The sequence below is a fragment of the Cervus canadensis genome, chromosome 8, assembly GCF_019320065.1.
Source record: "Cervus canadensis isolate Bull #8, Minnesota chromosome 8, ASM1932006v1, whole genome shotgun sequence".
NCBI lineage: Eukaryota > Metazoa > Chordata > Mammalia > Artiodactyla > Cervidae > Cervus > Cervus canadensis.
In genome coordinates, this window is record NC_057393.1 from 34,391,061 (window position 1) to 34,461,163 (window position 70,103).

Here is a 70,103-nt window from a genome sequence, read left to right on the forward strand (position 1 = left end):
TTAATAAGACTAGGATTCAAACTGAGATCTTCTGATGCCCACTGTGATGCTCTCTCATATATACCACAGCTGCCTCAAGAATAATTTCAGAAAAACAAAACCAAACCCCTAAAATGTTACTCTGCATATGCACCCAACTGACTGTTCACAAAGTAACAGGCTTCACAATAAATAGATGTCCCTGGACTCCAAGGAAAAAAAGATCACAGATTCTCAAGGGAATAAACCAAAACTAGGGATTCTCCTCTCTCCATCACCAAACAAGTAAAACTTTCTCAGGTTACTGAGGGAAGAGCCAATCTCAAGAATTTCGGTGGAAGGCTTGAGAAATTATGGCTCAAACCTCCCAGTTGCCATGAGACACAACCCTTCTGTTGCCTTTTGAAGTCTGTCTTTATCAGATATAATGGAATGAAGTATACACAGTGTTAATCAAAATTTGAGAAAAGACCTGACTGAAATAAAACATATTTCTGAGGGGTTTCTTAGAACTGCAGCATGAGAGACACAGATTCAAGAAGCAGTTGAATGATGCTTCCACCAGACTACAAAATGAGGGAGGCTTATAAGGGTAAAACAAAATTCCATTAAGTTGTTTGTTAAGAAGTATAATTGGACCTGGCAAGTAAGGGTTCCCATTAAGTATGGATCAACTGGGGTCCAAAATGGTTGCAGAGTTGAAAAGGGAGACCTTGAGACTGAGTGCAACTGGCAGGTGTTGCTCTGAATAGGGTTGATCCTCTCCCTGGGTCTGGTACAGGTCAAAGAAACGTCAGGTTCTAAGTGGTGCAGAGACAGATTCTCAATGGGCTCCTGACTCCCATTTTTGTATGCCTGAAATGTGATTGCTGTTGCTGTTCAGTCGCTCAGTCGTGTCCGACTCTTTGTGACCCCATGGACTGCAGCACACCAGGGCTCCCTGTCCCTCACCATCTCCCAGAGTCTGCCCAAGTCCACGTCCATTGCTAGTATATAGGAAAGCGACTGATTATTATAGGAAAGCGACCAAATACTGAAACCACGCTAAAATTGCTTCTTAGATGTTTTTTGATTCTTCAAGATTTTCTACTTACATAATCACATTATTGCCAAACAAAGATAGTTTTATTTCTTCCTTCCAAATCTGTATACTTATTATTTCTTTTTCTTTTCTTATTGCATGAAAAGATGAAAAGTCCTAGAGACCAGCCATATAACAGTATCATTATAGTTAACAATCCTCAGCACTGTAGTATTCACTTAATAATTTGTTAAGATGGCAGATCTCAGGTGTTTTTAAATTTTTGAAAGGTATTGGGAAGAAATGGTAGGACATAGATAAAAGAAATATGTAGCTTGTAGATTCTATGCCAGGCTCCTTTAGATGTCCCAGGGCATCTACACAAATAAAACAATAATAAATAAAACAACATTTATTTTAGCTAGACTGGCAGAGGTAATTTGGAAAAGCCATGGGTATTTCTTTAGCTATATGTGAGTCAGAGGTAAAATCTGATTTGGTGTCTTTTGTTTCACTTAATACAGAATAAAGAATTTTCAAATAGTGGAATTTGTAATATAAGCTTAAAATTAGACTCCTTGTGACGAACACTTTACAGGTTATTACGTCTGGCTGTGGGAAGTAAATAATTACCATATATTTGTTACCAAAATTCAGTAAAGATGGGGCAAAGTTTGCAACTGAAAAGAGAATCAGTTTGGATTTATAGAAGACAGGAGAGCAGGTGTTGATAATGTTGAAATCTAGTTAAATAAAACGTTTTATAACTTGGTATTTTTGGAGAATTATGACATAGCAAATATTTATTCAAAAAACATAAATCAATACAATGAGTATTGAAAACAAGAAATAATGAGAGGGTAACTTTCCTCATAGCTCAGTTGGTAAAGAATCTGCCTGCAATGCAGGAGACCCTGGTTTGATTCCTGGGCTGGGAAGATCCTCTGGAGAAGGGATAGGCTACCCACTCCAGTATTCTTGGGCTTCCCTTGTGGCTCAGCTGGTAAAGAATCCACCAGCAATGTGGGAGACCTGGGTTCAATCCCTGGGTTGGGAAGATCCCCTGGATAAGGGAAAGGCTACCCACTTCAGTATTGTGGCCTAGAGAATTTCATGGACTGCATAGTCCATGGGGTCGCAAAGAGTTGGACACGACTGAGCGACTTTCACAACAGGTAGGAAGACCAGAGGACCCCAAGTGGCAGGAAGAAGTAAACTGCAAATGGCAAACATTTTTTTCCTTCTCTACACAACATTCAGGAAACTAAGATCACGGAATCCACTCCCATCATTTCATGGCAAATAGATGGGGAAACAGTGGAAACAGTGACAGATTTTATTTTGGGGGGCTCCAAAATTACTGCAGATGGTGATTGCAGCCATGAAATTAAAAGACGTTTGCTCCTTGGAAGGAAAGTTATGACCAACCTAGACAGCATATTAAAAAGCAGAGACATTATTTAGCCAACTAAGGTCTGTCTGGTCAGGACTATGGTTTTTCCAGCAGTCATGTATGGATGTGAGAGTTGAACTATAAAGAAATCTGAGTGCTGAAGAATTTATGCTTTTGAACTGTGGTGTTGGAGAAGACTCTTGAGAGTCCCTTGGACTGCAAGGAGATCCAACCAATCCATCATAAAGGAAATCAGTCCATAATATTCACTGAAAGGACTGATGTTGAAGCTGAAACTCCAATACTTTGGCCGCCTGATGCAAAGATCTGAGTCATTTGAAAAGATCCTGATGCTAGGAAAGATTGAAGGCAGGAGGAGAAGGGGACAACAGAGGATGAGATGGTTGGATGGCATCACCAACTCAATGGACATGAGTTTGAGTGAACTCCAGGAGTTGGTGATGGACAAGGAAGCCTGATGTGCTGCAGTCCATGGGGTCACAAAGAGTCAGACATGACTGAGCGACTGAACTGACTGACACAAAATTAAAAGAGGCTTCTTTTAATTCTGTGTTGACACACCTGGTTCTGCCTTGAGCTAACCAATGTGTTTTTCTTATGGAAATGATTTTCTTAAGCTATGTTAGAGAAACTCTGTATTTGTTTTGGATTCTGCCTTTCTTGAAAGTGGTTCTGCACAAGACCAACTTTTTTCTTTTCTCAAACCTTGGGCTGATAATGGCTCAACAAGCCAGTATTCCTGTCAATTGTTTTATGGCCAGGGGATGACACACTTCATGCCATACTATCTCAAAAATGCATACTGTGGAAGAGGGGCCTGGTGAAACTCCCTCAGCCTTGAGGTATCTCTCTTATCTGATTAATAGCTTTCTAACAGGCATAAAGTCAGTTCAGTCACTCAGTCATGTCTGACTCTTTGTAACCCCAGGGACTGCAGCATGCCAGGCCTCCCTGTCCATCACCAACTCCTGGAGTTTACTCAAACTCATGTGCATTGAGTCAGTGATGCCATCCAACCATCTTATCCTCTGTCATCCCCTTTCCCTCCCGCATTAAACACCTTGCTAAAACTTGCAAGGGGGCACTCTTTCTGTCCCCTTCTGATGTCTATGTCAGAAGCTTTCCCTATCTCTATTATACTTTCCCTATCTCTAAAACTCTGCTATGCAAAAGCTCCAAGTACTCAAGCCTTGTCTGACCCCGGGTTAAAATTCTCCTCTGGAGGTCAAGAATCCTGGCCTAACACATGGTTTGCAGTAGCAACCTTTCAATAAGAAATGCTGATATTTTCTAGCAAGTGTGGCCAGAACAATTCTATTGGCCAGAAGTGTAGCTTTGGGCCCTGCACATACTCTCAGCCATTTCTGTGAGGCTGAATATATAAATATAGTTCAATTAAGTGAATGCACATGACACTTGCTTCATGCTCCATAAGGGTATGAGGAGGTCATTCCCACCCTGTCAAGTTAACAAGTATTCCCTGTTGAAAGAATCTGAAATAAACAACCCATATTTATGCAGTGAAAAATATTGTTCTCTGAGTTTTTCAGGAAATGATTTAAAACTATTCTTTGTGATTTCTTTTTTTTTTTTTTTTGACAAATTTTTTTATTTAATTAATTTATTTATTTATTTTTTCAGTGGGTTTTGTCATACATTGACATGAATCAGCAATAGATTTACACGTATTCCCCATCCCGATCCCCCCTCCCACCTCCCTCTCCACCCGATTCCTCTGGGTCTTCCCAGTGCACCAGGCCCGAGCACTTTGTCTCATGCATCCCACCTGGACTGGTGACCTGTTTCACCATAGATAATATACATGCTGTTCTTTTGCAACATCCCACCCTCACCTTCTCCCACAGAGTTCAAAAGTCTGTTCTGTACTTCTGTGTCTCTTTTTCTGTTTTGCATATAGGGTTATCGTTACCATCTTTGTAAATTCCATATATATGTGTTAGTATGCTGTAATGTTCTTTATCTTTCTGGCTTACTTCACTCTGTATAAGGGGCTCCAGTTTCATCCATCTCATTAGGACTGATTCAAATGAATTCTTTTTCACGGCTGAGTAATATTCCATGGTGTATATGTACCACAGCTTCCTTATCCATTCATCTGCTGATGGGCATCTAGGTTGCTTCCATGTCCTGGCTATTATAAACAGTGCTGCGATGAACATTGGGGTGCACGTGTCTCCTTCAGATCTGGTTTCCTCAGTGTGTATGCCCAGAAGTGGGATTGCTGGGTCATATGGCAGTTCTAATTCCAGTTTTTTAAGAAATCTCCACACTGTTCTCCATTGCGGCTGTACTAGTTTGCATTCCCACCAACAGTGTAAGAGGGTTCCCTTTTCTCCACACCCTCTCCAGCATTTATTGCTTGTAGACTTTTGGATAGCAGCCATCCTGACTGGCGTGTAATGGTACCTCATTGTGGTTTTGATTTGCATTTCTCTGATAATGAGTGATGTTGAGCATCTTTTCATGTGTTTGTTAGCCATCTGTATGTCTTCTTTGGAGAAATGTCTGTTTAGTTCTTTGGCCCATTTTTTGATTGGGTCATTTATTTTTCTGGAATTGAGCTTCAGGAGTTGCTTGTATATTTTTGATATTAATCCTTTGTCTGTTGTCCATTTGCTATTATTTTCTCCCAATCTGAGGGCTGTCTTTTCACCTTACTTATAGTTTCCTTTGTAGTGCAAAAGCTTTTAAGTTTCATTAGGTCCCATTTGTTTATTTTTGCTTTTATTTCCAATATTCTGGGAGGTGGTGGGTCATAGAGATCTTGCTGTGGTTTATGTCGGAGAGTGTTTTTGCCTATGTTCTCCTCTAGGAGTTTTATAGTTTCTGGTCTTACATTTAGATCTTTAATCCATTTTGAGTTTATTTTTGTGTATGGTGTTAGAAAGTGTTCTAGTTTCATTCTTTTACAAGTGGTTGACCAGTTTTCCAGCACCACTTGTTAAAGAGGTTGTCTTTTTTCCATTGTATATCCTTGCCTCCTTTGTCAAAGATAAGGTGTCCATAAGTTCATGGATTTATCTCTGGGCTTTCTATTCTGTTCCATTGATCTATATTTCTGTCTTTGTGCCAGTACCATACTGTCTTGATGACTGTGGCTTTGTAGTAGAGTCTGAAGTCAGGCAGGTTGATTCCTCCAGTTCCATTCTTCTTCTCAAGATTACTTTGGCTATTCGAGGTTTTTTGTATTTCCATACAAATTGTGAAATTCTTTGGTCTAGTTCTGTGAAAAATACCGTTGGTAGCTTGATAGGGATTGCATTGAATCTATAGATTGCTTTGGGTAGAATAGCCATTTTGACAATATTGATTCTTCCAATCCATGAACACGGTATGTTTCTCCATCTGTTTGTGTCCTCTTTGATTTCTTTCATCAGTGTTTTATAGTTTTCTATGTATAGGTCTTTTGTTTCTTTAGGTAGATATACTCCTAAGTATTTTATTCTTTTTGTTGCAATGGTGAATGGTATTGTTTCCTTAATTTCTCTTTCTGTTTTTTCATTGTTAGTATATAGGAATGCAAGGGATTTCTGTGTGTTAATTTTATATCCTGCAACTTTACTATATTCATTGATTAGCTCTAGTAATTTTCTGGTAGAGTCTTTAGGGTTTTCTATGTAGAGGATCATGTCATCTGCAAACAGCGAGAATTTCACTTCTTCTTTTCCTATCTGGATTCCTTTTACTTCTTTTTCTGCTCTGATTGCTGTGGCCAAAACTTCCAACACTATGTTGAATAGTAGTGGTGAGAGTGGGCATCCTTGTCTTGTTCCTGATTTCAGGGGAAATGCTTTCAATTTTTCACCATTGAGGGTGATACTTGCTGTGGGTTTGTCATATATAGCTTTCATTATGTTGAGGTATGTTTCTTCTATTCCTGCTTTCTGGAGAGTTTTAATCATGAATGGGTGTTGAATTTTGTCAAAGGCTTTCTCTGCATCTATTGAGATAATCATATGGTTTTTATCTTTCAATTTGTTAATGTGGTGTATTACATTGATTGATTTGCGGATATTAAAGAATCCTTGCATTCCTGGGATAAAGCCCACTTGGTCGTGGTGTATGATTTTTTTCATATGTTGTTGGATTCTGTTTGCTAGAATTTTGATAAGGATTTTTGCACGTATGTTCATCAGTGATATTGGCCTGTAGTTTTCTTTTTTTTTGTGGCATCTTTGTCTGGTTTTGGAATTAGGGTGATGGTGGCCTCATAGAATGAGTTTGGAAGTTTACCTTCTTCTGCAATTTTCTGGAAGAGTTTGAGTAAGATAGGTGTTAGCTCTTCTCTAAATTTTTGGTAGAATTCAGCTGTGAAGCCATCTGGTCCTGGGCTTTTGTTTGCTGGAAGATTTCTGATTACAGTTTTGATTTCCTTGCTTGTGATGGGTCTGTTAAGATCTTCTATTTCTTCCTGGTTCAGTTTTGGAAGGTTATACTTTTCTAAGAATTTGTCCATTTCATCCAAGTTGTCCATTTTATTGGCATAGAGCTGCTGGTAGTAGTCTCTTATGATCCTTTGTATTTCAGTGTTGTCTGTTGTGATCTCTCCATTTTCATTTCTAATTTTGTTAATTTGGTTCTTCTCTCTTTGCTCCTTAATGAATCTTGCTAATGGTTTGTCAATTTTGTTTATTTTTTCAAAAAACCAGCTTTTAGCTTTGTTGATTTTTGTTATGGTCTCTTTAGTTTCTTTTGCATTTATTTCTGCCCTAATTTTTAAGATTTCTTTCCTTCTGCTAACCCTGGGGTTCTTCATTACTTCCTTCCCTAATTGCTTTAGGTGTAGAGTTAGGTTATTTATTTGGCTTTTTTCTTCTTTCTTGATGTAAGCCTGTAATGCTATGAACCTTCCCCTTAGCACTGCTTTTACAGTGTCCCATAGGTTTTGGGTTGTTGTGTTTTCATTTTCATTCATTTCTATACATATTTTGATTTCTTTTTTTATTTCTTCTATGATTTGTTGGTTATTCAGAAGCGTGTTATTTAGCCTCCATATGTTTGAATTTTTAACAATTTTTTTCCTGTAATTGAGATCTAATCTTACTGCACTGTGGTCAGAAAAGATGACTGGAATGATTTCAATTTTTTTGAATTTTCCAAGACCAGATTTATGGCCCAGGATGTGATCTATTCTGGAGAAGGTTCCGTGTGCACTTGAGAAAAAGGTGAAGTTGATTGTTTTGGGGTGAAATGTCCTATAGATATCAATTAGGTCTAGCTGGTCCATTGTGTCATTTAAGGTTTGTGTTTCCTTGTTAGTTTTCTGTTTAGTTGATCTATCCATAGTTGTGAGTGGGGTATTAAAGTCTCCCACTATTATTGTGTTACTATTAATTTCCTCTTTCATACTCGTTAGCGTTTGCCGTACATATTGCGGTGCTCCTATGTTGGGTGCATATATATTTATAATTGTTATGTCTTCTTCTTTGATTGATCCTTTGATCATTATGTAGTGTCCTTCTTTGTCTCTTTTCACATCCTTTATTTGAAAGTCTATTTTATCTGATATGAGTATTGCGACTCCTGCTTTCTTTTGGTCTCCGTTTGCATGAAATATTTTTTTCCAGCCCTTCACTTTTAGTCTGTATGTGTCTCTTGCTTTGAGGTGGGTCTCTTGTAGACAGCATATCTAGAGGTCTTGTTTTTGTATCCATTCAGCCAATCTTTGTCTTTTGGTTGGGGCATTCAACCCATTTACATTTAGGGTAATTATTGATAGGTGTGGTCCCGTTGCCATTTACTTTGTTGTTTTGGGGTCACGTTTATACAACCTTTCTGCATTTCCTATCTAGAGAAGATCCTTTAGCATTTGTTGAAGAGCTGGTTTGGTGGTGCTGAATTCTCTCAGCTTTTGCTTGTCTGTAAAGCTTTTGCATTCTCCTTCATATCTGAATGAGATCCTTGCTGGATACAGTAATCTAGGTTGTAGGTTATTCTCTTTCATTACTTTCAGTATGTCCTGCCATTCCCTTCTGGCCTGGAGGGTTTCTATGGATAGATAAGCTGTTATCCTTATGGGAATCCCTTTGTGTGTTATTTGTTGTTTCTCCCTTGCTGCTTTTAATATTTGTTCTTTGTGTTTGATCTTTTTTAATTTGATTAATATATGTCTTGGGGTGTTTCGCCTTGGGTTTATCCTGTTTGGGACTCTCTGGGTTTCTTGGACTTGGGTGGCTATTTCCTTCCCCATTTTAGGGAAGTTTTCAGCTATTATCTCCTTGAGTATTTTCTCATGGCCTTTCTTTTTGTCTTCTTCTTCTGGGATTCCTATGATTCGAATGTTGGGGCGTTTCACATTGTCCCAGAGGTCCCTGAGGTTGTCCTCATTTCTTTTGATTCTTTTTTCTTTTTTCCTCTCTGATTCATTTATTTCCACCATTTTATCTTCTACCTCACTTATCCTATCTTCTGTCTCCGTTAGTCTACTCTTGGTTCCCTCCAGAGTGTTTTTGATCTCATTCTTTGCATTATTCATTTTTAATTGACTCTTTTTTATTTCTTCTAGGTCTTTATTGAACATTTCTTGCATCTTTTCAATCTTTGTCTCCAGGCTATTTATCTGTAACTCCACTTTGTTTTCAAGATTTTGGATCATTTTTATTATCATTATTCTAAATTCTTTTTCAGGTAGATTCCCTATCTCCTCCTCTTTTGTTTGACTTGGTGGGCATTTTTCATGTTCCTTTACCTGTTGGGTATTTCTCTGCCTTTTCATCTTGTTTAGATTGCTGTGTCTGGACTGGGCTTTCTGTATTCTGGTGTTCTGTGGTTCCTTTTTATTGTGGAGGTTTTACCCAGTGGGTGGGGTTAGACGATTGGCTTGTCAAGGTTTCCCGGTTAGGAAAGTTTGCATCGGTGTTCTGGTGTGTGGAACTTAATTTCTTCTCTCTGGAGAGCAATGGAGTGCTCAGTAATGAGTTTTGAGATGGGTCTATGTGTTTGGTCTGACTTTGGGCAGCCTGTATGTTGGCGTTTAGGGCTATGTTCCTGCATTGCTGGAGAATTTGCTTGGTATGTCTTGCTCTAAAACTTATTGGCTCTTGGGTGGTGGTTGGTTTCAGTGTAGGTATGGAGGCTTTTGGAACGGTCACTTATTACTTCAAGTTCCACGTAGTCAGGAGTTTTCTGGTGTTCTCCGGTTTTGGGCTTAAGTCTCCTGCCTCTGGATTTTAGTTTTATTCTTCCTGTAGTCTCAGGGCTTCTCCAACTATACAGCACTGATAATAAAACTTCTAGGTTAATGGCGAAAAGATTCTCCCCCGTTAGGGACACCCAGAGAGGTTTACAGAGTTACATGAAGAAGAGGAGAGGGAGGAGGGAGATAGTGATGAGCAGGAGGAGAAAAAGGGGGACTCAAGAGGAGAGAGACAGATCTATGCAGTTGTCTGTTCCCAGAGTGTTCTCTGTAGCCCAGACACCCACCAAGATTCACAGAATTGGACTGGGAAGAGAAGGGGAAAGGAAGAAATAGAGGTGTTCTGAGGTAGAAAACAGAGAGTCAAGATTGGGAGAGAATAATCAACACACTCCTGAATAAAAATGGGAACTGAATATTGGATTCTTAAATGTTCACAATTTATATCATATATTGAAAAACAAAAATTAAAAGTCTAGAGTAGAGATTAGACTCTTAAAAATACTATAATAAAAACAAAAACCAAAACACACACACAAAAAATTTTTAAAATATATATGAAGTTCAGTTTAAAAAATAGGGCTTCTCTTCTTTTTTTTTTTTTTGGTAAGGTTATAGTGTATTGAAAATGAAAATTAAGGAGTAGTAGAGGAGTACTAGAGGACTTTAAAAGAAATAAGAGAAAAAGAAAAATAGAAAATAGAAGAGCGTGCTCGCTTCGGCAGCACATATACTAAAATTGGAACGATACAGAGAAGATTAGCATGGCCCCTGCGCAAGGATGACACGCAAATTCGTGAAGCGTTCCATATTTTTTACAAAAATAAAAAGAAAAAAAAAAAAAAAAGAAAATAGAAGAGCAAAAGGAGAAAAAAAGGAAAAAAAAAAAAAGAATGTTCCCTAATTTAAAAAATTGTAAAAATCTATGAAAATGAAAGTTAAGGAGTAATGGGGGAGTAATAGGGAATTTTAAAGGAAAATAAAAGAGAAAAAAGAAAAAATTAAAAAAAATTTTTTTTTCTTATTTAAAAAAAAAAAAGGTAAAAATATATCTAGGAATTTCTCTGGAGCTGTTGCGGTCAGTGTGGGTTCGGCTCAGTTTCAGATATCTCCTCATTCCAGCTTACACTTCTCGATATCTACAGGCCTCTTCCGGTGTAACCGGTGTTTTCTACAGGGATTTTAATCTGTTGCACCGCTCTCTTCTGAAGCGGTTCCCTTTGTTTATTTGGCTTCTGTTTGCCGGTTTCTTCAGAGCCTCATTTCCGCCCTGACACAGGCGGGCGGAGGTGGACCCTTATTCAGGTAGCTAGTTCTGTCGCCCTGCTGGGAGGGGCTGGCGCTGCGGGGAGGGGCTGGCGCTGCTTTCTCCATCTGCGCTGATCAGGATCCCGGCTGCTCTATATGGAGCGCGCCGCGCGCTGCGCGCAGCTCCAGCCCTCAGGTGTTCCACAAAAGCACGGAACAAAAGGCTGCGTCCGCTCTAGTGCCTTCCCCGTCAGAGCGGTCCAGGCAGCCAGGAGCTTGACAGGCGCACTCTCCCCAGGTGCGGCGCGCCCACTACCTTCCACGGTCCCAATCTCGGTTTCCGCCGGCACCAGTCGGGTGCGTGCGCCTTCTGCCCTCTGCGTCCCCAGCCCCAGTCCCCGACCGCGCCAGTCGGGTCCCTGCGCCCTGTGTCTCGCCGTGACCTGCTCCCGCCTCTGGCGGGTCTGGGCTGGTCCACAGTCTGCGAGCTCTTCTCTGGACTTTCTCGGTCCCTTAGTTCTGTGAACGGCCGGCAGCGTGTTCGGCTGGTTAATTTTCTCTCTCTTCCCTGCTCTCCCACAGTTCAAGTTGGCAACTCACAAAAGCTCTCTCCGATTGTCCTCAGGGCACTCAGGCCCGGACCCTACCCCAAGCAATGTCGCCCGCTCCTCTCTGTGCTGCCCCCACTTGCTGGTGGCGGATGCGGGTGTCTGGGGTACTTTTCTGCTGAGAGTTGCTTTTAGGCACGTAATCTGTGGGTTTTATTTATTGTTTCCCTCCCAGTCAGGTTGCCCTCCTAGATTCAAACACTTCCCCCAGGCCCGCCAGTACGAGGGTTTCCTGGTGTCTGGAAACGTCCTCTAAAGACTCCCTTCCCGGGACGGATCTCCGTCCTTAGCTCTGTTGTCTCACTTTTTAATCTTTTATATTTTGTTCTATCTCCTTTCGAAGACAATGGGCTGCTTTTTGGGCACCTGATGACCTCAGCTAGTGATCAGAAGTTGTTTTGTGAAGTTTGCTCTGCATTCAGATATTCTTTTGATGAATTTGTAGGAGAGAAAGTGGTCTCCCCATTCTACTCCTCTGCCATCTTGGCTCCTCCCCTTCTTTGTGATTTCTGATGTGAAAACAAAGTTCAGGAGAAAGTATAATTAAATGACCTTTAAACCCACACTGTGTGCACAACCGTGGGTGTACATATGACAGTCAGCATGGCTACACAAAAGCTCCCTTGGCTTCCTCTTCTTCATACCCCTCCCTTCCAAAGGAGGGCTGCAATAATGATCCATATGAAAGATGTGGCCACTCCTGAAATATTTCCAAGGGTGTCACTGGAGAAGAGAACAGTGTGTTAAGGTGAGAGTTGCAGAGCATAGAATCCCCCACCATTGGTTTTTCTCAACTCCTCCACAAGGCATCAGGCTTCCTCTTGAACACAGTTCTCAATGCTCCTCTTACCTATCCTGAAATTCTGCAGGATCATGAGGGAGAAGTACTGGGTCTCTTTCCAATTGTTCCCATTGCTGAAAATGATTCCTACACCAGGAGAAGAAACAGAAACTAGTAGGGAAAGAGGAGTGAGCTGACAGCTGGCAGCCTTTCTGGTGGATCCAGCTCTGACGGAATGCTTCTCAAATCCCTCTTTTCCATCCTCCCAACCCCTCTTGCCTGGGGCTTCCCTGATAGCTCAGTTGGTAAAGAATCCACCTGCAATGCAGGAGACCAGGGTTCAATCCCTGGGTTGGGAAGATCTGCTGGAGAAGTGATTGGTTACTCACTCCAGTATTCTTGGGCTTCCTTTGTGCTCAGTTGGTAAAGAATCCACCTGCAATGAGGGGGATGGCAGTTCAGTTCCAGGGTTGGGAAGATCCGCTGGAGAAGTGATAGACTACCCACTCCAGAATTTTTGGGCTTCCTTTGTGGCTTAGCTGGTAAAAAATCCACCTGCAATGCAGAAGACCTGGGTTTGATCCCTGGGTTGGGAAGATCCCCTGGAGAAGGGAAAGGCTTCTTTCCCTTTTCATTGGAGTGAAAGTACCCACTCCAGTACTCTGGCCTGAAGAATTCCATGAACTCTATAGTCCATGGGGTCACAAAGAGTTGGACACAACTGAGCGACTTTCAGTTTCACCCATATTGCCAATGCAGAACACAGTTTCATCCTTATTGCCAAAGCAGAATATGTGCACATGCACACGTACCATGTCCTTTTCTAGTTTCTCATTCACTGTGAAACTGTGTCTTCCAGAAAACTCCTCTCCCAAATCAATCAGAGTTTCCTTCAGGGCTTCATATCCATGCAAGACCACCATGGGCTTCATGCCAAAATACACAGTGAACACAGGGCCACAGACTTTTGAGAGCTGGGAATGGAGATGCATGTAATAGCAAGAGAAGTCTATAGGTGATATTATACTGTGCCTGATGCAAAATGTATTATCATCCCACAATTATGCTTTTATTCTGCCACATACAGCATAAAATGTTCCTGAATTTAATACATAAATATGATGGCGATTGCTACAGCTTCCACTAATGCGTGAACTACAATGCCAGGCAAAGGCCCAAGTAACTGGTACACAGATTACAATTAATCCTCATATCAGCACCTTCAGCAGGTTTATTTGCTCCACTTATAAATAAGGAAACTGAGGTCAAGAAATCGCAATTAATTTCCAATCCTGATGGCTACTATACAAAGGATTCATATTTGGAACTCTTCTTGTTCAACTTTTGATTCTTGAGTAATATATCAATTATCAAAGCCTACCTTTAAACCAATAACCAGCTGACTGCTTCAGAGTTACATATAGAATTCTTCCCATGAGAATTCTGATTCCCTAGTCCACAGGGCTGCAAAGAGTTGGACATGCCTAAACTGACCTAGCATGCATGAATGCATGATGAATACTATGATTATATTTTGAAGTATGGTTGATTTATAATACTGTGCTGTAAAACTACAATAACTAGTCTCAAGAGTACTGCAAATTGATTCAATTATATATGTATATATGACATATATTATCTTTTCAAATTCTGTTTCATTATAGGCCATTACAAAATACTGAATATACTACAATTCTGTATTTTAAAAAATAAGTTCAAATAATTCTAATGCCTGGACTAGTTTGAAATCCACTTGCATCACTAACACAGAAAGAAAGGAAGCATCATAGAGGCAGTGTCAGGACATGCTGCATCCCATAGAACAACATCTTGCATCCTGCAGCATTCACAGGGTACAGATGGCAGCTTCCTCCAGAATCCAATGAATGCTGCTGCTGCCAGTTGGGCTCTAACTAATGACTTCTTTCACTGATGCATGCAGAGCTATTTCCTTAATACCGAGCACCATGTGATTCTTCAGAAAAGTTCTATTTTCACGGCTATCTGAACAAAACACACAGCTTATATAGTGCGCATCTTTCGTAAGGTAATTTTTTATCACCAACCATTTCATTTACCAATTACCTTCAGCCCCAAATCATAGCATATTGCTGTGAGATAAGAAGGGAAGCAACACTCACACTTCTGACACTTTATTATTTTGATTATGTCATACTAAAGGAGATAAGTCCTGGGTGTTCATTGGAAGGACTGCCACTGAAGCTGAAACTCCAATACTTTGGCCATCTCATGCAAAGAGTTGACTCATTGGAAAAGACCCTGATGCTGCGAGGGAATGGGGGCAGGAGGAGAAGGGGACGACAGAGAATGAGATGGCTGGATGGCATCACCAACTCAATGGGCATGAGTCTGAGTAAACTCGGGGAGTTTGTGATGGACAGGGAGGCCTGGCGTGCTGTGATTCATGGGGTTGCAAAGAGTCGGACACGACTGAGCGACTGAACTGAACTGAACTGAACTGATCATACAAAAAGCTAAGTGTTCGTCTACTCAAAAAGCACATCGCTTCTCTATTTATGACAGTGACAGAGTTAAAAAGCAAGAGAAATATCAAAGTTTATAGAACTAATGTGACTTATGTTAACAGTGTGCTCATAGAAATATTTATTATTTTTTAGTTGAGCTTAATTTACTTACTGTTTGCAAGCGACTGGTGGTGGTGGTTTAGTCACTAAGTTGTGTCTGACTCTTGCGACACCATGGACTATAGCCTGCCAGGCTCCTGTGTCCATGGGATTCTCCAAGCAAGAATACTAAAGTGGGTTGCCATTTCCTTCTCCAGGGGATTTTCCTGACCCAGGGATCGAACCTGCCTCTCCTGCATTGGCAGGCAGATTCTTCTTCCCTTTTTTTTTTTCCAGTTTTATTTATTTATTTATTTATTTAACTTTACAATATTGTATTGGTTTTGCCATACATTGACTTGAATCCGCCATGGATGTACCTGTGTTCCCCATCCTGACCCCCCTCCCACCTCCCTCCCCTTCCCATCCCTCTGGGTCATCCCAATGCACCCACCCCAAGCACCCTGTATCATGCATCGAACCTGGACTGGTGATTCATTTCACATATGATACTTTACATGTTTCAATGCCATTCTCCCATATCATCCTGGCCTCACCCTTTCCCACAGAGTCCAAAAGACTATTCTATACATTTGTGTCTCTTTTGCTGTCTCATATACAGGGTTATCATTACCATCTTTCTAAATTCCATGTATATGTGTTAGTACACTGTATTGGTGTTTTTCTTTCTGGCTTACTTCACTCTGTATAATAGGCTCCAGTTTCATCCACCTCATTAGAACTGATTCAAATGTATTCTTTTTAATGGTTGAGTAATTTTCCATTGTGTATATGTACCACCACTTTCTTATCCATTTGTCTGCCGATGGACATCTAGGTTGCTTCCATGTCCTGGCTATTATAAACAGTGCTGTGATGAACATTGGGGTGCACGTGTCTCTTTCAATTCTGGTTTCCTCAGTGTGTATGCCCAGCAATGGTATTGCTGGGTCATATAGCAGTTCTATTTCCAGGTTTTTAAGGAATCTCCACACTGTTCTCCATAGTGGCTCTACTAGTTTGCATTCCCACCAACAGTGTAAGAGGGTTCCCTTTTCTCCACACCCTCTCCAGCATTTATTGCTTGTAGACTTTTGGATAGCAGCCATCCTGACTGGCATGAAATGCTACCTCATTGTGGTTTTGATTTGCATTTCTCTGATAATGAGTGATGTTGAGCATCTTTTCATGTGTTTGTTAGCCATCTGTATGTCTTCTTGGAGAAATGTCTGTTTAGTTCTTTGGCCCATCTTTTGATTGGGTCTTTTATTTTTCTGGAATTGAGCTGCAGGAGTTGCTTGTATGTTTTTGAGATTAATTATTTGTCCATTGCTTCATTTGCTATTATTTTCTCCCATTCTGAAGGCTGTCTTTTCACCTTGTTTATAGTTTCCTTTGTTGTGCAGAAGCTTTTGATTTTAATTAGGTCCCATTTGTTTATTTTTGCTTTTATTTCCAATATTCTGGGAGGTGGGTCATAGAGGATCCTGCTGTGGTTTATGTTGGAGAGCATTTTGCCTATGTTTTCCTAGGAGTTTTATAGTTTCTGGTCTTACATTTAGGTCTTTAATCCATTTTGAGTTTATTTTTGTGTATGGTGTTAGAAAGTGTTCTAGTTTCATTCTTTTACAAGTGGTTGACCAGTTTTCCCAGCACCATTTGTTAAAGAGATTGTCTTTTCTCCATTGTATATTCTTGCCTCCTCTGTCAAAGATAAGGTGTCCATAGGTGTGTGGATTTATCTCTGGGCTTTCTATTTTGTTCCATTGATCTATATTTCTGTCTTTGTTCCAGTACCACACTGTCTTGATGACTGTGGCTTTGTAGTAGAGCCTGAAGTCAAGCAGGTTGATTCCTCCTGTTCCATTCTTCTATCTCAAGATTGCTTTGGCTATTCAAAGTTTTTTGTATTTCCATACAAATTGTGAAATTATTTGTTCTAGTTCTGTGAAGAATACCATTGGTAGCTTGATAGGGATTGCATTGAATCTATAGATTGCCCTGGGTAGTATACTCATTTTCACTATATTGATTCTTCCAATCCATGAACATGGTATATTTCTCCATCTGTTTGTGTCCTCTTTGATTTCTTTCACCAGTGTTTTATGGTTTTCTATATATAGGTCTTTTGTTTCTTTAGGTAGATATATTCCTAAGTATTTCATTCTTTCTTTCTTTTTTTTTTTTTCTTTTCTTTGCAATGGTGAATGGAATTGTTTCCTTAATTTCTCTTTCTGTTTTCTCATTGTTAGTGTATAGGAATGAAGGGGTTTCAGCAGGTGGATTCTTTACCACTGAGCTACCACAGAAACCCAACGTTACAGTTATTGTTCAGTCGCTAAGTCATGTCTGACTCTTTTCAACTCCATGGACTATAGCACACCAGGACTTCCTGTCCTCCACTATCTCTAGGAGTTTGCTCAAGTACATGTCCATTAAGTCGGTAATGCTTTCTAAACATCTCACCCTCTTCTGTCCTCTTCTTTCCCCATCAAAATGATGACATATTTAAGGAAATCAAAATGGAGTAACTGTGGGCAGTCATTGTGGATGTGATTTCAGACATGTTCCTGCATCACTAACTACTTCAATTCTGAACTGTGTCAAACTCAAGTACTCCACCAGCCATTTGCAAAATGATATAGACTAGTGGCTGTTAACTGCAAGTTTGTAGTTTCAAAACTGCCTGCCTCACAACTATTCGATCATTTCAAACACAACCAATCCTTGCTTAACAAGAATCTTTACATCTTGCCATCTCCAATCCTAATTTTTTTTTTCTGGCTTAAAATAACACTAATTTATTATATTACAATTCTAGAGGTCACAAGTCTGAAAATTAAGGTGTTGACTGGGCTGCATTCCTCCTGGAGGCTCTTGAGAGAATCCATCTCCTTGTCTTTTCCAGTCTTCAGAGGCCACCTGCATTCCTTAGCTCACACTGCCTCCTCCATCGCCAGGGCCAGCAGCACAGCATCTTCATGGCTCTTTGATCCCCTTGATCTCTTTGATCTCCTTCAGGGACTCTTCTGATTCCACTGGGTGTGCCAGGTAATCCAAGGTTAATTTTCTAGTCTCAAAATACTTACTCTTTAAAATTCTTAAATTTTTGTACAATTTTTAAAGGTTACTTTCCCTCAACAGTTATTACAAAATATCCAATCCTAATTCTTGACACAGTTTGCCATTTTTGCTTTTATAAACTTTCACATTTTGTAGGCTGGAAGAATACAGTTTAAGCGCTTTTTGGATCTGTGTGTCCTGGGCAGCAGTCCTAACAAATCCCAAATAAACACTTCGTGATTTCAACCAGATCTCCATTCTGGGATTTCATAGTCAACAGTAATAAAAGTTAAACCTCTTAACCAACCAAAGACATATAAAGCAACTATATAAGTAAATGTACATGACTTTTACCTTGAAATCTCAAGTCTAAATTTGTATAATTTTTTTAGATTTCACATATAAGTGCTATCATATAGTATTTTTGTCTAACTTATTTCAGTAAGCATAATATTCTTTAGGAACATTCACCTTCCTGTAATTGGCAGAATTTCATTCTTTTTATGGCTGAGTAATATTCCATTGTATGTTTATACTACATCTTCTTTATCCGTCTGTCTGTTGATAGATCCTGGGTTGTTTCTATGACTTGACTTATAAGTAGCACTTCTATGAACACTGGGCTGCACGTATCTCTTTGAATTACTGTTTTCATTTTCCTTGGCTATATCCCTAGGGGTGGAATTGCTGGATCATATGGTACTTCTATTATTAGTTTTTAAGCACACTCCTGTTTTCCAAAGTGTATGCACCACTTTATGTTCCCAACAACAGTGCACAAGAGTTCTCTTTTCTCTTCACCCTCTCCAACATTTGTTATTTGTGGTGTTTTTGATGATAGCCATTTTGACAGGTGTGAGGTGACTTCTCATTGTCACTCTGATTTGCATTTTTCTTATGATTAGCAATGTTGAACATCTTTTCATGTGCCTGGTAGCCATCAGTGTGTCTTTCTTAAAAAAGTCTATTCATATCTTCTACCATTTTTAATAGAATTGCTTGTTTGATATTGAGTTGTATGAGTTGTTTATGTATTTTAGATATTAACCCCTATTGGTCATATTATTTGCAAATATTTTCTCTAATTCTGAAGGTTGTCTTTTTGCTGATGACATCCTTTGCTGTATGAAGTTTTTGTGTTTAATTAAGTTCCATTTGTTTATTTTTGCTTTTATTTCTCTTGCCTTAAGAGACCAATCCAAAAAAAAATATTGCTATAATTTATGTCAAAGAGTGTTCTATGTTTTCTTCTTTGAGTTTCATGGTTTCTGGTCTTACATTTAGGTCTTTCATCAATATTAAAGTTCCTTTTGTGTATGGTGTAGGTAAATATTCTAATTTCATTATTTAACATGTAGCGCCTTGTTTTCCCAGTACCACTTATGGAAGATACTGTCTTTTCACTATTGTATATACTTGCCTCCTTTGTCATAGATTAATTGACCACATGTGCCTGAGTTTATTTCTGAGCTCCCTGTTCTTTTCCATTGCTCTGTCTGTGCTTACACCATACCATGCTATTTTGATTACTGTAGGCTTGTAGTATAATTTGAAGTCTGGGAGCATCATTCTTTTTTCTCAAGAGTGCTTTGGCAATTCATGGGCTTTTGTAGTTCTACATGAAGCTTAAAATTGTTTTTTACAGTGCTGTGGAAAATGTCAAGGATATTTTGATAGGGATTACATTAAATACATAGATTGCTTTGGGTAGTATAAATATTTTCACAACATTTTTTGCCAGTCCAGTAGTTTCATTGTATAGTTTGAGATCAGAAAGTACAATGCCTCTGGACTTGTTCTTCTTTCTCAGCATTGCTTTGACTTTTCAGGGTCTTTTTGGTTACATACAAATTTTAGCATGGCTTCTCTATTTCTGCTGTTCATAATACTCCATTATGCTTTCAATATCCATGGCATCAAAGAGATGGCCCCTCTTTTAACTACAACTTGTGAAATTTGTGTTCTCTCTCATTTTGGAGAGAGACTGGCTATAGGTGATTTCTTATACACAATCTCATTGATTTCTGTTCTGATTTTTAATTGTAGTTTTCTATGTCTGACTTTTAATTGCTCACTATCACTGATCTCAATATTCCCTACAGGATGAAGCTGCTCTTGAAAACAATTTCTCTCACTTTTAAAACCAAATCTCAAATAACTACATAAGAAGCATTCAAGGGAGGTTTTATGCTCTCATTCCCTCTGTCCTCCTCTGTGCATATCACTATAACAACCAGTATGACATCTTTGTCTTTTTTTTCCTTTCTTACTTGCAATATGCACAAAAGAAGAAAAGACTGAGAAGTGGCTCATCAGATTCTGCTTTTTATTAGAAACAAGCACTGAAGAAATAGGTCTCATTGGCACACACTAATCATGCATTACTTTGTACTGAGTACATGGTACTAGGTACACACTACTACTTAATATTAGATATCTATTAGCATATGTGATGGCCAATAAAAATACTACAGGATATGGAGAATAGCAGATATATTTCTGTAGTGAAATTGAACAGAGAATGAGAAGAGGTCAGAGATGTGTTCTCAGGAAAGATTAACATGACACTGGTGAATGATGCCCCCAATGAAAGGGAGTTAAAGACAATGCCATGGATGAAGCTGTATGATCTAGCATTCTTCACACGGGAATGAAGCAGAGCTGGTAAGGAGGCGGTACATTAGCTATCCCAGTAACAGCTGGGGTGGTGTCGATGTCTTTTGAGTCAACCACAGATTTCAGGGTAAATTTTTGTAAAATTGTGGTCAGGAATAAAAACAGCTCCATGCGGGCCAGGCCCTCTCCCACACAAATCCGTTTTCCTGAAAATAACATAGATAGTACATACTCCTTGAACGCTGTGTTTCTGGCTGCCAGAAACAGACTATCCAGTAACTTTTTGATGAATGTTTGAATGGATGGATGGAAGGCAAATGGCTAGATAGACAGATGGACAAAGGGTAGACACTAATGCTATCCATCTAACATCTAATCTTAACAGGTATCCTTCTCTCAGGAGATATTTATCGAGTTATCAGCACTATACCACATACTTCATTAAGTGTATTATAACTCCATTTTGACATTTTCAAGGTTACATCAATTTTTTTTTCTAGAAATACTCATACATTGGTTGTATTTTGTTCCTACTGTGATGGTCCAGTGTCTTTCTTTCCATTCTTAACATCCTTTATTCTCCGCTGGAAGTATATCAAGTCTACATCAACCTTGAAGTTTTTAAGTTTTATAACACAGAGTAACTTTTGTCTAAGATGCACTTCTCTTGTATTTTCAGAACGTAGCTTAAATTTTATTTCTGAATTAGAAATAACTGGGTCACCTCTCCAAAGCTCTAGTAATCTACTCCAAAAATGAGGATGTCTCATAGGGAGAGAAAGTGCATGGGCATTGGGACTGCTGTCTCTCATCATGGAAAATGAACATTTTGACCAGGCCCAGAGTGGGCACTATGGAAGTTCCAAAGGATGCCCAAAGGCACCTTGTCCACTGAAAGTGAAAGTCACTCAGTAGTGTCTGACTTTTTGCAACCCCATGGACTGTCCATGGAATTCTCTAGGCCAGAACACTGGAATAGGTAGCCTTTCCCTTCTCCAGGGTATCTTCCCAAACCAGGGATTGAACCCTAGTCTCCTACATTGCAGGTGGATTATTAACCCACTGAGCCACAAGGGAAACTTGTCCACTGGAGCAATGAAAAAACTAAATTTGTGTTACCTGCTGAGAAAGCCATGAAATAGTCGCTCTTCCTAAAGTTGCCATTCTCATCCAGGAAGTGGCCAGGGTCAAATACCTCTGGGTTGGGAAATTCTTTGTCATCGTGTAGCACAGAAGTCAGTGATGTTAATATATCTGTGCCCTGGAAAGAACAGATGAAGATAAACTAAACTACAAAGAAGTCACAGAGCTAGAAGAACTGCTGAAAATCATTTAGTCCAATCTTAGGATCAATAGATGATTAATTTTGGCTCAAAAGAAGGTCAGTGCCATTTTGAGTCAGACAGAACAGTAATAAACAAGGATAAGTTTAAGACTAGTGGCGGTGATACTGCCAAAATGAACACTGGCAGCATCTGAATACTCAGTACATGGGTCCTAGAACTTATGAATCCATTCTGCTAATCACCACATTAAGGACATGGTATCTGCCCCCACCAGCTGCTTTATCATTTCAATTTTTACTCATCTCATATGTGGATTATGGCTTAATATGGAAGTCTCTATTGTGCTTGAAATATCTCAAATTATCTGTTTGTGTGGCTTTTGTAAACAGGCATTTGATCTAATACAAAATAACCTCTTCTACAATAACAATGTAACAAATATTATTGTTTACCATTGACATGCAGATTGTTTGTCTTTATTTAAAAATATAGGGCAGACTTCATCACAGATTAATCCTAGATTTGAAACACAGAAAGGACTGTAAAATTTGCAAAATCACTTCACAGCAATTCAGCTTAGGATCATTAGTTTAAGCAAGTTTTATCTATTAAAGCTAAAACTGTTGGGTAAATGATTAAAAAGCAAGATACATACCAATAAAGTACCAGGCAATCTTTTATTAATTAAATGTGAAAAAAAGGACCTGTGTCATGGAGTAATCTGGCAGATACCACTTTATCATATGAACAATACTGCATAACCAATAATGGGATAACTCACATATGTGCCTTCACCTCCCCAATGAATTTCAGCAGGAAACACAAAGCACCCATATAGTTGAAATCATAACTGGAATCTATGTCCAGAAAACAATCACACAAAACCAGCCTGAGGAATATTTCACATGACTACTAAATTGTACTCTTCACAGAGTTAAAATGTACTGAAAGAAAACAAAGAGGGCAAACAAAACTGGTAACAGGAGAGAACAGGGAGAACAAGGAAAAGATATCCAAATTATAATCTTGCTTCCAGGCTGGACACTGATTTTCAAAGACAAAAAGCCATAAGGCTTACTCCAGAAAAACTAGGAAAATTTCAATATAGGCTGTACACTAGATAATATTATTCTGTCAATGATAACTCTTGAGTATAATCACTGTTATTGCTCTGTATATAAAAATCGCTATTTTGAGCTATACATACTGAAATAGAGAAGTGCAGATAGTAGATGGATAGATTGATAAATGAATATTTGTGGAAAAAATTTTTACATATTGAGGTATGGAGAAGTCTTTCTAGCTTATAAATGATTTAGATTGAATTTTATGCTAACTAGAACCGCCTGTTTGTGGCCTATCAAACATACACACTAATTATTAAGAAAATGTATATTGAACAGAAATAAAGAATGTCCATGTTAAAAATAAAGATTAAATGCCTCCTTTCTGGGATGCCAATGTTGAAACTCTTGCAACGAGAAGACTCCTCTCTTAGGTGCCAAGGCCATACCAACTCACTATACATATGTTGATAATGGTTTTTTTGCAAACTTGTAAGAATGTATTTCTGGCTTCGTGATGTTCTTTGCTCTGACAAGGTATACAACTGTGTGGATAAACCATACCTCTCCAGAGCAGTTCCTCAGAGTTATCTGAGAGGTTGTCTTCTGGGCTATAGTCCTCAGTTTGGCTCAAATAAAGCTCTTTTCTATTCCTCTTACAGATTGTTTATTGATTATTTGATTATTTCTCAACACTGCAAAAGCAGGTAAATATACAAATTCATATATAACATACATATGAACATGTTTTTAATGTTTTATGTTTAAAAAATAATTAATGCAAACTTGGGGAAATCTTCCATCCCCTACAGTTGCTGCTGCTGCTAAGTCGCATCAGTCCTGTCTGACTTCGTGTGACCCCATAGGCGGCAGCCCACCAGGCTCCCCCGTCTCTGGGATTCTTCAGGCAAGAACACTGGAGTGGGTTGCCATTTCCTTCTCCAATGCATGAAAGTGAAAAGTGAAAGTAAAGTCGCTCAGTCATGTCCGACTCTTAGCAACCCCATGGACTGCAGCCTACCAGGCTTCTCCGTTCATGGGATTCTCCAGGCAAGAGTACTGGAGCGGGGTGCCATTGCCTTCTCTGTCCATCCCCTAAGGTTATCATATAAAAGGTCTACAACTCTTTATTATTCTCTTGTTTGGGTTTATATAAGAAATAAATAAAACATTTAAGATAACAAAAAAGGTACAAAAGCCAATACTTTAAGCAAACGCTGCTCAAACAAATGCACATTTCATAGAGAAATAAAAGAAGCATAGTCATTATTCATCATCATAAGTAAAACTTACCTGCATGAACCATCATCTAAATGTAAGCACTAAAATTATGAAGTTTATAAGGGTAAATCTTTCAGACCCTGTGCTGGAAAATGTTCTTTAGATAAACAAACAAACAAAACAATCCCACACATCAATCTTACAGCATTGCAAAATGTTCTTTTAGACAGTCTTACATACTAACAAATATCCACCTATGTGCAAATATAGCCTTAGTACAAACAATGACCTAAGTATTTTAAATGGAAAATAATCAAGGAAGACACTTTGTGACACATGGGAATTATATGCAATCTAAATTTCTGCTTCCAAAAAGACAGGGATATAGCCATTCTTGTTTGTTTAATATGTCGTTAACTGCTTCCATGCTATGACAGCAGAAGTGTACAAAAGGATACAAAGGGCATCAGACACTTCAAAGCTTCAAATTCTGAAATACTTACACTCTGAAGTATTACTTAAATACTGTAATACTTCTGTCTTAGAGCATTCTCCCAGTTAGCCCAGTGGTTCCAGCCTTGGATTAAAACTAATCACTTATATGATTGGTAAAAAGGTATAACAGAATCAGCCTCCTAATAATCTTATTGGAAGAGACCCTGATGCTGGGAAAGATTGAAGGCAAAAGCAGAAGAGGGCAGCAGAGGATGAGATGGTTAGACAGCACCACCAACTTAATGGACATGAAATTAAGGAAACTGGAAGACAATGGAGGACAGCAGAGCTTGCTGTACTACAGTCCATGGGGTCACAAAGAGTTGGACATGACTTAGTGACTAAACAAGAATAAAACTCAATATTTATGTTTCTACACTGGGAGAGCTATGCAGAAGGGGATGGTCATCCCCAATATATGCTTGGTAATAGATGTATGACAATATAATGGTTATTTCCTAATACAGTGGATGTGAGAGATGGGCCACTCCATTCTAATACAGTGTTTCCCACATACTTAGAAATAAGAGTAGAAACAAGCTTGATCAATTATTACCTTAGACCCCAGTGTCACAAAAGAAAAGTCTTCTCTCAGTTAGGACTTGAAGTCCTAACCCTTGTATCAAAACTGCAATCACTGAGACAAGTCTCATAATCTAGTAAAATCAGCAATTCTGTCTTCTCCAAGGGCTGGCACTAGTACTTGTGCCTTAAGAATCTCATTGCTTTCTTTCCCCAGCAAAATATAAATTTTAGTTATATTATTTTGTAATTTTAATAATATGTCTTGGCTTCAAGTGGATAAGAGAAGTTTTCAGCACACAAATTAGAAAGTCTGAATATATACAGATATTCTGTGTTAGAGAGCATGAGAAATCTACTAAGACAAAAATCTGTCGCAATATTCCAAAGTTTGGAGAACCTCAAAGAGGAAAGCTGACACCTAAAGTTAATATTAGTCTCTGTCAATGTTCAAATTTTACTCAAAATACTCAAAATGGGAGAAGTTACATCATTCCATCTGCCAAAGAGGAGAGGGATGGACCCTTTCTGGAATAAAATAAATAACATCTGAACTCTGCATTTTTTCATTTATAAAAATTGGTATTTAACCAAATGTAACTAGACATTTCAAAGACACACTAAGTGGCCAAAGGTAGAAGTGAGGAAAACAATAAATATACACCCACACTATGAAACATTTCTCACCTAATTTTATCATGCCAGCATGACCTTTAAAACAGAAATCCAATGAAAAAATGTTGAGGAAGAAAAGATGTAAACCAAAAATCTCTTATACCATAATCAGTAAAGTCCTGAACAGAATGTAGCAAATGAAATCCAACTGAGTATATATACTTATAATATGCATATTCAGTGGGAAAAGTGAGGTCAATGTATTCAACCATACCAATAAGTACAGACATCAACATGAAAAAATTATATACATGTTCACGACTAAAAATAGCATTAAAAATGAGAACATATTTTCTACTCTGATTCTTTAAAACGTATGTAGCAAAATGTACATAAAATATCATTATCAATAGTGAAATGTTAACCACCATTCTACTGAGATCAGAAATGAAAACAAGACTAAAAGAAAGTTATCAGCCCAGACAGCATGACAATGTATAGAGAAATTGCGATTAATTCTACAGGGAAATTTTAAACACTGATTTTAAATTTGGCAAGATTGCTTCATATAAAGTTATTAAAATGATAAAATAAAGTATATTTTCAATCCAGATAATAGAATGGAAAAGGCATTTTAAAACAACAATAAGCACCTAAGGGAAAAAAAGAAAAGATACGTAAGCCATTGTACAGAAAAAAAATTACTGAGAAAACTAAAGAAAGCCTTTCAAAACTGGACCATATATCATATTAATTAATGCAATGATTCAACATGCCGTGATGTTATATCTTTCCAAATTGACCTCATATCACCCTGACAAAAATCCCTGCAGTGTTTTGGTAAATTGACAAATTGATACCAACATTCATTTGGAAATGTAAACAGTTAACTTTCGTCAAACCAAATAAAAGAAATAGAAAATTTGGAAGTCTTACACTGCTAGCTGTTATAAATCTGTTATAAAGCTTTACAGACTAAACTGGAAAAAACACACAATTCATCAAGCCTGCACACAAATGATTACTTATACTTCTTTCATCTTGCTTTCATAGAGGATGGCACACAAACTGTCTAAAATGGGAACTTCAGTACCACTGAGGTCAGTATAAGAGAAACCAATGTTACCTTGGGGATGAGGTAGTTTCTGAATTTAACATCACAGTTCACAGCATGAGGTACGCTCGTGGGAGCCAGGTCAATGTATCTCTGGATCTCATGCACCACAGCATCCATGTAGGGCATGCGGGTCCTGTCCTGCATGCAGGGGCTCCGGTGTCTGCCAATCACATGGTCAATCTCTTCCTGGATCTTAGCTGATAAGAGATAAGTAAGACTGAAGAAGGAAAAATTGCACACCACATTTGCACAGCAATTCAGGGATACATGATGCTTCATGAAGGTATCCCAACAACATTATACACTTAAGTTATATGCTCAGAAATGCACCTCGACATGGAGAGAGAATTGCCATAATACAAATACATGTTAGTCTCTGACAAGCTAGACTTAAGATACAGCTAAAGAGACTTCTATGTTAGCATACACAGTAATACAAGCAGAAATGATGAAATGTTTGAAAATAAAAACACAACACAAGATCAAGAAACTAAAGTTGTTGGAGGAGAAAAACAGGAATCTATTAATTTTATATCAAAACAATATGTGGATTGAAAAGGTAAATTATATGTGTTTTAGTGTATTTGTGTATTCTGTGTGTGCAATATGCAGTGTTACTCTCTTTATCCTCCAATTGCCAAATGCTGTCACTTTCAACATTCTAGTGGTTTCTTCTGAAATTTTTGTCCTATTTCTGATCAATGACTCTGTTTCTATTTTTTATGAACAGATTTTCAAACAATATCTGATTTCCTGGTATGAGAGCTGAGAATTTACATTTCTATCCCCACCTCATACAAAATACACATACAAATCCCCTTACTCCACTTCCAATATATTTAAACCATAATTTTTAGCTCTTAGAACATTCATTTTAACATCATTCTGACTAAATAAACAATGCTCACTCGTAAGAAAACTATGATTATGCTTCCTTTTGGTACCTTCTTGGACCTTACTATGTTTCTTTAGTTCAAGTCATAAAACTCTGTACCCTGATTTAAGATTATTTCCAAATACTGAGGTAGATGTTTCGAACTCCTAATAATAATTTCCCTATTATTCAGAAGCCACAAACAATCCATCACCTTTTGTCTTTTGTTCTTGGCATCTCCCTTCATACCTGCTTTATTTACCTGATCCATTTAGAAGTGGATATTTTCCAGGCTGCTATCTAGCAACAGCCCTGACACTTTTTCTGCTTCAAGAGTTCTCAAGATTCCTGAAGCCCATGACTTCCTCTGACATGACTTCAGGCATTTGAACATGAAAGTTTGATAGTTGACTTGAATTCTGATGCCTTAGTGAACTCTAATCCTTTATCTATGACATGCTACATCTTTCTGTGTCAGGAAGCTTCCTGTGTGCTGTTTTGGATCTGTCAGGAATCCTCTGAATATTCAGGAATTAAGATGAGAGGCACACCTTTCCTGGGGCTGAGGAATCCCGGAATTTCCTTCATTAGTTTTTCAATACAGTGATAAGTACCCTCTTCCTTCTTATGAACCATACGGTAAAAAGTGATTGTTTACAACTCTCTCACTTTAACAGGGATTGCCTTATGTTTTGTAAGTCTGGAATTTTAATCTTTATCCTTGTTGAGAATAACTACCTTGTAAGACAGTATATATGCCCACACCATGTTGATTAAAACACCTTTGCTCCATCAGAGCTTGGGTCCCCATGTCTTTCTTCCTTTCTTTCCTTCTTTCTCTCTCTCTCTCTATTTCTGGCTGATTCCCTGGAGCGCGAAAGCCGGCTGCGTAACCCAGGGAGTATTTGCCTCTTTCCTTCTTTCACTCTCTCATCATCGACTCCGGACTACCAGGTTCCGGTCCAATAAAGGACCAACATCTCTGAAAGTTTTTGTGATTTTTCTCTTTTATTCTGGTGTTCAGAAATTTCATGACCTGTGTCATGGGCTGGAAATTTTTATTTCATTCACTCTGCTAGACATGTCAAGAGAATTTTCTATCTACATGGTAAAATTTGGAGGCCTTTTCTCCAGAGTGCTCACTCTCTGGAGTTTTTCTCTGGCTGTTCAAATTCAGAAAGCAGGATGGAGAAAGGAGCTAAGAGTCCCTGAATTCATGAAGAGGATTTCCTAACCTTTCCTCCAAATCGTGACCTCACGCTTTGCCCCTGTCTCTGCCCAGTGTCCTGACTGTAAAGTCTCTTAGTTTCAGTTTCTCTAGGCAATAAGCTTCTCTCATCCTATTGGGGAAAGAATGATCTGATAAAAGGAGCTGTCAAAGGGTTGTGACTGGGACAGTTACCTTTATCAGCCTATTTCTCCCTCCATCCTCTTTGACTCTTGGTACTTATAAATACTGAAACTTACAGGATGGTAAGGACACAAATGACTCTCCTTATTATACAACTTCCTCTTCTGACATATAGGCCATAACTTCATTCTCTGTCTGACTTCACTGTCACCTCTCAATATGCTCTGTGTTTCAAAAATTTGTTTAAGATGTGTTGGCTGCCTCTCCAGTTTTAAAAAGCTAACTCTGGCCTGTTAGGCTATGGTCATTTTACTGAAACCCTAACACAACAGAAGATCATGTGTATTTCTAAACTGCTGTTCACAACTGTTAACTCTTTAAAGGTTAATTTCTAACAAAAAGTTATTTGCAAAGGATAAAATTATTGACCCCAAACCCCACCACTATCAAATTCTTATTTTGGTAAGAAATATTTTCCCGGGAATAAACTTCTTGACTAATAAAATTCCTTTATATGAACATCTTAAACCAATTCCCCGTGAATAACTTTTTAAAGCACTCACAACACTGAAATTTTCATCAGGCAGTCTCACAAAATTTCCAGGATTTCCATTTATGTTTCAAAAAGCAGAATTTCCATTTTCCGTGTCCTGGCTTTAGAACCCTGCATTTTCAGAATGAGGAAACTCCAGAGTGATCTTTCCATAAGAAAGCCATTATGCAACCACAGGCCAACTCATGCTGGCTATGCCCACTACATGTGACCTTCCATGAAATCCAAATGCTACTACGTTGATTTTCCTACCTTTCACAGTGTCTTCACTCCTGTCATCCTGCTATATCATGTAAAGATGTCCCATTACTTTCCCTTCACTAAATCTGAAAAACATTAAGGTGCTCAAACAGAGATTTAAGGGCTTCCCTTGTGTCTTGGTCCTTAAAGAATCTGCCTGCAATGCAAGAGATTGCCTGCAATGCAGGAGACCTGGGCTTGATCCCTGGGTCAGGAAGATTCCCTGGAGAAGGAAATGGCAAACCACTCCAGTATTCTAGTCTGGGAAATCCCATGGACAGAGGAGCCCAGCAGGCTATAGTCCATGGGGTCTTAAGAGTTGGACATGACTTAGAGACTAAATCACCACAAGAAAAACAAGGTGGAAAGCACTCCTAGTCTCTTTCCAATATCTTTTCTGAAATCACCCTGCCCAGCATGTTATCATACCTGTGACCTCTGGGTGCTTCAGCAGGAGGAGAAGCCCATATCTCAGCGTGGTGCTCGTTGTCTCTGTCCCAGCTCCAAACAAATCAGATACAGTGATTGTCAGGTTTTCAAATGTATATTCTGATTGATGATTGTGTTTTTCCTAGGAATGATTTGATTTTTTAAAAATTAGAAAGCATACCAAAAGCAGGTAAACATGGCCCATCAACAAGTAAAAAACAAGTCAACACAAATGATTCCTGATGAACCCCAGACATATTGGATTTACTTGATAAAAAGTTTAAAATTCATGTCTTAAACTGGCTCAAAGAGCTGAAGAAAACCACATACAAGAACTAAAGCAAATCAGGAAAATATATATACAAGTGAGGAATAATGAGAAAAGTACTATAAAAAGGAACCAAAGAGAAACTTTGGAGCTGAAAAGTACAATAATTGAAATTTCAAAAAAAAAAAAATTATCAGAATTTTTCAACAGCAGACTGGAGGAAGCCCAAAAAAAAAAAAACCATCAAACATGAAGCCAGGAGAACAGAAATTTCCTGTGAATAACAGGAAGAAAAAGGAAGAAAGAAAACAACTGGAACTCAAACAAGTATACCAATATCCACTTAGTGGGAGCCCCAGAAAAGAAAGAGAGAAGAAATAAAAAATAAATATTTAAAAAAAGAATGGCTGAAGACTTCCAAAATTTGGTGAAATACATGAATGTATGAATAAAAGAAGCTAAACAAACTCCAAGAATATTGAAGTCAAAAAGACCCAGAGCAAGGTGTATTTTAATCAAACTGTCAAAAGCCAAAACTAGAGAATGTTTGAAGTGTCAAAGGAAAAGTGACTCCCTTGTACACACTCCCTGAAGTGTACAAAGGACCCACAATAGCATAATATATCATTTTTCTCCAAAAACTGTGGAAACCATAAATCAGTGGAAAGATATTAAGTCCTCAGTGTAAAAATGTCAACCAAAAATTCTATATCTGGCACAACTATCTCTCCACAAAATAGGTGATAGAAGACATCCCCAAAATAAAACCTAAGGGGTTCCTTTTTAAAAGACTGGCCCTACAAGAAATGCTAAATGGAATCACCTTTCAGGTTAAAACGAAAGGTATTCCATGATAATTCAAATCCAGATTGACAAATAAATATTTTTGGTAAAAATAATAATGTAGGTAAATACTAAAGCTAATATTATTTTATCCTAGTATAAAAACTCTTCTTTTCTATATTATCTAATAGAAAATTGAATAAAAATCATTAGAAATACCTTTTCTAGGCAGAAAAGATATAAAGATGAAATTTATAACATCAACAAAATAGAGGGAGATGACATTGGCTGGGAGCAGAGTTAACATATGCAATTTGAAGCTACTGTGGAAGCACTTTATACTGGACTGCTATATATTTAGGATGTTAACAGTAATCCCCATTCTAAGAAATCAATTAAAAAATAACACAAAAAATTTGAAGAGGGCATTAAAAAGGTGCCTGCAAAATTGATCAAACAAAAAATATGTTTATAATGGAAAAATTGAGAAACAGAAATCATAAAATGCTTTGGAGCAAAAAAAGGCAGAACAGAAATAAAGCCATTAATATTAAACTAATTCTTCAATATTAATTAAAGTCACTTTGACTAAAACTCACAATTTAAGACAGATATTTAAAGAACAAAAATTTAAACTGTATGTATACACACACACACACACACACACACACACACATGTATAAGCTATTATATATCAATAATATATCCATACATGTATAGAATATAATTCAGGCATGCAAAAGAAGAAAATCCTAACACTTGTGATATCATGAAGGATGGCCCTTGAAGTTATCACAGTAAATGAAACAGATCAGATACAGAAAGATAACTACCATATGATCAAACTTACATGTGAAATATTTTAAAAATCTGATCTCAGAGAACACATTGGCTGCCAGAGACGGGGAGTGGTCAAGATGAATAAAGGAACTCAAAAGGTACAAAATTCCAGTTATAAAATAAATAAGTCATGGGTAACTACTACACAGCATGATGACTATGGTTAATACTGTATTGTATCTCTGAAAGTTTCTAAGAAAGTAAATCCTAAAAATTCTCATGTTCTCATTACAAGAAAGAAAACCTATAACCATGTGTGAATGGATGGTAACTACATTTATTATGCTAATCATCTTGTGATATATACATATATTGAATCACTATGTTGTATATCTATAATTAATATATTTTATGTCAATTCTTTTCAATTAAAAATTGCATATTGTCTACAAGAAACCCACTTATGACTGAAAGATACAAATATGTTGAATGAAAAAGACAGAAAAAGATTTTGCAAGCAGTGAGTAACCAAATACAGCAGGAATGTTAAAAAAAAAAAAAAAGTTAGATTTTAATCAAAAAGAAATTAAATGGAACAAATAAGAATGGAGTATTTTTTTTACTGGATCAACAAAGATGAATTCTTCAAGAAGCTATAACATTATACATCTATATGTGGGCTTCTCCAGTGGCTCAGCAGTAAAGAATCTGCCTGCGGGTTTGATCCCTAGGTTGGGAAGATTCCATGTAGAAGAAAATGGCAACCCACTCCAGTATTCTCACTTGGGACATCCCATGAACAAAGAAGTGTAATGGGCTACAGTCCGTGGGGTCACAAAAGAGTCAGCCAGAACTTAGCTGCTAAGCAACAACAATAACAACACCATCTATGTGCACCAAACAACAGAGCCACAAAATATATGAAGTAAACATTGAAATAATTGAAAGGATAAATGAAGAGTTCTATAATAATAGTAGGAGACAGGCTTAGTATTACACTAGACACAGTGAAGAAGTAATCTGTGAACTTGGGGATATCACAGTAGAAACCTCTAAAACAAAGAGAAAGAGACTTTAAAAAGAGAGGCAGAAAAAGGAAAAAGCAAATCTAAGGACTATGGGACAAGTTCAAAATGTGTAACATACTCATATTGGGAATTCCAGAAGGAAAAGTAAGAGTAAAAGAAGTAGAAAAAAAATATTTGAGACAATAATGAATCAGAATTTCCCCAAAATTAGTATCATACACCAAACTACAGATCTAAGAAACTCAAAGAACACTGATTAAAATATTGCCAAAAAACAAATCCTACTCTAGGCATACATTTTCAAACTACAAAAAGTCAAAGGTAAATTTAAAATTCTCAAAAAGCCAAAAGTAAAAAGTGCCTTACTTAAGAGGAAAAAGGATGAGAATAATTCTGACTTTCCCTCACATACCTTGTAAGTATGAAGACAGTGGAGTGAAATATTTAAAGTGTTGAGGAAAAGAAACCATAAACCAAGACTGTGTACCCTGCAAAATGATGTTTCCACAGGGAAAGAAATAAAGAACTGCTCAGACCAAAAAAAAAAGAAATAATCTGTTACCAGTATGACTACCTTGCCCCAGCAATCCCACTTCTGGGCATACACACTGAGGAAATCAGATCTGAAAGAGACACGTGCACCCCAATGTTCATCGCAGCACTGTTTATAATAGCCAGGACATGGAAGCAACCTAGATGCCCATCAGCAGATGAATGGATAAGGAAGCTGTGGTACATATACACCATGGAATATTTACTCAGCCATTAAAAAGAATTCATTTGAACCAGTCCTAATGAGATGGATGAAGCTGGAGCCCATTATACAGAGTGAAGTAAGCCAGAAAGATAAAGAACATTACAGCATACTAACACATATATATGGAATTTAGAAAGGTGATAATGATAACCCTACATGCAAAACAGAAAAAGAGACACAGAAATACAGAACAGACTTTTGAACTCTGTGGGAGAATGTGAGGGTGGGATATTTCAAAAGAACAGCATGTATACTATCTATGGTGAAACAGATCACCAGCCCAGGTGGGATGCATGAGACAAGTGCTCTGGCCTGGTGCACTGGGAAGACCCAGAGGAATCGGGTGGAGAGGGAGGTGGGAGGGGGGATCGGGATTGGGAATAAAGACCTGCCCTCTGTAGTTGAAATAAAAAAAAAAAAAAAGAAGTTCTTTGGAGAGAAGGAAAATCATATCAATCAAAACCACATCTACATAAAGAAATAAAGAATTACAAAGAAAAGAATGCATAAACATTAAAAAGTTTTCTTTTCCTCATTCATAATTGATTTAACAGCTAAAAGTTCAAAATAACAACAATGTATTTGATGGAGTAATGCTTATGAATACTTCATATATAAATATATATATGCTTACATACAGGTGGAATGAATGACAGCATGCTACAAGGGATGGAAGGGAAGAATTAGAATTATGTTGTTACTATGAGATAGTTACTCTGACAGTGAAATGGTACAGGAACAACTAGGTGCAGGAAAAACACAGGACATAACCCTGTGTTTGTGTTTGTTTCCTTAATGAACAGTGACATTGAATGGACCCTGTCTCACTCCATATAAAAAATTTAACTCAAAATAGATGAAAAATTTAAATATGATACACACATATATATTTAATGCCTAACTCAAAGAAACTCACAGGAAAAGAGAGCAGAATAGCAACTATCAGAAGTTGGGGTGGTGGTACCAGGAGAAATAGGGAGATAATTGGTCAAAGGATAAAAACCTCCAGGTGTGAGATGAATACGTTTGAGGGATCTAATGTACATTATGGTGGTTATAGCTAACAATACTGTATTATACACTTGAAAGTTGCTAACAAAGTGTTAAATGTACTCACCATAAAAAAAGGAAATAGTAATTATGTGAGTAGATAGAGGACTTAACCCAATGCTAGTGTGGTAAGCCTGGTGGCTCAGACGGCAAAGTGTCTGCCTACAATGTGGGAGACCCAGGTTCGATCCCTGGGTTGGAAGATCCCCTGGAGAAGGAAATGGCAACCCACTCCAGTGTTCTTGCCTGGAAAATCCCATGGATGGAGGAGCGTGGTGGGCTACAGTCCACGGCTCGCAAAGAGTCAGACACGACTGAGAAACTTCACTTAGTGTGGTAATCACTCTATAATATGTATGTGTATCAAATTAACACAGTGCCCAGTGCTCTCTGACAACCTGGAGGGGTGGGATGCGGTGGGATGGGGTGGGATGCGGTGGGAGGGAAGATCAAGAGGACAGAGACATATGTATATCTATGGCTGATCTATGTTTATGTAGGGGCAGAAACTAACACAATATTGTAAAGCAATTATCCTCCAATTAAAAATAAATTCTAAAAAAAAACAGAAAAATACTTTACAAGAGTTAAATCTATAAAACACTTAGAAGAAAACATTGTACTATAGCTTTAGAAACTCAGAAATGGCAACCAATTCTTAAATTTGACACCAAAGTAACAAATATACATATGTGTGTACATATGTATTTGTCTAATATATATCATATTTCAATAAAATTAAAATGTTTATGTATCAAAAGCATAATGAAAGATGTGAAATGACAACCAATATGTTGGAAAAACAGCTCAACAACAATGACAGGTGCCCAGTTTTAAAAAGGCAAAGGACTTGCATGATATTTCTCCAAACAAGAAAATACACTCAACGTCACTCTTCATTAAGGAAACACAAAATATAGTCACAACCAGATACAACTTCACATTACCTAAGCAAGCTTTAATAGTGTTAAAAATTAGAAAGTAAGAATTGGCAATTATGTGGGAAAATAGGAACTCTATACATTGCTGCCGGGAATATAAATGCTGCAGTCACTGTTGGAAAGTCTGGCTATTCCTCAAATGTTAGACATAAAATTATTAATATCATATGTCTTCTCAATTCCACTTCAAGGAAAATATCAAACAAAAAGGAAAATGTGCCCATGAAGAAATTTGTACACAAATATTAGTAGCAGTCTCTTTCAGAACACCCAAAGAAAAACAACACAAATGTTGACCAATCTGTGGATGCATAAAAAATCATAGTACACACATACAATTGAATACTGTTCAGCCATAAATGAAAAAAACAAAGTGCTCATACATATTACAACTTAGAAAATGCTCCAAAACATTATATTGGGTGAAAGAAGCCAGAAACAAAAGGGGCAATGCTATGATTCCTTTTATACAATGAATCCATAAAAGGCAAATCATAGACATAAAGCAGATTAAGTTGACACATGCTGGGGTGGAGAGAATGGACAGCAATCATTTAATACACAGCATATGCTTCTGTACAGTGATGAGAAAGTTTTGAAACAAGAACTAGTGATCACACAACATTGTGAATGCACGACATACAACCAAAATGTACACTATTAATTGTATGGCATGCAAAAGATATTAAGAAAGGGTGGCAAGATACACAGAAGAACTATACAGAAAAGATCTTAATGACCCAGACAACCATGATGGTGTGATCACTCACCTCGAGCCAGACATCATGGAGTCCAAAGTGAGGCAAGCCTTGGGAAGCATCACTACGAACAAAGCTAGTGGAGGTGATGGAATTACAGCTGATCTATTTCATGTTTTAAAAGACGATGCTTTTACAGTGCTGCACTCAACATGCCAGCAAATTTGGGAAACTCAGCAGAGGCCACAGGACTGGAAAAGGTCAGTTTTCATTCCAATCCCAAAGAAAGGCAATGCCAAAAATGTTCAAACTACCACACAGTTGCACTCATCTTACACACTAGCAAAGTAATGCTCAAAATTCTCCAAGCTAGGCTTCAACAGTACCTGAAGCAAGATCTTCCAGATGTTCAAGCTGGATTTAGAAAAGGCAGAGGAACTAGAGAGCAAATTGCCAAAATCCATTGGATCACAGAAAAAGCAAGAGAGTTCCAGAAAATCCTCTACTTCTGCTTTATTGACTATGCCAAATCCTTTGACTGTGTGGATCACAGCAAACTGTGAAAAATTCTTCAAGAGATGGGAATACCAGACCACCTGACCTGCCTCCTGAGAAATCTGTATACAGGTCAAGAAGCAACAGTTAGAACCAGACATGGAACAACAGACTGGTTCAAAATTGGCAAAGGAGTACATCAATGCTATATATTGTCACCCTGCTTATTTAACTTACATGCAGAGTACATCACATGTAATGCCAGGCCGGATGAAGCCCAAGCTGGAATCAAGACTGCCAGAAGAAATACCAATAACCTCAGATACACAGACGACACCACCCTTATGGCAGAAAGCAAAGAGGAACTAAAGGGCCTCATGATGAAAGTGAAAGAGGAGAATGAAAAAGTTGGCTTAAGATTCAACACTCAAAAAACAAAGATCATGGCATCCAGTCCCATCACTTCCTGGCAAATAGATGGGGAAACAATGGAAACAGTGAGATACTTTATTTTCTTGGGTTCCAAAATCACTGCAGATGGTGACTGCAGCCATGAAATTAAAAGACACTCGCTCGTTGGAAGAAAAGCTATCTATGATTAACCTAGACAGCATATTAAAAAGCAGACATTACTTTGCCAGCAAAGGTCCATCTAGTCAAATCTGTGGTTTTTCCAGGAGTCATGTATAGACGTGAGAGTTAGACCATAAGAAAACTGAGTGCTGAAGAAATGATGCTTTTGAATTGTAGTGTTGGAGAAGACTCTTAAGAGTCCCTTGGACTGCAAGGAGACCCAACCAGTCAACACTAAAGGAAATCAGCCCTGAATATTCATTGGAAGGACTGATGTTGAAGCTGAAGCTCCAATATTTTGGCCACTTAATTCAAAGAACTGACTCATTGGAAAAGACCCTGATGCTGGGAAAAACTGAAGGCAGGTGGAGAAGGGGACAACAGAGGATGAGATGGTTGAATGGCATCACCCATTCAATGGACATGAGTTTGAATACGCTCTGGGAGTAGGTGATGGACAGGGAAGCCTGGTGTGCTACAGTCCACAGGGACACAAAGAATCAGACATGCCTGAGCGACTGAACTGAATTTATGTGAATTTCACCTTAATTTTTCAAATAACATTAGTCCATAAATTGATTGACAGATTTCACACAATCTCTATAAAAATCACCACTGATTTCTTTGCATAAATTGACAAGTTTATCCTAAATTTAAGGGGCACAGAAAAGCCAAAACAATCTTACAAAATGACCAAAAATTAGAGGTCTCACACTACTCAACTTCAAAACTAATTATGAAACTAGTAATTAAGATGTCTAGATGATGTGCCACTGATGTAAAAACTGACATTTAGATTACTGAAACGGATGCCAGATTGCACAAATGCTCAAATTATGAGTCAGTTGATTTCCGACAAAGTTGCCAAGATAATTCATGTGGGAAAAATGGTCTTTCCAACACGTAGTGCAGGGTTCATGCTCAGAATCATATAATATTAATATAACTCCATATCTTTGCTAATCAATTTACTTTACACTCAATTAAGGCTTCTTCTGTCTACACACCTACTCTTTGCCATCACATGCCTATGTAAACAGCATCATACATACATCATTCATCCATCTCATATTCCCTCCCTTGTCCTTCGATGCAAATATGTTGATACCAGCCAAGCAGGAAGCCCAGTTAGAGCTAGTCATCCTTCTTTATTCCCTTTACACTGTGTGTGCTATGATCACGTTCATCATCATATTACACCATGATATTTTGTTACTTTTAACTAGTTGTTATCAGTTTCCAATTCACCTATGACATCATTCTGCTTCTTCTTAGGTAGATTATTAGCACCCAAAGAGCAAAATCAAGGTATTTCACTTATTTAATGACTAAATATTACATCTTCATAATGCTTAGCATAGATTCATGCACACAAGTACTTAAAATGCTTGTCAGCATTGCTTGCCAAACAACTGAAACATCCCTGGTAAATACAGAAGATTCAATGATCTATAAAATGCACAAGTAATCAAATAATTGAACTGTCTTTAACCTATTACCTGCTCCATCTTGATCAGGAAGCAATCAATAAAGTCTCGAGGATTGTTAATATCCAGGGATGCTTGGTGTTCCCTTGTTTTCTCCAAAACATAATTTTTTACATAAGCAATATTTGTAATAAGTTTTTTATAACTATAACTCCATGGGAAAAAATCAAGGAGCACAGGGAAAGTATTGAGGACCTAGAAGAGAAAACTATGGTTTATTAAATAAATAAACAGTTAAAACTTACATGCCAAGTCCTGGTTGGAAACTGTAGTATAAATATTAAAATAAATCTGGTCTCTAAATGTTGAGGAGTATTTTTATTATACAAATACATAGTTTTCTATGCTGATAGAAGTATTTCAAAGAGAAAATTCTGGTCAGGGATCAAAAATAATAATCATTTCCTATACCTACATATCATGTTTCCAGTATGAAAACATCTTTACATCAATTCTGCCTGTTTTTTACATCAGTTCTTCTCTATAATCATGAAATAAGGGTTGGCACAAAGGACAATGACTCACATTTTGTAGATGACAACGGAGGTTAAGAGAGTTTGCACAGACTGATATAGAGCACAGAGCTGGTCCCTGATGTTTCTACCTCTGTCTCATAGACTCAAACATAAAATAAGTATTTTATTAATAGGACTGAAAAGGTCCTAAGTGAAAAAAAGTGAAAGGGAAGTCGCTCAGTCATGTCCGACTCTTTACAACCCCATGGACTGTAGCCCACCAGGCTCCTCTGTCCATGGGATTTTCCAGGCAAGAGGACTGGAGTGGGTTGTCATTTCCTTCTCCAGAAAGGGTCCTAAAGACACCATGAAACTCAACGTTTTTTGGCTAAAGTAACTGAGCACCAGAGCACTTAAGTGACCTCTGTAAGTTCACACCACTGTCTTTTAGGCAGAAGGCAGAACGTGTCAGCTCAGTATAGAGTACACCTGTGATGTTGGTTTGTGGTTCCTACCTAAAAGATATCCCATTTTTTGCAATCCCCAAAGCAATTACCTTGCCAGTTAGGATGCCAGGTGAAGCATCAAACAGTCCTAACCTAGTCAGTGTCCCCTAGCTGCACTCTTTCACTCAAAGGAGATATTCTCCTGCTTCCTAAATGCAGATATTTCTGCCAACTAAGGTGGTTAAGTAGTATCTAGGTGGAGACTGAATGACAAGACTTGTAAGTAATGGAAGCCTTTCCAGAAGGGCCTGGAATTCCTTCTGTTGCTGTGGGCATGCTTTGGGGATGTTACCAAAGTAGTTTATGGAAACTGAGCTTTTAAAATTGGTAGAAAAACCACTGAACAGTGTCAACAGGACTGAATTGCAGGCATGTATTTTCCTGTCTCGGAGAAGGCAATGGTGCCCCACTCCAGTTCTCTTGCCTGGAAAATCCCATGGATGGAGGAGACTGGTAGGCTGTGGTCCATGGGGTCGCCAAGAGTTGGACACAACTGAGCAACTTCACTTTCACTTTTCTCTTTCACACATTGGAGACGGAAATGGCAACCCGCTCCAGTGTTCTTGCCTGGAGAATCCAAGGGATGGGGAGCCTGGTGGGCTGCCGTCTATGGGATCACACGGAGTCGGACACGACTGAAGTGACTTAGCAGCAGCAGCAGCAGCATTTTCCTATCTAACATTAAAGGGTTCAGCCAGCAGCCCCAGATGAGCACTCCATGATGCTAAGCTCTGGGCAGTACTGTGCTCTTCACAGTTTCACCTCACAGCTTGGTGTATAGAGAGATCTGGACCTCATGGGAAAAAGAGAATAAATGATTCCTCGAGAAGAAAGGCCCTTGGCCTCACCTGCATCCACGGAGAGCCTAGAATCTTGATATTTTCATTTATTGTTTTCATTAGATTTAGAAAAGTCTGATCTTTATAATCAAAACGGTTCTGGAAAATAATGGAGCAGATCACATTGCAGGGAGCACAGCCCAGGATGAAAGTGGGATCACAGGGCAACCCTGAAGAATAACAAACATGTAAACACATCATTAAAACATACACATGAAACACTTTATTTTTGAAACAACAGGTAGACTGTTAGAAACTTTAAATCAATATTTCTTGTACAAAATCCCTTAACAGCAAAATATTCCAAATCAAAAATTGACACATCACTTTTGCCTTAATCTGAAAGACCATGTTAACCTATTTAAATAAGGTCTATCTATTCATTTATCTTTACATTGTATTGATGTATAGTCTATTTACATTGTTAATTTCTACTGTACAGAAAATTGTTTCAGTTATACACACATACATATATATATATTGTTTTTCAAATTTTTTTCCATTATGGTTTATCACAGGATATTTAATATAGTTCCCTGTTAGAGGCAATAGTACCCTGTAGTTTATCCATTATATTTATAATAGTTTACCTATGCTAATCCAAACTTCCAATCCTTCCCTCCCCCACTGCTGGAAGTCTATTCTTTATGTCTGTGAGTCTGTGTTTTTCACAGATATACTCATTTGTGTCACATTTTAGATTCCACATACAACTGATATCATATGATATTTGTCTTTGTCATTCTGACTTACTTCATTTAGTATGATAATCTCTAAGTCCATCCATGTTGCTGCAAATGGTATTTAAATAATGTTTTGTTTTTTTTAAAAAATCAATCCAGGGACTTCCCTGGCCGTCTAGTGGTTAAAACTCCACGCTTCCACTTCAGGCAGTACAGATGGGATCCTTTGTCAGGGAACTAAGATCTCACACACCACATGGCACAGCCATAAAATTTAAAATAAATTCAATTCATATTCACTGCCTTTTCTTATATCTTTTTCACCTAAGGTATCTGTTAATTTGAAAGGTGAATAATGAAAATGCTGAAGAGACCATTTTCACATCATTTAATTACTAACATTATCAGTGCTGAGTATCATAAACACTGACATAGGAAAATGGGAACAGTTAGGGACCTCCAAATGTTTTTTATATAATGAATATTTGAAAGAGAAAAGAAATATATAATGAATATTTGCAGAATCAGCAATGAAGAAGCTAAAGAGAGAGAGATTGTAGACTTCGTGTATTTGAAAAAGTAAATGTATAAAAGCAGGAAGAATCCATGCTACATGAGAAGAAAAACTAATATGAGTGAACAAGTATTATGAACTGGATTTTTTTGTCCAAAGTAAATATAAAATATAATTTTTATATCAAACATAAATCCCAGGGAAGTGAAACCAGAAAAGGTTAATTGGCAAATGGAGTTTTTTTTTCTTTTTTTTTAGATATTTGAAATACGACTTTATTCTGATTCTAAAGGAAAAGGAATGGGAATGACAGTAACAAACAAGATTCCACTTCTCAATATTGTCATGTGACTATAGCAGTCTTATATTTGAAACTCAAGGAGGAAACAACTGTGTTCCAAAACACCTAAATATGCAGGTCCAAAAAATGAAAGTATTTTTTTTTAAACTGCCACATTCACTCCAAAGCCCATCCATCTCCTTCAGCATCCAAAGATTAAGCACATGTTCTGCTTAGCTATATAATAGTGGCAAACACGCTGCACCACTGACATCACAGGACAGTTGCCTATAAAACTAGACTTCTGACGCTGGGCCCCAGCTTCACTTTCTCACAGGTCATCATCTTCATCCGGGAGAGCAGTTGTCTGAGCAACCTCTAACTCGTGCTCATACTGTGCTGCCAAGGCTGGGTCCATGACCACCTCTGGTGGGGCAAGAGCAGGCATGGCAACAAACTCCAAGTTAGGGTCTCCAATCAATTTTCTAGCAAACCAGAGGAAGGGCTTTTCAAAGTTGTAGTTACTTTTGGCAGAAATGCCATAGTACTGAAGATTCTTCTTTCTGTGGAAGACAATTGACTTTGCCTTAACCTTTCTGTCCTTAATATCCACTTTGTTGCCACACAACACAATTAAGATGTTCTCACACACTCATACCAGATCTCTATGCCAGTTAAGCACATTCTTGTAAGTAACTCTTGATGTTACGTCAAACATTATAATGGCACACTGAGCTTGTATATAATAGCCATCTCTCAGTCCACCAAATTTCTCCTGACCAGCTGTATCCCATACATTGAACTTAATAGGTCCTCTGTTGGTATGGAACACAAGAGGATGGACCTCAACACCCAAGGTAGCTACATACTTCTCAAATTCACCAGTCAGATGATGCTTCACAAATGTAGTTTTTCCAGTACTACCATCACCAACCAAAACAAGTTTGAACTGAACTTGGGGTTCTCCTTGGGCAGCCATTGTAATGTTACTTCCAGAAGTGTCTCCGCACCCGTCTCCAAATGGAGTTTCTTTATGTGTCATTTCAATGTTAAAAAAATTTCCTTCCTTAAGAATTAAATGACCTTCATTTCCAATGACCATAAAAATTAATTAATTTAAGCAAGGCTGCATTATGTGGACCTCTGGGCTAGTCTTCTGTTTACCCATCAACAGAATATTAAACTTTGATAAATTTAAATTTTTCATCATTTACATCAAGTTTATTATATTTCCAATGAAGAAATTATACTAGAGGAAAAGATTTCTTTTTTGGTAGGAGATCTATAAAATAAAATTGGTGCAATCAAACAATCAAAGAAAATTCTGGCAGTTCCCTTGTGGTCCAGTGGTTAAGAATCTGCTTTGTAATGCTAGGAACACAGGTTTGATCCCTGGTTGGGAAGCTAAGATCCCATAGGCCCCGGGGCAGCCCTTGTGCTTCAGCGAAAGATTTCACATGACACGGTGAAGATTCCGCGTGCCACATCTAAGGCCTGAAGCAGTCAAATAAATAAATCAACTTTTTTTTTAAATTCACTATATAAAGAGAGATACAATATTCACAGATATAGATGTGATTAGGATTACTTGAGTCAAAGTACAGTAAGGAGTGACATCAGAATGATGGTGTAAGAGGAAGTCCCAGCCTTCGTTCCCCCACAGAAACACCAGTTTAGCAATGATATGTGGATTAAAATTTCTTTATGAGACTTTCAGAAAGTTTTAAGAAGTCACAATACCATAGGCCACTACAAAGCTGAAAACAGATAAAATAAAACTGATAAGAAGTGCAATATCACTTCACCTGTATCAACACCTCCCCTGCAAAAACTCAGTGCTGAGGCAAAAGAATGCCCCAGGTTGTGATTAATCCAGGAAAGAGATGGATGAAGCATGCATTCAATGCAGCAGTGGGCTGCTTGAGGAAGCAGTTTCTGTCCTGCCTCACTTGGAGTGCTGACAGAACTGGCACAGTCTGGATGTCTGGAATCACTGAGAATAGAGGGTGAGAAAAGTGATTTGCTGTGACCAGCATGACCTGACACAGTCTAAAGAAGGTGCACAACTTGAGGCTCATCCTCTAATAGGGGGAGAGGAGTGGAGTTTCATCCAGTGTCCTGGTTTTTTGGAGGGCAACTCAAAGGACTGGTAACTGTCTAACCTGATTCAAGGCATTGAAGGGGAGCCTACAGATTTTTGGATGCCACTGAGAAATGGAAGAGCTTGCCTCTGCTGAACCACAGAACTTTCAGTGTGCAGACAGATAACAAAGAGAGCAAGAGAGGACTAGCTCCTGAGAATGAGCTTGGCAAGCTTTCCTAGTTGTGAAATTCTACACATAAGCCCACAGTAGTTGCGGCCACCAAAAGAAACAGGTTTCAGAAGGCCCCAGAATCTCCAGCCAAGACGCTTGCTAAGTGTTTTTGCTCTATATAAAGCTGGTCCATAAAATCTGAAAGAGGTAGCTATTTTTTCAAATTAATGAATCTAAACATAAAGTCATGAAACACACAAAGAAGCAGGAAAAATGGCTCAAACAATGTACAAAATAAATCCCAGAAACTGATCCTAAAGAAATGGAGTAATATCACTTGTCTAAACAAAGTTTTTATCAGAAAGTGATGCAGGGACTTTCCTAGTGGTCCAGTAGTTAAGATGGTGTGCTTCCAATGCAAGGTGACCGGTATGATCCCCAGTCTGGGAACTAAGATCTCACATGACTCACAACGAGGCCAAAAAAAAAAGTGACACAGATGCTCCACAAACTCAAGGAAATGATGCAATGAACAAATGAGAATATCAAGAAACAGAATACATTTTTAAAAAATAGCTGAAATCTGTCAGGTTGAAGAACACAATAAGTCACATAAAATTTTTGCTCAAAGGTGGGTCATTTGCTATTACTCAGAAGAACAAAAGAAAAAAAAAATATCTAAAAGAGTGAAGAAAACACAAGGGACTTATGGGACATCAACAAGGGGGTCCATATACACATTATTGGAAAAGAGAGAAAGCTTATTTGAAGAAATAATGGCAAAAACTTCCTACATCTGAGTGAAAAACTGACACAGATTCTAGAAGGCCAATACATTCTAACTTGGATGAAGAAAAGAAACTCACACTGAGATACATTATACTCAAATTGCCAAAATCAGAGACAAGGAGAGAATTTTGATAGCAGCAAGGCAAGTGATATGACAGATGGAGTAGAACCATCATAATACTAACAACTGATTTCTAAGGAAAACATTGCAGGCCAGAAAGCAATGGGATGATATACTCAAAACGTGGAAAGAAAAAAACTACCAACCAAGAATATTCTACTGACAAGAAAAATTTTCAAAAACAAAGGACAAATAATCACTTTCTCAAATAAACAAAAGTTGAGGGAGTTAATCCACACTAGACCTGTCTTAGGGCTTCCCTGGTGCCTCAGAGGTAAAGAACTGGCCTGCCAATGCATGAGATAGATGCATGTTCCATCCCTGGGTTGGGAAGATTCCCCTGGAGAAGGAAATGGTGACCCACTCCAGTATTCTTGCCTGGGAAATCCCATGGACAGAGGTGCCTGGTGGGCTATGGTCCATGGGGTCTCAAAAGAGCTGGACATGACTTAGCAACTAAATAACAACAACAAAGACATGTCTTAAAAGAAATGTTAAAAAGGGGTTCATAAAGTTCAAACAACAGAACACTGAGCAGCAACAGAAAATCACATGAAAGTATTAACTTAATTCTCATATTTTGTGCTGGTCTCAGCCTATCAATAACCATAGGTATAGATGAACTAGACCTTGTGATTCTTTTTATGACTGCAAGAAGTCTTTCAGCAAAACCCATTAGGAAACTTTGAAACATAGAACTTTATTACCAACAAGACCTGGATATTGCCAACACACCTGGGAACACACTGTGAGGTTGTGAGTGGAGAAAGACAGAGAGTGACAATTCACACAGTGGCCCGGAGTTCTGCTCTCACTGGGGTAAAATTTGGGGCACAGGGTTTCGAAGGCTCATTATGGATGAATTTAGGACATAGAAAGTGGAAATACAAAGCACTGAAAGACAAAAAAACAAGTAGCCAAAATGCTTGTAATTGAAATCATCCAAGAACAAAGCAGGCTCAGTGGGAAGAGCTCTTTAGTCTCCTGGCTGGCTTGTGTTTATTTGAAACGGATGCTGTTTGGAAACAGATGCCTTGGCGATCACAGCCGACATCAGGTATTTGCATTACAAAAAAGAAAAATACCCAGAACTCTCTGAGTTTAAACTACACATTAGAAAATGAAAATCAAAAGCAGGAATTAGCACCTCACATTTGTTAGGATGGCCATTATCAAAAAGAAAGAAAAAAGGGAGAAAGGAGGGAGGGAAGGAGAGAGAGACAGGAAGAAAATAACAAGTGTTGATGAGGGAGTTGAGAAATTGAACCCTTATATACACTTGATAAAATGTCAAATGATTTACTATGAAAAGCAGTATGGCCATTCCTCAAAGAATAAAAAGAAAATTACCGTATTACCCAGCAGTCCCACTTCTGAGTTTTCATGCAAAATATCTGAATCAGGATCTCAAAGTTCCCCCTTTTGACTCGCCTTTTTCTCCCCCAGATCACCTCTGTTTCCTCCCTCCCCCTTCTCTTCTAAATCCAATTCTGTGAATCTCTGTGGGTGTTCTGGGCTACGAAGAACCAGGGAACAGAGTACTGCCTAGATCTGTCTCTCTCCTCTTCAGTCCCCCTTTTTCTCCTCCTGCTCATCTCTATCTCCTTCCTCCCTCTCCTCTTCATGTAACTCTGTGAGCCTCTCTGGGTGTCCCTCACGGTGGAGAATCTTTTCACCATTAGCCTAGAAGTTTTATTATCAGTGCAGTATAGTTGGAGAAGCCTTGAGGCTACTGGAAGAATAAGACTGAAAGCCAGAGGCAGGAGATTTAAGCCCAAACCTGAGAACACAAGAGAACTCCTGACTACAGGGAACATTAAGTAATAAGAGATCATCCAAAAGCCTCCATACCTACACTGAAACCAAGAACCACCCAAAAGCCAATAAGTTTCAGAGCAAGACATACCACGCAAATTCTCCAGCAATGCAGGAACATAGCTCTGAGCGTCAACATACAGGCTGCCCAAAGTCAGACCAAACACATAGACCCATCTCAAAACTCACTACTGGACACTCCATTGCACTCCAGAGAGAAGAAATCCAGTTCCACGCACCAGAACACTGACGCAAGCTTCCCTAATCAAGAAACCTTGACAAGCCAATCGTCCAACCCCACCCACTGGGAGAAACCTCCACAATAAAAAGGAACCACAGAACACCAGAATACAGAGAGGCCACTCCAAACGCAGCAATCTAAACAAGATGAAAAGGCAGAGAAATACCCAACAGGTAAAGGAACATGAAAAATGCCCACCAAGCCAATCAAAAGAGGAGGAGATAGGGAATCTACCTGAAAGAGAATTTAGAATAATGATAATAAAAATGATCCAAAATCTTGAAAACAAAATGGAGTTACAGATAAATAGCCTGGAGACAAGGATTGAGAAGACGCAAGAAATGTTTAACAAAGACCTAGAAGAAATAAAAAAGAGTCAATTAAAAATGAATAATGCAATAAATGAGATCAAAAACACTCTGGAGGGAACCAAGAGTAGAATAACGGAGACAGAAGATAGGATAAGTGAGGTAGAAGATAAAATGGTGGAAATAAATGAATCAGAGAGGAAAAAAGAAAAAAGAATCAAAAGAAATGAGGACAACCTCAGGGACCTCTGGGACAATGTGAAATGTCCCAACATTCGAATCATAGGAGTTCCAGAAGAAGAAGAAAAAAAAGAAAGGCCATGAGAAAATACTCAAGGAGATAATAGCTGAAAACTTCCCTAAAATAGGGAAGGAAATAGTTACACAGGTCCAAGAAACCCAGAGAGTCCCAAACAGGATAAACCCAAGGCGAAACACCCCAAGACACATATTAATCAAATTAACAAAGATCAAACACAAAGAACAAATATTAAAAGCAGCAAGGGAGAAACAACAAATAACACACAAAGGGATTCCCATAAGGATAACAGCTGATCTATCCATAGAAACCCTCCAGGCCAGAAGGGAATGGCAGGACAAACTTAAAGTAATGAAAGAGAATAACCTACAACCCAGATTACTGTACTCAGCAAGGATCTCATTCAGATATGTAGGAGAATTCAAAAGCTTTACAGACAAGCAAAAGCTCAGAAAATTCAGCACCACCAAACCAGCTCTTCAACAAATGTTAAGGATCTTCTCTAGACAGGAAACACAGAAAGGTTGTATAAACACGAACCCAAAACAACAAAGTAAACGGCAACGGGACCATACCTATCAATAATTATCTTAAATGTAAATGGGTTGAATACCCCAACAAAAAGACAAAGACTGGCTGAATGGATACAAAAACAAGACCCCTATATATGCTGTCTACAAGAGACCCACCTCAAAACAGGGATACATACAGACTGAAAGTGAAGGACTGGAAAAAAAAAATACTTCACGCAAATGGAGACCTAAAGAAAGCAGGAGTCGCAATACTCATATCATATAAAATAGGCCTTAAAATAAAGGCTGTGAAAAGAGACAAAGAAGGACACTACATAATGATCAAAGGATCAATTCAAGAAGAAGATATAACAATTATAAATATATATGCACCCAACATAGGAGCTCCGCAATATGTAAGGCAAATGCTAACGAGTATGAAAGAGGAAATTAACAATAACACAATAGTAGTGGGAGACTTTAATACCCCACTCATACCTATGGATAGATCAACTTAACAGAAAATTAACAAGGAAACACAAACATTAAATGACACAATGGACCAGCTAGACCTAATTGATATCTATAGGACATTTTACCCCAAAACAATCAATTTCACCTTTTTCTCAAGTGCACATGGAACCTTCTCCAGAATAGATCACATCCTGGGCCATAAATCTAGCCTTGGAAAATTCAAAAAAATTGAAATCATTCCAGTCATCTTTTCTGACCACAGTGCAGTAAAATTAGATCTCAATTGCAGGAAAAAAATTATTAAAAATTCAAACATATGGAGGCTAAATAACACGCTTCTGAATAACCAACAAATCATAGAAGAAATAAAAAAAGAAATCAAAATATGCATAGAAATGAATGAAAATGAAAACACAACAACCCAAAACCTATGGGACACTGTAAAAGCAATGCTAAGGGGAAGGTTCATAGCATTACAGGCTTACCTCAAGAAACAAGAAAAAAGGCAAATAAATAACCTAGCTCTACACCTAAAGTAACTAGAGAAGGAAGAAATGAAAAACCCCAGGGCTAGTAGAAGAAAAGAAATCTTAAAAATCAGGGCAGAAATAAATGCAAAAGAAACAAAAGAGTCCTTAGCAAAAATCAACAAAGCTAAAAGCTGGCTTTTTGAAAAGATAAACAAAATTGACAAACCGTTAGCAAGACTCATAAGAAACAAAGGGAGAAGAACCACATTAACAAAATTAGAAATGAAAATGGAGAGATCACAACAGACAAACCTGAAATACAAAGGATCATAAGAGATTACTATCAGCAGCTCTATGCCAATAAAATGGACAACTTGGAAGAAATGGACAAATTCCTAGAGAAGTATAACTTTCCAAAACTGAACCAGGAAGAAATAGAAGATCTTAACAGACCCATCACAAGCACAGAAATCGAAACTGTAATCAGAAATCTTCCAGCAAACAAAAGCCCAGGACCAGATGGCTCCACAGCTGAATTCTACCAAAAATTTAGAGAAGAGCTAACACCTATCTTACTCAAACTCTTCCAGAAAATTGCAGAAGAAGGTCAGCTTCCAAACTCATTCGATGAGGCCACATCACCCTAATTCCAAACCCAGACAAAGATGCCACAAAAAAAGAAAATTACAGGCCAATATCACTGATGAACATACGTGCAAAAATCCTTAACAAAATTCTAACAAACAGAATCGAACAACATATTAAAAAGATCATACCTCATGACCAAGTGGGTTTTATCTCAGGAATGCAAGGATTCTTTAATATCCACAAATCAATCAATGTAATACACCACATTAACAAATTGAAAGATAAAAACCATATGATCATCTCAATAGATGCAGAAAAAGCCTTTGACAAAATTCAACATCCATTTATGATTAAAACTCTCCAAGAAGCAGGAATAGAAGGAACATACCTCAACATAATAAAAGCTACATATGACAAACCCATAGCAAACATTATCCTCAATAGTGAAAAATTGAAAGCATTTCCCCTAAAATCAGGAACAAGACAAGGGTGCCCACTCTCACTACTACTATTCAACATAGTTTTGGAAGTCTTGGCCACAACAATCAGAGCAGAAAAAGAAGTAAAAGGAATCCAGATAGGAAAAGAAGAAGTGAAACTCTCACTGTTTGCAGATGTCATGATCCTCTACATAGAAGACTCTAAAGACACTACCAGAAAATTACCTGAGCTAATCAATGAATATAGTAAAGTTGCAGGATATAAAAGTAACACAGAGAAGTCCCTTGAATTCCCATACACTAACAATGAGAAAACAGAAAGAGAAATTGAGTCAACAGTTCCATTCACCATTGCAACAAAAAGAATAAATATTTAGGAATATATTTACCTAAAGAAACAAAATACCTATATATAGAAAACTATAAAACACTGATGAAAGAAATCAAAGAGGACACAAACAGATGGAGAAATATACCATGTTCATGGATCAAAACAATCAATATAGTGAAAATGAGTATACTATCCAGAGCAATCTATAGATTCAATGCAATCCCTATCAAGCTACCAACGGTATTCTTCACAGAACTAGAACAAATAATTTCACAATTTGTATGGAAATACAAAAAACCTCGAATAGCCAAAGCAATCTTGAGATAGAAGAATGGAACTGGAGGAATCAACCTGCCTGACTTCAGGCTCTACTACAAAGCCACAGTCATCAAGACAGTATGGTACTGGCACAAAGACAGAAATATAGATCAATGGAACAAAATAGAAAACCCAGATAAATCCACGTACCTATGGACACCTTATCTTCAACAAAGGAGGCAAGAATATACAATGGAAAAAAGACAACCTCTTTAACAAGTGGTGCTGGGAAAATTGGTCAACCACTTGTAAAAGAATGAAACTAGAACACTTTCTAACATCATACACAAAAATAAACTCAAAATGGATTAAAGATCTAAATGTAAGACCACAAACTATAAAACTCCTAGAGGAGAACATAGGCAAAACACTCTCTGACATAAATCACAGCAGGATCCTCTATGACCCACCTCCCAGAATATTGGAAATAAAAGCAAAAATAAACAAATGGGACCTAATGAAACTTAAAAGCTTTTGCACAACAAAGGAAACTATAAGTAAGGTGAAAAGACAGCCTTCAGATTGGGAGAAAATAATAGCAAATGAAGAAACAGACAAAGGGTTAATCTCAAAAATACACAAGCAACTCCTGCAGCTCAATTCCAGAAAAATAAATGACCCAATCAAAAAACAGGCCAAAGATCTAAACAGATATTTCTCCAAAGAAGACATACAGATGGTTAACAAACTCATGAAAAGCTGCTCAACATCACTCATTATCAGAGAAATGCAAATCAAAACCTCAATGAGGTAGCATCCGTTACACGACAGTCAGAATGGCTGCTATCCAAAAGTCTACGAGCAATAAATGCTAGACAGGATGTGGAGAAAAGGGAACCCTCTTACACTGTTGGTGGGAATGCAAACTAGTACAGCCACTATGGAGAACAGTGTGGAGATTCCTTAAAAAACTGGAAATAGAACTGCCATATGACCCAGCAATCCCACTCTTAGGCATACACACCAAGGGAACCAGATCTGAAAGAGACACGTGCACCCCAGTGTTCATCGCAGCACTGTTTATAATAGCCAGGACATGGAAGCAACCTCGATCCCATCAACAGATGAATGGATAAGAAAGCTGTGGTACACATACACTATGGAGTGTTACTCAGCCATTAAAAAGAATTCATTTGAATCAGTTCTAATGAGATGGATGAAACTGGAGCCCATTATACAGAGTGAAGTAAGCCAGAAAGATAAAGACCAATACAGTATACTAATGCATATATATGGAATTTACAAAGATGGTAACGATAACCCTATATGCAAAACAGAAAAAGAGACACAGATGTACAGAACAGACTTTTAGACTCTGTGGGAGAAGGTGAGGGTGGGATGTTCTGAGAGAATGGCATTGAAAGAAGTATACTATCAAGGGTGAAACAGATCACCAGCCCAGGTTGGATGCATGAGACAAGTGCTCAGGGCTGGTGCACTGGGAAGACCCAGAGGGATGGGATGGAGATGGAGGTGGGAGGGGGGATCAGGATGGGGAACACATGTAAATCCATGGCTGATTCATGTCAATGTATGGCCAAAACCACTACAATATTTTAAAGTAATTAGCCTCCAACTAATACAAATAAATGGGAAAAAAAAAAAAAAAGAAATATGGGGGGAGATTGGCAAAGATGGCAGAGCAGGAAGATCCTGAGTTCACCTCCTCTCATGGGCACCCCAAAACTACAACAATATACAGAAGAACCAGCAATGAAAAAAGCCAGAACCCACCAGAAAAGATCTTAAACAACTAAAGATATAAAGAAGAAACCACAAGGAGATGAGTAGGAGGGGTGAAGTGAAGTACCACACCCCCACATAAGTGACACACAAAGGCAAGAAAAATTACAATTGCAGAGATTGTCCTCAAGAAGTGAGTTGTCTGAGCCCCACACTGGGCTCCCCAGCCTGATGGTCCTACAACAGGAAGATGAATCCCCAGAATGTTTGGCTTTGAAGGCCAGTGGGGCTTACTTTCAGCTGCCGCAGGGGGCTGAGATAGAAACTTCACTCATGAAGAGGACATACAAAATCTCACATGCTCTGTACCCAGCATAGAAGCATTCATTTGAAAGAAGCCTGGGTCAGATCTACCTGCTGATCTCAAAGAGCCTCCCAGAGAGGCAGGAGGCACCTGGGGCTCACCCTGGGGCCATAAATACTGGTAGGAGCCATTTTGGGGAACTTGTTCTGCCCCATAGACACTGGTGCTGGCAAGTGCCATTTTGGAATCTTCCCTCTGGCTTAGCATCATGACCCAGCCCCCTCATACCTCCCAAGAGCCTGTAGGCACCAATACTTGCCCAAGACCAAGCAGCTAACCGAATGGGGACATAGCCCTACCCACCAGCAGAGAGGCTGCCTTGAGATTCTCTGACTTCACAACACCCCTGTACACAGCCCTGTCCACCAGAGGACAAGGACTCAGCTCTAAACAGCATTGCACAGGCACTAGACCCAGGAATCCCAGGGCCCTACAATCAGAGAACAAAGGACTCAGCTCAAAACACCACTGGCAGGCACCAGTGCCAGAATCCCCAGCCCCACCCACCAGCAAGCCTGCTGTCATCAGACAAGCCTCACCATTAGGATGTGGATAAGAAACCCAGGACAATTTGACAGCCCCACAGCATGCAGACCCAGTCCACATACCAGTAGGTTAATGGTGGCTTAGCTTGGTAAAGAACCCGCCTGTCAATGCAGGTGATGCAAGAGACACAGGTTTGATCCCTGGGTCAGGAAGACTCCCTGCAGAAGAAAATGGCAACCTGCTTCAGTATTCTTGCTTAGAAAATTCCATGGATGGAGGAGCCTGGAGTGCTACAGTCTATGGGACTGCAAAGAGTTGGACACCGAGCACACATGCATACAACAGCACCAGCTAGGCCTGGCCCTGCCAACCCGTAGGCCTGCCCTAGCCTTGTGACCAGCCTCTTGCACCATGAGTGGACACCAGTCACAGGACTACCACAGGCCTATAGTCTGTGGACCAGCCCAGTCGTCATAAGACCAGCACCAACCTGAGACCTGCTAGACTTCAGACCCGCCCACCAGTTAGCCTAGCCTAGGCTCAGCACCAGCCTCACCCACTGGTGGACAGACACCAGCCCCAGAATAACAGGAGCCTTGCAGATTGTGGACCCAACCCACCCAATTCTAAAAGGCCAGCCCCTGTTGCCCCTGCCTCAACAACCAGCAGGCCAACACAAGCTTCTGAATACCCCAGAACCCACAGCCTGCTGTGTCAGGAACCAGTCTCACCAACCAGTGGTCCCATACCAACTCTGGAATCCTTGGGCCCCTAGGCAGATCCCAGGACCTGACTCTGCTCACCTGGGCCAGCAAGTGACACAGCACCTGGCTTCACCTTCCAGTGGTCAGGCACCAATCCTTGGATCTCATGAACCCTGACTCCACCCACCAGTGAACCAGCACTACCTCTGGAATGCCCCAGGGTTCCACAATCAGCCAGTTCTTGTGATAGCATGGCCAACCAGCAACTGGCAGCCTCTGTACAAGGCAGGAACACTCAACCAATCTGACCGAGGTCAACCAAGACTACCATGTTGCCTACAGTAGTCAGCCCACAACAGAAAGACAAACAGCCCACATGGGGGGAAATCCTGAGGAATATAGCTCTAATGATGAGTGGGCAGTGTGTTGTTGGGACACATTGGACATCTCCTACAAAACATCATTTCTCCAATGTCAGGAATTATAACCAACCTCCCAGATACACAGAAATAAAAACAGCAAGTTAGGGACAAAAAATGGGGCAACAGAAGAACACGTTCCAAACTGAAGTGGAGATATATAATCTACTCAAGAAAGAGTTCAGGGTAATGATCAATAAGATGATCAGAGATTCTCTGGTGATCCAGTGGTTATGAACCTCTGCTTCCACTGTAGAAGGCATGGGTTTGATTCCCAGTCAGGGAACTAAGATCACACACGCCACATGACTCAACTAGAAAAAAAAGAAAAAAGATGATCAAAGAACTTTGGAGAAGAATGGATACGCTAAGCAAGAAGTTAGTAGTTTTTTACAAAGAATTGAAAAATATAAAGGACAACCAAACAGAGATGAAGAATATAATAACTGACATGAAAAATATGCTAGAAAGAATCAAGAATAGACTAAATGAAATGGAGGAATGGATCACAGAGGTGGAAGATGGAGTAGCAGAAATCACTGATAAGGAACAGAAAAAAGCATGAAAAGAAATGAGGGCACTTTAAGAGACTCTGACAATCACATTATATGGGTTCCAGGAGAAGAAGAGAATGATAAAGCAGCAGAGAACATATCCAAGACGCATTGTAATTAAAATGTCAAACAATTAAAGAGAGATTAAAAGCAGCAAGGGAGAATTAACAAGTTACATGTAAGGAAATTCCCATTACACAATCAGCTGACTTTTCAACAGAAATTCTGCAGGCCAGAAGAAACTGGCATGACACACTTAAAAATTTTTAAGTGATTGAAAGCAAAAATCAACAACCAAGAATGCTCTACTCACAAGGTTCTCAATCAGATTCGATAAAGACATCAAATTTTACAGACAAGCAAAAGCTAAAAGACTTCAGCATCACCAAATCAGCTTTACAAGAAATAGTAAAGAGACTTCTCTAAGTGAAAAGAAAAAGCCACAACTAGAAATGGGAAAATTACAATGGAGAAAGCTCATTGGTAAAGGCAAATACACAGTGAAGTTATTTTTTTTAAAGTGCTGCATTTATACAGAAGTCATAATTGAGAGCAGCATTAAGACATACCTAAATGATTAAAATCCCTAAATGTCATTACTATTTGCCAGAATTGTAGCCTTGGGCCCTGAAGTGACTCTCAGACACGTCTGTGAGGCCGTACGTATAAAAACCATCCAGTTAAATGAACATAAATGTCACTGTTTCATGACTCATAAGGGTCATTCTCACCCTGTCCAGTTAACAAGTATTCCCTGGTAAAAAGCTCTGGAATAGACAACCCACTTTAATGCTACAGGAAAGATATTGTTCTCTTTTTTAGGAAAAGACTCAAAACTATCCTTTGTGATTTCTGAATTGAACACACACCTCAGGATAGAGTATTATTAAAACACATTTATACCCACACTGTGTGTACCATCATGGGACAATCATATGACACACATGACAATCACAGATATACAAAAGCTCCCCTGGCTGTCTGTGCTTCACACCCTCCCCCCGTCCATCTGAAGACTGACAACCACCACCCATAGGAAAGATGTGGCTGCCCCAAAATGTTGCTAAGGACATCACCGAGAGAGAGAAGGCTGCTAAAGTCAGAGTTACAGAGCACAGCATCACCCACCATTGGTTTTTCTCAACTCCTCCACCAGGCAGCAAGCTTCCTCTTGAACCCGGTCCTCAATGCTCCTCTTCCCCATCCCGAAATTCCGCAGGGTCATGAGAGAGAAGCGCCGGGTCTCCTTCCATAAGTTCCCGTTGCTGAATACGACTCCTGATGGGAGGAGAAACAGAACTAGGAGGGAAGTCCTAAGGAAGGAGGAGTGAACTGACACTTGGGAGACCAAGACGAACAAGCTCTGCTGGGGGGCTCTTGAAATTCCTGTTTTTCACCCTGACCACCCCTACCCATTATCAAAGCTGAGCATGTGCAAATACACACCTACCATATCCCTTAGTAGTTCTTTCAATCACTGGGAAACTGCCTCTTCTAGAAAACTCCTCTCCCAAATCAATCAGAGCTTCCTTCACCGCTTCATATCCATGCAAGACTACTGTGGGCTTCATTCCAAAATACACAGTGAACACAGGGCCGTAGACTTTTGAGAGCTGGGAATGGAAATGCATGTAATAGCAAAAGAAGTCAATACTTGATAATATATTGTGCCTGATACAGAATGTGTTACCATCCTACTATTATATTTTTATTCTGCCACATAGCCTAAAATACTTCTCAATTCAATTCTTAAGTATGATGGTGATTGTTACAGTTTCCACTTATGGATGACCTGAGATCCTGTATAATAGTCCAAATAACTGGCACACAGGTTATAATTAATCCTCAGATCAACACTTTCAGCAGGTTTATTTGCCCCACTATAAATAAGGAGACTGAGGTTGGGGAATTCTGGTGCATTTCCAGCATCCCAGGGCTAATATATAGAGGATTACAATTTGAAGATCTTCATAATCACCCTCTGATCCTTGAGAGGAATGTAGCAGTCCTCAAAGCCCAGCTTTAAACCATCAGCCAGCCAAATGTTTCAGAATCACTCACACAGCAGTCCTTAAAATTCTGATTCTATAGCCCTATGATGGATACTAGAAATATATCATTTCAAAAAATAAATTCTGATAATTCCCAGCCTCGTTTGAGATCCACTGGTAAGACTAATACAGAAAGAGAGGCAACATCGTAGAGGCAGTGCTTGGAGAGACAGCATCGCATGGAAGGCAACATCGTAGAGGCAGTGCTTGGAGAGACAGCATCTCATGTGAATGCACCCTGCAGCATTCACAGGGTACAGACAACAGCTTCCTGCAGATTCCTGAGTGATGACTTCTTTCTTTCAATCACTCATGCTTGTCCTCATCCCAGGTCAATTCCTCTACATCAGGCACAATGCCCTTTTGCAAAGAAGTTATATTTTCCTGACTCTCTGAACAAAACACGCAGCTTATGTAGTATATGACTTCTGGAAGAAAATCTCAAATCACAAAAAGCCGTTTACCTTCGGCCCCAAATCATAGCAAATGGCTGTGAAACAAAGGAGGGAGGCAACACTCCCAGCTTTAAATACTTTATTATTTTCATTTTACCATACAAAGAGCTAAGTGTTTCTCTACTCAGAAAACACATTCCTTTTTCCTCTATTTATGACAATGATATACCTGAAAAGGCAAGAAAAGTGTCAAAATTTACAGGAAGTAATTTGCTTCACATTTAAATATTTTGACAGTGTGCCCATAGAAATATCTGTATTAGTTTCATAATTAGGCTTAACTTACTTACCATTTACAAGACCCTGGAGAAGCATAAAATCTACTCACACTGGTTAAAGATTTGCTGATGTTCTTAACATCTAACTGTAGGATGTTTCCAAGAATCGGGAGAGGAGTGGGGCCTGGCGGGAGCTTTCCATTCCCAGAGCTCTGTTTCCAGAGTGAGAGGAGAAGCAGACAGGAGAGACAGAGCACCAGGGCCACAGCCAGATCCATTGACGCCTTCTGTTTTCACTCAGACGACTGTGAGCCTGAAAGCTTTTATAACAATCCCTGTCAATTCAACTTTGGCCTCTCCAATATAAACAGACCAATCAATTATATCCACTTTGCACTCTATTCTGAGTAGACTTCGCCCCAATAATAAAAATAAATTGTGCTTTAATCTTATTTTCTCTGTGTCCAATGATCACTCTGGAAATTCCAGTCTAGCTGGTTTAGTTGTACTGGGATTGGGCCCATACGTGCATGCCAAGTCAGTTCACTCATATCTGACTCTTTGTGACCTATGAACTGTAAGTCACCAGGCTCCCCTGTTCAGGGAATTCTCCAGGTAAGAATACTGGAGTGGGTTGCCAGGCCCTCCTTCACGGGATCTTCCCAACCCAGGGATCAAATCCACGTCTCTTATGTCTCCTGCATTGGCATAACAGTTCTTTACCACTAGCACCACCTGGGAAGCCCTGGGATTGGGTCCAGGTGTGGCTAATTCAAAAAAAAAAAGGCTCCTAACTGTGGATTCAAATCAATGACCAGTTGGAGATATCTCACACTGAGGACAATCAGTTTATCTTCAATTCAGTTCAGTTCAGTTCAGTTGCTCAGTCGTGTCTGACTCTTTGACCCCATGGACTGCAGCATGCCAGGCTTTCCTGTCCATTACCATCTCCTGGACCTTGCTCAAACTCAAGTCCATCAAGTCAGTGATGCCACCCAACCATCTCATCCTCTGTCATCCCCTTCTCCTCCTGCCTTCAATCTTTCCCAGCATCAGGGTCTTTTCCAATGAGTCAGTTCTTCACATCAAGTGGCCAAAGTACCGGAGTTTCAGCTTCAGCCTCACTCCTTCCAGTGAATATTCAGGACTAATTTCCTTTAGGATGAACTGGGTTGATCTCCTGGCAGTCCAAGAAACTCTCAAGAGTCTTCTCCAATACCACAGTTCAAAGGCATGAATCCTTCAGCACTCAGCTTTCTTTATGGTCCAACTCTAACATCCATACATGATTACTGGAAAAACCATAGCTTTGAATAGATGGACCTTTGTTGGCAAAGTAATGTCTCTTCTTATGCCTTTTTAATTTTATTTTTTTATGTTTATCTTGTAATACTATATCCAGCACCGGAATACTCTGTCCTTGAATTTGAAAGATTTTAAAATATTTTAATGTACTTACTGATATTACATTTGCCTATACATAAAATAGGTAATGATGACATATTTAAGATCATTTAAAAATCAAAATGCAGTAACTGTGGTTCAGGCATCCAAAATGAAGCTACACAGTCATTATGAGTGTGTATAGATTAAGTTCCTGCATTACTGAGAACTTGAATTGCCAACTGTGTCAAACTCAAGGACTCCACCAACCATTTCAAAACAGAATCTGCTACCAGGTGCTTGCTACAATTTTGTTTTCAAAGTTCCCCACACCCTTCACAACTATGTAACCATTTTGAACTCCCCCTCCAAAATTCTTGCTGACAAGTATCCTTACATCTTGTCATCTACAATTCTAATTCTTTTTAAATTTATTCTTAATTGAAGGCTAACTGCTTTTTAATATTGTTGGTTTCTGCCATACATCAACATGCATCAGCCATAAGTATACAAACAATTCTAATTCTTCACAAGAAATGTATGTACCCTTGCAGTTTTTTACGTTTATAAATTTCCCATGTTGTAGTCTGGTGGAATACAATTTAACTGCTTCTTGGATCTGTGTCTCCTGAGCTGCAGTCATAACAAACCCCAATCAAATACCTCTTGGATTTCAACCAGATCACCATTGTCATTAATACTAACATAATTCAAACATCTCAAAAGACCAAAGAGATATCAAGTAATTATGTAAGTAAATGTACATGACTTTTACCTTGAAATCTCAAGTCTACTCCACCAAATATTAAACACTGGAAGGTAGAGATGGTAATTTTGTAATTTTCAGTATGGGAAAGGAAGATTCTGGGTGATTAGAAATGGCCAGTGTCCTAAAGGTCATATTAGGTTGGTGCAAACAAAATTGTGGTTTTGGACCATGAATTTTAAATCCTTATAACTAGCCTCAAACACCTCTTTATTTAGAAACCATTACAATCAACACCTTTTTTTGCCAATGAGAAATAAGTTTGTTTATTCCTGTAGTATAAAAATCCATGCTTTGAGCTTCATTGAGCTCTTGGAAAGCATTTTCCACATCCTGGTTATGCAAACGGTTTCCCTGAAAAAAGCTGACCAAACACTTGAAGAAGCAGTAGTCAGTTGGCAACAGGTCAGGTGAATATGGCAGACAAGGTAAAACTTTGCAGCCCAATTTGTTCAACTTTTGAAGTGTTCGTTGCACAACATGTGGTAAGGCATTGTCGTGGAGAACTGGGCCCTTTCTGTTGACCAATGTTGGATAAGGGAGTTGCAGTTTTGAGTGCATCTCATTGATTTGCTTAGCATACTTCTCAGATGTAATGGTTTCACTGGGATGCAGAAAGCTGTAGTGGATCAGCAGACCACCAAACAGTGACCATGACCTTTTTTTGGTGTAAGTTTGGCTTTAGGAAGTGTTTCAGAGCTTCTACTTGGTCCAAACACTGAGCTGGTCATTGCCAGTTCTCATACAAAATCCACTTTTCATTGCATGTTATAATCTGATCGAGGAATGTTTCACTGCTGTTGTGTAGTTCTGAAGGCTAAAATGGTAAAGAATTCACCTGCAGTGCAGGAGAGCCAGGTTCAACTCCTGGGTCAGTAAGATCCCCTAAAAAGGAAATGGCAACCCACTCCAGTATTCTTGCCTAGAGAATTCCATGGACACATGAGTCTGGCGGGATACAGTCCATGGGGTTGCAAAGAGTTGGTCATGCAGCGAATATAAATAGAATGGAACAGAACAGAATAAGAGAAGATGACACTTCAAAACGACATTTTTTTATTTTCAGTCAGCTCACGAGGCACCCAATTATAGAGCTTTTTCACCTTTCCAGTTTGCTTCAAATGCCAAATGACCATAGAATGGTCAATGTTGAGTTCTTCAGCAACTTCTCGTGTAGTTTTAACAGGATCAGCTTTAACGATCCTCTCAGTTGGTCATTGTCAACTTCTGATGGCTAGCCACTGTGCTCTTCATCTTCAAGACTTGTCTTGTTTGCAAAACTTCTCAAACCACCACTGCACTGTACGTTTGTTAGCAGTTCCTAGGCCAAATGCGTTGTTGATGTTGTGAGTTGTCTCTGCTGCTTTACCACCCATTTTGAACTCAAAGAGAAAATCATTTGAATTTGCTTTTTCTCTAACATCATTTCCCTAGTCTAAAATAAAAATGAAATAAACACAAGTGATAAGTCATTGGCAAAAAACACAAAGCAAGAAATGTGCATTAAAATGATGTATAACATAACAGGGGCTTCCCTGGTGGCTCAGATGTAAAGAATCTGCCTGCAACGCAGGAGACCCAAGTTTGATTCCCCACATTTAAGAATTTATTCCAGTATCAAATGGCAAAGTTACTTTTGCACCAACCTAATAATTAATAAGACGCAGATTTAAACCAGAGAAGGCAATGGCACCCCACTCCAGTTCTCTTGCCTGGAAAACCCCATGGACAGAGGAGCCTGGTAGGCTGCAGTCCATGGGGTCGGTAAGAGTCGGACACGACTGATCGACTTCACTTTCACTTTTCACTTTCACGCATTGAAGAGGGAAATGGCAACCCAGTCCAGTATTCTTGCCTGGAAAATCCCAGGGACGGCGGAGCCTGCTGGGCTGCTGTCTATGGGATCGCACAGAGTTGGACACTACTGAAGTGACTTAGCAGCAGCAGCAGCAGGATTTAAACTGAGATCTTCTGATGTCCACTGTGACGCTCTCTTATATATATCACAGCTGCCTCAAGAATATTTCAGAAAAACAAAATCAAACCCTCCAAATGTTACTCTGAATATTCACCTGATTGTTCACAAAATAATAGGCTTCACAATATACAGATGTCCCTGAACTCCAAGGGAAAAGACTCACAGATTCTCAAGAGAAGAAATCAAAAATAGGGATTCTCTCCTGTCCCTCACCAAAGAGGTAAAACTTACTCAGTCAACTGAGAGAAGAGCCAATTTCTGAGAACTTAGTGGGGAAGGCTTGAGAAATTATGGCTCAAGCCTCCCAGTTGCCTCGAGATACAACTGCTTCTGTTGCCTTTTGAAGTCTGTCTTTATCAGAATAAGAAAAAAATGAAATGAAGTATACACAGTGTTAACCAAAATTTTAGAAAAGACCTGACTGAAATAAAATGATGTTTATTGGGGTTTTGTTAAGACTGTGGCATGAGACAGACTCAAGAAGCAGTTGAATGGTGCCCCACTGGACTGCAAAATGGGTGAGGCTTATAACGGCAAAACCTGCAAAATTACATAAGTGTTTTAAGAAGTATAATTGGATCTGGCAAGTAAGGGTTCCTATTAAATATGGATAACCTGGGGTCCAAAATGGCTGCATAGTTGAAAGGGGAGACCTTGAGACTACAAGAGTGAAGCTGGCAGGTGTTGCTCTGAATAGGGTTAGACCTGTCTTTGGATCTAGGCCAGGTCAAAGAAATGTCAGGTTTTCAGTGGTGCAAAGACACGTCCGAGACCAGATTCCCAACGGCTGCCTGACTCCATTTATGTATGTCTGAACTCTGATTACTCCATTGTAATTTCAATCTGTGATCAACAGCAGGGAAGGGAGATTGTACGCAGAACAACAGGTATGGATTTGGTGGGGAATGGGAGGCAGAGACTTCATTAAACAGACCCACAGTACCAGTACATGTAGACCTGAACAGGCGATGACAGTTAGTGGTCATGAAGATCTAAATATCACTGGAAAGGTTAACACTAGAACACTAATGACAATGCTTCACAAACAGGAGTTCTACAACATATCATTATATTTGTTCAAAACTGATTAGTGAAGTTATTCCTAAGCTCTTTTAGTAAGAAAAAAATAAGTGTTTGTCAAGACCTAATTACAAAATACTTTATTCCTAAAAAAAAAAAAAAAAAAATACTTTATTCCTCGGGTTTACATGAGTTCATGTAACAGAGAATTTAACACCATTTTATCTCTTATGATTCTCTCAATTACCTTTCCCAAAGATAAAATTATTTCCCTTTTTATGATGGGCCTTCGAGATTCAGTTCCTGTGCCAAGGACACAGCACCTGCAGGTTGTAGAGCTAAGCCTGGAATTCACATCTCCTGAGTCAGGCATGCCTCCTTGTAAGCAAACACTCAGTTCACCAGGGTCACCACACTTACTGCATATGTACCATGATTCAATATTCTGACTCATCCTAGTCAATGACTTTCCACATATATCAAGTGAGTTAATGATTACTGCACCAGTTCATTAAAATCAGAGTCAGACAAGTTTAATTTTGTAACCTTCATACTCTAGCAAGTCATTAGATGATTGGATGGCATCACTGACTGAATGTACATGAGTTTGAGCAAACTCCTGGAGATGGAGAAGGACAGGAAAGCCTGGCATGCTGCAGTCCATGGCATAGGAAAGAGTCGGACACAACTTAGCAACTGAACAATAAGACTCAGTGTAACCTTTATTTCCTACAAAAAGAAGCAGTAATTTGTTACCTACCTCACACAGCCCTATGCTCTAAAATACAAGCCAGCTAATATCGGGTGAAATAAGTTCAATCACTTGTTTTAGAGCAGCTGTTTTAATTTTTTGAGAAATCAGTGTGAGTGTGACTGAACTTCATGGAGTCACAGAGTCAGACACAACTTAGTGACTGAACAACAAAGTGCCTGCTCTGCTCCACTTTCCTTCTGATGAAGCTCATTGCTTTTCATAGAATGAAAGAGTCAAAGATAATTTAAATACTGAAGGGATTTCTGAGATCAGTTAGCCTAATTTACTTTTCTGATGAGTAGTTAATTACAGTGAGACAAAGTGTCCTCATTGCCTCAGTACAAGGCCTTGCATTAGAATCCCATTCTCCCAGCTCCCAGTTGAGTGACATCTCATGTTAAGTAACATTCCTGCTGCTGTCCAAATGATCAGCATTAAGATCTTCATTGTCATACAGCAATACAAACCTGACTTCAGCTATAATTGTGGATGCACATCTTTCTTTTTAATTAATAGAATTTATTTTATGGTAATTATAAATAAAACAACGACAAACATTCATGTGCAGGTTTTTATGCAAACATGTTTTCAACTCATTGGTATACCAAGGAATGTGATTGCTGAATCATATGGTAAACATGTGTTTAGTTTTCTAAGAAACCTGTCAACTGTCTTCCAAAGTGGCTGTACTGCTTGCATTCCCACCAACAATGACTGAGAGTCCCTCTTGCTCCACATCCTTGCCAATATTTGGTTTTGTCAATGGTCTGAACTTTGGCCATTCTGTAGTGGTATCTAATCGCTGTTTTCTTCTGCAAGTGTCTAGTGATATATGTTGTTGAGCATTTTTCACATGCTTATTTGCCATGTCTATATATTCTTGCCATTTTTAGGGTGGGTCCTATTATTTTTATTTTTATTGAATTATAGTTGATAAACAATGTTGTATTAGTTTCTGGTGTACAGCAAAATGATTCAGAGAGAGACATATATGTTTTTCATACACTTTTCCATTATGGTTACAGGGTATTGAAAATAATTCCCTGTGCTATACAGTAGGACCTTGTTATTCATCTGTTTTATACAGATATATTAGTTTGTACCTGCTAACCTCAAACTACTGATTTATCCCTCCACAACACCCTTTCCCATTTGGTTTGTTTTTTATGTGCCTCTTTCTGATTTGCCCATTTTAAAATTAGATTTTTATATTTCTATTGTTGAGTTTTAAGAGTTCTTTGTGCATTTTGGATTATGATCCTTCATCAGATACATCTTTTGCAAATAATTTCCCCACTCAATGGTTTCTATTGACAGAACATTCAGCAGAGCAGAAGTGGCTAAATTTAATGCAATTCAAATTACTCTTTTCTTTCCTTGGATTCTACCTGTAGTGATACACATAAAAATCATTGTCAAAATTAAGAACATCTAGTATTTTTTCTTATATTATTTTCTGTAAGTTTTATAGTTTTGCATTTTACACATAGGTCTATGATTCATTTGAATTAACATCTGTGAAGGTTATAAGATAATTTGTGTGTGTGCATATGTGTGAGTGAGAGAATATTTAGCAATTGCAGAAGCATTTGTTGAGAAGACTAGCCTTCTCCATTGAATTGCTTTGCTCCTTTGTCAAAGATCAGTTGACTGTATCTGTCTACCTATTAATATTTCTGGACTCTTTTTTCCATCAAATCATTTGTCTCTGTTTTCATCAATACCACTCTGTCTTGATCATGGTAGCTTTGCAATGAGTCTTGAAATCAGAGAGAGTCAGTGCTCTGACTTTGCTCTCCTTTTTTAATATTGTGTTGACTATTCTGGGTCTTTAACCTCTTCATGTACACTTAAGAATCTTACTGTCAATATCTCAAAAAATCATGCTGAGATTTTGATTGGGATCACATTGAATCTATAGACTAAACTGGGGAGAACTGAAATCTAAACTCTATTGAATCTTCCTATTGATAGATGTGGAATGTATTTCCATTTTTTAAAAATCTTTTTAATTTTCTCCATCAGAGGTTTAGAGTTTTCCTCAAATAGAACTTATACAAGTTTTGTCAGATTTCTATCTAAGTGCTTAATTTTTGTTTTAATGTAGATAATATTGTGTTTTTAATGTCAAATTACAATTGTTCATTGCTAATATTGTTGTTGTTCAGTCACTAAGTCACGTCTGACTCCGCACCCTGATGAACTGCAGCATGCCAGGCCTCCATGTCCCTCACTATCTCCCAGAGTTTGCCCAAGTTCATGTCCATTGCTAGTATATAGGAAAGCAACTGATTATTGCTTGTTCCCTACCATATATGGGAACATGCTAAAATTGCTTCTTAGTTGTTTTTTCATTCTTTGGGATTTTCTACATAATCACATTATTGTCAAACAAAGATAGTTTCATTTCTCCCTTCCCAATCTGTGTAACTGTTATTTCTTCTTTCTTTTCTTATTGCATTTAGCTAGGTCTTCCAGTTCAATACTAAATGGGAATAATTAGAAGGGACATAATGTCTCATATCTATCTTAGCAGGAAAGCTTCCAGTCTCTCACCATTAACAATGATGTTAGTTGTGAATTTCTGTAAATTTTCTTTATCAAGTTGAGGAAGCTGCTCCTCCATTCTTGGTCTGCTAGAGTTTTTAAATCACAAGTGAGTTTTAGATGTTCTCAGATGATTTTTATACATCTATCAATATACAATCATGGGACTTCTCTTTAAACTGTTGATGTAATAGGGTACATTGATTTTCACATGGGATACATTAATTGATTTCATATTTTCCATACCTCAAATATGTCTTACTTGGACCCAGCGTACAATTCCTTTTCTACACTATTGGATTTGATTTGCTAATATTATGCTGAGACTTCTTGCATCTAAGTTTATGAGGAATACTTGTCTGTACTTCTCCTCTTCTGTAATGTCTTTTTCTGATTTTGGAATTAGAGTAATGCTAGCCTCATAAAATGATTTAGTAAGAATTTCCTTTACTACTATATTCTGGAAGAGATTATAGACAATTGGTATAAATTATTCCTTGACTATTTCATAGAATTCACCTGTGAACCAAAGTCTTGGATTTTCTCATCTGAAATATAATAATTATTGATTCAGTTCATTTAATAGATAAATACCTATTTGGACTATATTTCTTCTTGCATGCACTTTCTAAATTGTTTTATTGTGGTAAGAACACTTAACATGAGATATAACCTTATAACTCATTTTTAAGGTACAATGCAGTTCTGGTAACTATAGACACACTCCTATACAGTAGATATCTAGAACATACTCATCTTGCATTGTGTGCATGCATGCTCAGTCGTGTCCAACTCTTAGAGACTCCATGGACTATAGCCTGCCAGGCTTCTCTGTCCATAGAATTTTCCAGGCAAGAGTACTGGAGAGGATTGCCATTTCCTTCTCCAGGGTATCTTCCCAACCCAGGGATCAAACCCATGCTTCTCGCATCTCCTGCATTGACAGGCAATTCTTTACCAGCTCAGCCAGCAAGGAAGCCCTCACCTTGTGTTACTGAAATCTTATATCTGTTGATTAACAACTGCCCCTTTGTCTTACTCTCTAGGATTTAGCAAACATCATTCAGTTCTTTGATTCTATGAATTTCATTATTTTAGATACTTCATACAAGTGGAATCACGCAGTGATTATACTCCATAGTTGTCTAAGTTCACTCAGCCTGATTGGTCAATGTTCATTCAAGTTACCAAGTACTGCAGCATATTCTATTTCTTTTTTTTTTTTTTTTTAATTTTTTTATTAGTTGGAGGCTAATTACTTCACAACATTTCAGTGGGTTTTGTCATACATTGATACGAATCAGCCATAGATTTACACTTATTCCCCATCCCGATCCCCCCTCCCATCTCCCTCTCCACCCGATTCCTCTGGGTCTTCCCAGTGCACCAGGCCGGAGCACTTGTCTCATGCATCCCACCTGGACTGGTGATCTGTTTCACCATAGATAGTATACATGCTGTTCTTTTGAAACATCCCACCCTCACCTTCTCCCACAGAGTTCAAAAGTCTGTTCTGTATTTCTGTGTCTCTTTTTCCGTTTTGCATATAGGGTTATCGTTACCATCTTTCTAAGTTCCATATATATGTGTTAGTATGCAGCATATTCTATTTCTTAAGGTTGAATAATATTCCATTGTATGTATATCCCATTGTTTCCATTCATCCACTGATTGACATTTAGGATTCTTCACATATTGACTGCTATGAATAATGCCAAAACTAACATGGAAGTGTAGTATCTCTTCAATATCCTAATTTCAGTTCTTTAGGTAAATAGCCAGGAGTGACATTGCTGGTTATATGGTAATCCTACTTTTAATTTCTGATCAGCCACTATTCCATTTTCCATAGAAGCTGCATCATTTTGCATTTCTAGTACACAAGGGTTTCAATTTCTTCACACTCCTGCCAACACTCCCTTTCTTTTTTATAATATCCAGCCCAACAGATGTAAGGATATATCTCACTGTGGTTTTGGTTTACCTTGCCCTGATGTGTAGTGATGTTGAGCACCTTTTTATATACTTGTTGGCTAATGTTATGTTTATTTAAGAGAGATGGCTCTTCTAGCTCTTTGCCCGTTTTGAAACTGGATTTTTACTATTGAGTTGTAAGAGTTCCTACATATTTTGGATATTAACCTCTCATCAGATATGATTTACAGATATTTTCTTCATTTTATATGTTGCCTTTTATTGATTATTCCCTTTGCTTTGTAGCTTTTCATTTTTATATAGTTCCACTAGTCTAATTTTTATTTTTCTGCCTGCGTTTTTAGTGTCTTATCCATGAAATCATCGTCAAAACTCAGATCATGAAGCTTACACCCTATATTTTCTTCCGAAAGTGTTATAGGTTCAGGTCTTACATTTAATCTTTAACCCATTCTTAGTTGATTTCTATATCTAGTGTAACATAAGAGTCCAATTTCATTCTTTTCAACAGGCGTATCTATTTCCCCAGCATTATTTGTAGAAAAGATTGCTCTTTTGTGTAGTCTTGGCATACTAATTAAGGTTCAAGTGACTCTATTAGCTTGGATTTATTTCTGGACTTTATACAGTGTCATTGCACTGTTTATGTCTATCTTTACATCAGCGCAATACTGATTAATTGCTATAGCTCCATAATATAATATATTAGAATTTTGAAATTAGGAAGTGTGATGCCTCCAGCTCTGTTGTTTTCTTTTTTAAAAAATTTATTGCATTATAGTTGATTTATCAGTACTCTTGCCTGGAGAATCCCATGGACAGAGGAGCCTGGTAGGCTGCAGTCCATGGGGTCGCTAAGGGTCGGACATGACTGAAGTGACTTAGCAGCAGCAGCAGTTGATTTATAATGTTGTGTTTAATTTTTGCTGCACAGCAAAGTGACTCAGTTATTTATATATATATATATATATATATATATGTTAATATATATTCTCTTCTCTTATGGTTTATCACAGGATATTGACTATAGTCCCCTGTGCTATACAGTAGAAACATATTGTTTATCCATCCTAAATATAATAGTTTACACCTGCTAATCCCAAACTCCCAATCCTTCCCTCCCCTACCCACCCTCTCCTTTGGCAACCTTAAGTCTGTTCTCTGTATCTGTGGGTTTATTTTGTAGATATCTTCATTTGTGTTTTATTTTAGATTCCACAGGTAAGTGATATTGTATGGTATTTGTCTTTCTCTTTCTGACTTCGCTTAGTATGATAATCTCTAGTTGCAATCCATATTGCTGGAAATTGCATTTTATTTGGTTCCTTTTTATGCATGAGTATTATTCCATTGTATATATGTACCACATCTTCTTGATCCATTCCTCTGTTGATGGACATTTTTGTTGTTTCCATGTCTTAGCTATTGTGACTAGTGTTGCTGTGAACATAGGGGTGCATGTTTCTTTTTAGATTAGAGCTTTGTCTGGA

At 38.5% G+C, this 70,103-nt stretch overlaps 1 protein-coding gene, 1 non-coding gene and 1 pseudogene across 4 annotated transcripts; 1 reads left to right on the top strand and 2 right to left on the bottom strand.

Moving 5' to 3' along the window:
* Nucleotides 1–10,279: 10,279 nt before the first annotated feature.
* LOC122446963 lies at nucleotides 10,280–10,386 on the top strand. The gene has a single exon (XR_006271093.1). It is a non-coding gene; the product is annotated as a U6 spliceosomal RNA (small nuclear RNA).
* A 1,467-nt stretch (nucleotides 10,387–11,853) lies between these two features.
* On the bottom strand, nucleotides 11,854–58,533 carry LOC122446106 (cytochrome P450 2C19-like). Of its 3 annotated transcripts, none has more exons than XM_043475930.1 (10): nucleotides 58,303–58,437; nucleotides 56,957–57,119; nucleotides 56,635–56,784; nucleotides 40,908–41,068; nucleotides 39,111–39,293; nucleotides 30,239–30,380; nucleotides 26,801–26,988; nucleotides 21,591–21,732; nucleotides 12,277–12,354; nucleotides 11,854–12,149 (listed from the first exon to the last, which is right to left on the bottom strand). In XM_043475930.1, exons 1-10 carry the CDS (start codon nucleotides 58,303–58,305, stop codon nucleotides 12,034–12,036), a joined length of 1,326 nt encoding a protein of 441 aa, XP_043331865.1. In that variant the 5' UTR covers nucleotides 58,306–58,437; the 3' UTR covers nucleotides 11,854–12,033. The 3 variants fall into 3 exon arrangements, with proteins under 3 accessions (XP_043331865.1, XP_043331863.1, XP_043331864.1); XM_043475928.1 differs by having other exon boundaries at nucleotides 11,857–12,149; nucleotides 58,341–58,533; XM_043475929.1 differs by lacking the exons at nucleotides 11,854–12,149; nucleotides 12,277–12,354 and adding an exon at nucleotides 20,165–20,677 and having other exon boundaries at nucleotides 58,341–58,533.
* On the bottom strand, nucleotides 42,415–43,354 carry LOC122446112 (annotated as a pseudogene).
* Nucleotides 58,534–70,103: the final 11,570 nt, after the last annotated feature.

What these genes read in the sequence shown, in the direction of transcription:
- LOC122446106 (XM_043475928.1), bottom strand. Translation starts at nt 58,508, where the DNA reads ATGGATCTGGCTGTGGCCCTGGTGCTCTGTCTCTCCTGTCTGCTTCTC. An exon ending in AAGAACTACTAAGGGATATG is followed by an intron (nt 56,785 to 56,956) that starts GTAGGTGTGTAT and finishes TCCTCCCATCAG; the next exon opens with GAGTCGTATTCAGCAACGGG. An exon ending in TCCTGATCAAGATGGAGCAG is followed by an intron (nt 30,381 to 39,110) that starts GTAATAGGTTAA and finishes AATCATTCCTAG; the next exon opens with GAAAAACACAATCATCAATC.